This window comes from Canis lupus, unplaced genomic scaffold, assembly GCF_011100685.1.
Source record: "Canis lupus familiaris isolate Mischka breed German Shepherd unplaced genomic scaffold, alternate assembly UU_Cfam_GSD_1.0 chrUn_S1748H1944, whole genome shotgun sequence".
Lineage (NCBI taxonomy): Eukaryota > Metazoa > Chordata > Mammalia > Carnivora > Canidae > Canis > Canis lupus.
Window position 1 is genome coordinate 1,668 of NW_023330599.1, and position 72,089 is coordinate 73,756.

Consider the following 72,089-nt stretch of genomic DNA (forward strand, 5'->3'; position numbering starts at 1 on the left):
CCCCAAATATCCAAGACAATAAAAGATCATTCATCCTACCAAGAACCAGAAAGATCACAACTTGAATGAGAAAGGATAATGTAGGAATAATGTTTATACCAAGATGAAATAGATGTTGGAATAATTTGATATGAATTTAAAGCTGCCATCATAAAAATGCTTCAGTGAGCAATTTTCAAGACTTAAAACAAACTAAAAAGCCTCAACAAGTAAATAAAAGATATGAAGAAGAACCAAAAAGAAATTTTGAAACTGAAATTTATGAACCAAAAAAAAAAAAAAAAACCTCACTGGATAGGCCTAACAATATGATGGAGAGGACAGAGGGGAAGAATCCATGACCTTCCATGAAATTACTCAGTATGTAAAGAAGGGAAAATTCATTGCAAAAAAAATGATAGAACCTCAAGATCTGTGAGGCCACAACAAAAATTCCAAAATTCATGTCATCAGAGTAACAGAAAGAGAAGAGGAAGGGAGTCAGACTAAAAATGTATTCTAACAAGATTTGAAATTTTCTCAAACTTGGAAAAAGACATAAATCTAAGATTCAAGAAGCTGAGGAAACCCTAAACAAACAAACAAAGTTATCCATGCCAAGACACACACACAAAAATCAAACTCGACAAACTAAAGACAAGGAAAATTCTTAACAGCCATGAGACATAAACAATATTTTGCTTTTAAGAGGAAAACAATTAAAATAATAACAGATAATCATGGAAGCCAGAAGAAACATTTTTTAAACACTGGAAGTAAAGAATTGTCGGCCTGGGATACTATATCCAGTGAAAATATTCCTTCAGAAATGAAGGGGAGGTCAAGAAATTCTCAGATGAGGGAAAATGAAGAGAAGCTGTCATCAACAAACTTAACCTAAAAGAGTAAGTTCTTAAACAGAAAGACTATGATAAAAGAAGAAACTTGCAACAGCAAAAAAAGAAAAACAATGGAAAAGAATAAAAGTGTAGGTAAATACAAAAGACATTCATTCTGCTTTTGAGTTTTTTAAATGAAGTTTGATGTTTGAAGCAAAACATAATGCTGTCTTATACAGTTAGCAATGAATATGGAGGAAATAAAGACAATTACAAATGAGAGAGGTAAAGGGACTTAAAAGAAGATAGTTTCTTTTTTTTTTTTTTGGTTACTAAAATTGTATTTATTTTTTCAGTCCCATCAGTGTAATAGTATTATAGCTTTTGCAAGAAGTTTATGTTGAACAGAGAAATGACATAAATTCTCACATAGTATATTTGTAAAGAAAGACTATGCTGACAGTTTTTTTGTGTGACATATCAGGGAGTTGCAAGGGATTAAGTCATACACAATTATTGTTTGAAGGCGACATGGTTTCTGTACTTTGCTCAAACTGGTATAATGTCAAATAGTAGATATAATTGATTACATAGGTATATATGGTACAATACTCATAGTAACCACAAACATGCAAAATCTTTACAAAGAGGTACATTCAAAACACTATGGATAAATCAAAATAGAATTCTAAAAATGTTCAAGTAATCTGCAGAAACCACAGGAAAAAGAAAACAAAAATGAAAACTAGGAGGAACACAAAATAAAAGTAAAGTGGCAAGCGTAAGCTCTAACGTATCAATAATTAAATGGATATTATCTAAACACATCAGTAGATACATCAATTGAGTTACACAAATTTATTTTTAAAATGACTCAACTATCTGCTGTTTACAAGAAACTCACTTCAAATATAACAATATATGTAGCATGAAAGTAATAGGGGGAGATGGGTGCTGGGTGGCTCAGTCGGTTAAGCATCTGCCTTCAGCTCAGGTCATGCTCACAGGGTCCTGGATGGAGCCCCACATTGGCTCCCTGCTCAGCTGGGAGTCTGCTTCTCCCTCTGCCCCTCCCCCCGCTTGTACTCTCTCACTCACTTTCTCTGTCTAAAATAAATAAATAAATCTTTAAAAAATTATATTAAAAAATAAAATAATAGGAAAGAAAGATATAACATGCAAACAATGGTTAAAAGAAAAGCAGGAGTGGCTATAAAATGTATCCAATTAAGTAGACTTCAGAAAAGGAAAATCATGAAGGACAGAGAGGGACATTACATGATGATAAAATGATCAATCAAGAAGATATAGCAATATTAAATGCATATACAGAGCTTCAAATACAAAAACAGAACTAAGAGAAAAATTAGACAAATCCATAATTATAGTTGATACTTCAAAACTTCTCTCTCAACAACTGATAGAAAATCAGCAAGAATATGAAAGAACTTAGCACCAAAACCACATGATTTTTTACACAAGGTAAAAAGAAGAGAAGAAATAATAAATACCAAAGTGAAGTAGAAAAAAACACACAGAGAAAAATCAATGAAACTAAAAGCTAAGTCTCTGAGGAAACAGAAAATCAAGAGACCTCTACCCAGATGAGTCAAGAAAAAATAAAACACCAATGACCAATATTAGAAGTGAGAGAGGTAACAATAGCTACATAGTCTACAGACATTAAAAGATGAATAAAAGAATAACCATAAACAAGTTTACACCAATACATGTGACATAGATGAAATGGACAATTTCCTTTAAAGACAATCTACCAGGGTGCCTGGCTGGCTCAGTCAGTAGAGCACGCAGCTCTTGATCTTGGGGTTGAAAGTCTGGGGATAGAGATTGGGATAGAGATTATTTAAATTAAAAAATAAAATGGCAAAAGGTTATGTATACTTTACATATATATATGTATACATATATAAAGTATATGTATACTTTACTCCAACAGAATCATTTTTAAATAAGTAAAAAAAAATAAAGATTACCATAACTTCCTCAAGAAGAAACAGATAACCAGCCTGGCCCAAACTAGTAAAGACACTGAAATCTGTTGTTTAACAACTTACCTACAAAGGACACTCCAGGCCCAGATGGCTTCACTACCAAACATGTAAGAAAGAAACAATATCAATTCTACACAAACTCTTTCAGAAATTGGAGAGGAAAAAAAAAAACTTCCCAACTCATTTTATAAGGCCAGTATCACTCTGATAACCAAAACCAAAGATATTAAAGGAAAAACTACACATCAAAACCTTATAAATATAGATGTGACACTTAAAATCTTAGCAAGTTAGATCCAATAATATATAAAAATGATACTACATCCTGAACAAATGAGGTTTGTTCCAGAAATGTATGGTTATTTTTTTAAAGCTCATCAATGTAATTTATTACATTAACAAACTAAGAAAGAAAAAAAAAACATGTAATTTTCTTAATAGGTAATCATTTGGTAAAATCCAACATCCATTCCTTTTGTTTTGGTTTTTATTTAAATTTAAATTAGTAAACATACAGTGTATTATTGATTTTGGGGTAGAATTTAGTGATTCATGAGTTGCATATAATACCCAGTGTTCACTACATCAAATGCCCTCCCTTAATGCCCAACATCCCATTCTCCCATCCCCCACACCCACCTCCCCTCCGGTAACCCTCAGTTTGTTCTCTATAGTTGAATCTCTTATGGTTAGTCTCCCTTTCTGTTTTTATCCAATATCTATACCTAATAAAGTTTTCAACAATCTGAAATAAAGGGGAACTTCTTCAATCTTATAAATGTCATATACAGCTAACACATACTTAATAATGAGAAACTGAAAGTTTTTTCCTTTACCACCAGGAGCAAGAGACTACTTCTATATAATTCTGTGCTGGAGGTTCCAGATAATGCATTAAGAAAAGACAAAAAAAGGCACTGAGACTGAAAAGGAAGAGGCAAAATGATCATTATATACAGTCAATATAATCACATACATAGGAAACCCTCTGGGATCTATGAACCAGACACTAAAACTAGTAAATGTTTCAGAATATAAAAATGATATATAAAAATCAAGTGAATTTTTATATAGTAGCAACAGATAATCACAAATTAAATTTTAAAACTACCATTAACATTTTTTTTAAAAAAATAAAATTCAACTTTGAAGTTAGATTCAACTTTGAAGATCTAACTAGCTTTATTAATTGATTCATGAAGCCAGCAGCATCCCATGTAGCTAGCAGACAAATGTTCACTGAGCTAAACAAAAGAAATAATTTTAAAGGCAGAGAGGACCATTTGAAAAAAGGAATTTATTAGCAAGGAATGTATTGTTTAGACAAGGTTGCCCTCTTAAGAGAAGCAGAAGGGTAAATCAGTAAATATCCTAGTATTGGACCAGGAAATTCCAATTGACTTGTTATAAGTTACATTCCTGGGTGGTTGAAATTGCAGGTTATTTAGGTATAAATAATAATAATATAATATAATATATAATAATATAATTCTTGAGTGTTGACTTGGCCTAAGTAATGCCACTTTGGGCCTGTGGTTTTCTTTTTAAACACTCTTAAAATATGAAATATTTATAAGTAGGTTTCACGAGATATATGCAAGACCTGTGCATTGAAAATTACAAAATATTGCTGAGAAACTGAAGGCCTAAATAAATGGCGAGACATACTCTGTCATGGATTGGAAACCTCAGTATTGTTAAGACATTAGCTCTTTCTAAATTGATCTATAGATTCATCATAATCTCAACCATAATTCTTTCAGGCATTTTTAAAAAGATTTTATTTATTATTTATTCATGAGAGACACAGAGAGAGAGGCAGAGACATTGGGAGAGGTAAAAGCAGGCTCCATGCAGAGAGCCTGATGTAGGACTCGATCCCGGGACTCCAGGATCATGCCCTGGGACAAATGCAGGCGTTCAACTGCTGAGCCACCCAGGCATCCCATCTTTCAGGCTTTTATGAAGAAATTGACAAGCTGACCTTAACATTCTAATGGATATGCAAAAGATGTAAAATAGACAAACAAGTTTGAAAAAGAAAACATTGAAGGACATATACTACCTGACTTCCAGACTTATTATAAAGCTACAATAATCCAAAGAGTGTGCTACTGGTATAAAAATAGACAAACAGATCACACCCATACAAACGGACAACTGATTTTAGACAAAGGTATAAAAGTAATTCAATGGAGAAAGGATGGCTTTTTCAACAAATGGTGCTGGAAAAACTAGATATTTATATGCAAAAGAAAAAAAAAGAACTTTGATCCACACCTCATATTATGTACAAAAATTAAATTTAAAGGCCTTAATGTAAAACCTAACATTTGAAAACTTTTAGGAAAAAAACACTGGAGAAAATCTTTCTGATACTGGGTTTGGCAAAGCTTTATGAGATACAACACTATAAAGAAAAAATTAACAAGTTGGACTTCATTAAAATTGAGGACATTTGCTCTTTGGAAGATATACTGATTGGAGAATGAAATGACAAGACACAACCAGAAGATCATATTTACAAGCCATATATCTAATAGATTACGTAAGCCAAAAATATATATAAAAGAGCTCTTACAACTCAGTAAAGAAATCAAACAACCCAATAAAAAAAAAACTGGGTGAAAGATCTAATAGACATATATGATATATAAATGGCAAATAAACATATGAAAAATGCATTCAAGAAATGCAAATTAAAACCCAGTGAGATATTAGTACACACACCTATTAGAATGTCTAAAATTAGAGGACTGACCATACCAGTTATTGACGAATATACAGAAGAACTGGAAGTCTCATACATTGCCAGTGTGTATGTAAAATATTACCACCGCTTTGGAAAGCAGTTTACCCATTGCTTAAAAAGTTAAGCATGCAACCATATGATCTTGCTGTTTATTCCTAGATTTTACCCCAAGAGAAATGAAAGCATATGATCTGTGGAGATATACACCTGGAAAATAAAATGTTAAAAATATGAGACCTTAAATTTTAAAGATATGTACAATGTTTTGAAAATAAAAGAATATTTGCAGGTGGGTGACAGAAAAGAAAATCAGAGGATCAATCTCAGAAGCCCAACACCCAACTAGTACGCTTCAAAGAGAACAGAGAAGAAGGAATGATTAAAGATGTGATACCAAAAAAAGTATTTTTCTAGTTTTGAAGGACATATGTCATCATTAATGAAAAACAAACAAAACCAGCACCAACCATATCATCATTAAAATTACAGAACATCTGGAATAAGAGATCCTAAAGGCTTTGTTAGATGGGAAAAGTCAAAACAGGCCACGTAGGAAAAAAATGCCTCTAAAATTCTAAGTAAAAATTGTTTTTGAACTATCATTATAGAAACAATAACAGAGAGAAAAATAAAGATATTTTCATATGCTAACCCTCAATTTTTTTCCCTGTTATATGCCTCTTTTACTCAGGAAGCTCCACCAAAATGATGGGATATACCAACAAAAGGAAAACTAAATGGAAGGGAACTTCAACATAATAAAGACCATATATGAAAAGCCTACAGCAAATATCACATTCAGTGGTGAAAGCCTGAAAGCTTTCCCCCAATATCAGGAATAAATATGGAGATAGTGTTCACTGCTTCTATTCAGTGCAAAATCCTAAAAGGTCTAGCCATAGTAATTAGACAAGAAAAAGAAATCTAAGCGGCACCCGGGCAGGCTAGGAAGCCTGCCTCTCCCTCTCCCTCTGCCTGCTACTCCCCCTGCTTCTGCTCGCTCGCTCTTTCTCTCTCTCTGTTAAATAAATAAAATCTTAAAAAAAGAAAAGAAAAATTTAAAAACACGCAAATTGAAAAGAAGTAAAACTATTTGCAGATGACATGATCTTTTATGTAGAAAGACCTAAAGATTAAAAAAAAACTGAGTTAATAAATGAATTCAGTAAAGTTGCAGGATGTGATTTTGAATTTCACATTCAAAAGCCAGATCTGATTTCAACACTAAAAAAAAAAAAAACAGTTCCATTTCTCCTCATTAGCAGTGAACAATCAAAAAGGAAATTAAGGAAACAATTCCATTCAATAGCATCCAAAAGAATATAATGCTTAGAAATAAATTTAACCAAGGAGGCAAAAGAAGACACTGAAAACTATAAAACACTGCTGATAAAAAAAGTTAAAGGAAACAAAAACAAATGGAAAGACACCCCATGTTCATGGATTGGAAGAAATAATATTGTTAAGACAACAATGTTACACAAAGCAATCTATAAATTCAATGTAATCCCAATCAAAAGCCTAATGATGTTTTTTTGCAAAAATGGTAAAACCAAACCTAAAAGTCAAGGGAACCTAAATAGCTAAAGCAGTCTTTAAAAAACAAGAACAAAGTTTGAGGAGTCATACTTCTCAATTTCAAAACTAACACAAAGATAGAGTAATCAAAATAGTATGGGACTTGTATAAGGGCAGACAAAAAATAATAGAATAAAGAGTCCAAAAATAAACCTCTACATCTATGGCAAATTGATTTTCAACAAGGATACCAAGAACTTTCAATGGGGAAAGAACAATCTCTTCAACAAATGGTGCCCGGAAAACCGGATATCCACATGCAAAAAGAATTAAATTGCACATTACTTTACTTACACCCTATACAAAACTTAACTCAAAATGAATCAAAGACTTACAGAGATAACACCATGACATTATTAGATGAAAACAGGGCAAATCTTCATTACCTTGGCTTTGGCAATGGTTTCTTATGATACCAAAAATATAGGCAAGAAAAAATGTATTTGTTGGACTTTATCAAAATTAAAAATGTTTGTGCATTAAAGAACACTATCAAGATGAGTGAAGACAACACACAGAATGGGAGAAAATATCTGCAAATATTCTATCTGATAAGGGATTAATAGTCACAATATATAAAGAATTCCTACAACTCAACAACAAAAGACTACCCATTTTTTAATGGGAAAAGGACTTGAATAGACATTTCTTAAAATAAATATACAAATTCCCAATAATATGGAAATATGCTAAACATTACTATTAGGGAAATGGAAATCCAAACTATAATGGAATACCATACTTCATACTTACTAGGATATCTATAATAAAAAAACACACAATCACACACAGAAAATAACAAGTATTGGTGGTAATGTGGAGAAGCTGGAATCCTTCTACAGGAGCATAAAATGGTTCAATCTAGGTACAGTTTGGTACTTCCTCTAAAAGTTAAATACAGAATTAGCATATGACACAGAAATTCCACTCCTAGGTAACCTCCAAAATTAAAACAGGGACTCAGTTACTTGTAAGCCAATATTTATAGCATTTTTCACAATAATCAAAAAGTGGAAACAACCCAAGTGTCCAACAATAGATTTACTGATAAACAAAATGTGGTTATATACACGAATGGAATATTATTCAGCCACAAAAAGGAATGAAGTTCCGACACATGCTACAACATGGATGGACCTTGAACATATTATGCTAAATGTAATAAGCCAAGCACCAAAGTACAAATTTACGATTCCACTTCTCTGAAATACCTAGGAAAGGCAAATTTATATTTGATTAGAAATCGAGAAACCAAAAAGTAGATTAGAGGTTCCTAGGAGCTGGGGAAGTAGGCATGAGGAGGTTACTGCTTAATGGGAACAGTTTTAGTTTGAGATGATGAAAAAGATTTGGAAATGGACAGTAGTAATGGCTGCACATAATTAATGCCACTCAGTGATACACTCGAAGTAGTTAAAATGACAAATTTTATGTTTTGTACAGGTATTTTATAACAACAACAAAGGAAAACTAGAGTCCAGGAAATAGGTGATCAAACACCAGGGGAAAAAAACTCACAGGATGATGACAGAGAGACGTTTCAGGACAAGAGCAGCAGCAGAATAGTAAGAAAATAGAGTGCTCTGGAAGTGGCAGTGTCAGAAGGAAAATAACAGATCTGATAAACTGTCTGATGTAGGATTTGTGGAATTGACATCATCTTGAGAATCAGCCTGGGGCTTAAGTGTATCACTTTAGTATTTCTTGCATATTGCTTCTTACCCACATCAGCTTCAATCAAGATTTAATAACTGTATTAACTGATTCCTTTGTCCACCTCAAAAACTATTTCAAAAACCATGCAAGACACAGAGGAAGTACAGTTCTTATGCATATGCAGTTGACACACTTACTGAGACAATCCAACTAGTTAGTAATCATGGGATGCCCAGAAAAGATAAAAATAATCAAAACATCTAGGCTTCATTAACAGGGATGACTGCTTTGTTCTTAGCATTATAAATTCAAAAGGAAAGATGAAAAGTGCTTTTTTAGAAAGCAATCTGACATATTTTACACCTATTACCTAAAGAGGTTCAGAAACTTCCTTGAAGTACTCCACTTATAATATTTCTTACGTAATATATTGTGAAAAACTCTCTAAAAATTATAAACAGGGTCCAAAAATAGAATTATTCTCAACAGAAGGTAACATGTCAAGTAACACTATGCTATGATATTTCAAGATTCTGTAAACTTACCTGTTTAGACATATTTTCTGAAAATTTTGCCGATTTTTCTTTTAAAAATGTGACAAGGTCTTTATACATTTCACTTTTTCTCTCATAATTAATTTCCCCCTCATCTTCTGTTTTGCCCTTTGGAAGAAAAAGTTTGGTGCAATTATTAATGTAGTAGCATTTGAACCTGATCAATACATCACAACCCAAGGCCACATATTGTTTTCTTCTCTCGAGGATCCATGTGGCAGTTTTTATACATCAAAAATATGGGCAGAATTCTTCCTTCTTAAAGTTATCCATTTGTCCGTCCATCCACTCATCCACCCATCCATCATCCATACATTATGCTTTTACTGAGTACCTCCTATATGCATGTAGGGCATTTTGCTAGTTAGCAAAGAATGGAGAGCTTCCTTCCCTCTGCACTCCTCTAATGCAAAAAAACAAAACACACACAAAAAAAAAACATTATGACTTCAAGAGAATCTGATGAAGTCATAAAAGGTCCCAAGATTAGAATGCCACCATAGAAAAGCTTGTTTCCATTTGTCACACTCTGTTCTTGTTCTGTGTGTAAAGAGGTTGCTATGGGATTATTTTCTAGAGTTACAACCTCCATGTAAGCACCTGACACTCCAACCTTTTTCTCCATACCTCTTTCTTTTTGTCTCTTTCCTTTCCTCACCTATCCTAATAGAAAAGATTTGGCTCTGCCTTAACCAAATGTATATATAAAAACCCATAGTGTGCTTTTTATATATACGTAACCACACACATACACAAAACATCATATACACCCATATAACTCAGGCGTGCCATGCATTTTGTCGTAATTATTGAATCATGTTCCTTATCTTTCATTCTTGAAATTGAGAGGAACACTTAGATATTTCCATATCAAATAAAGGTATATGTAGATTAGTAGCTCTTGATAGGAACAAAGTGTCCTTGCCCCACTCTAGAAGGTCAAAGTCTCTTATTTTCTGATTGGAAATTTCACTTTCTTAGAGTATCAAAACAAACCAAAGGCTAAATCATATTTAGCTCATCTCCCCCCTCTGTGCAGATATAATCTGAGAAGATCATGCTGAGAAGAAATGCACCATAAGGCAAGTCAGATGAGATGCTTGCTGGTCATCAAGAAAGTGGCACTCACATTTTGAAGCCAATCCAAACCAAGAGGTAGCAATTCTCCCAACAGTCCCCTGTGATGAGGAATCCCCACTAAGGATTTAGGTTCTCCCTGCAGATATTGCCTGTGAGGCCCCACATTACATTGAAGACACCAAGGGCAGGGTTGCCAAGGGGAAAGCTGACCACCTAGTAAGTTCAGTGAACAGGTATGAGACAAAAAATAAAATGTGTTCATGTGGAAGATTCAGAAGGCCACCACCCTGCTTAGTGCTCAGGGGTGGGAATCTGGAATGCTGTGTTTCTCCCTAGTCAGCTTCAGTTAGCAGCAAGTAAAAGGAAGACTGTAAAGCTGGAGGAGGGAGAAAGGGACTGCTCCCAGCTCCTCGTCCCCTGTCCCCAGCAGTGAACCCTGGCAGTGGCAGCTGCTTCCAGTAGCAACAGTTGGTTCCAGTTCCCAGGGGTTTTTCCCTATGTTCCCAGAACCTGGCTCATTACAACTCCTTAGAATCCCATTACAAACCAACCAGGTCTCCCTCTTCCAAGGTCTGGGTCTCAGCTCTGCTGGTTCTGCAAAGATCCTCTCCTCTGAGCTCCTGAGGTACCAGCTCCTGGGCATTGTACTCCTCTGACATCTGGGTGCCAGTTTCATGAGACCCCCTGTGCTCCAGCATAGCCTGGAAGCGACCATTCCTCAGAGATATGGATCCCAGCTCTGTGGGAGTCCCCCCTCTGAACTCCCAAGGGACCATAACCAATGTAAGCAGGGTCCCCTCCTCAGAGGTCTAAGTCCCAGCTCTGCAAGGACATCTTCTGAGACCCTAAGGAACCAGCACAGCCTGGTGGTGCTCCCTCCCCAGACACATGGGTCCCAGCTTCTTGGGGGTGCTTCCTCCAAGCTCCCACATTTTAATTCCTTCCCTTTGTCCTCTCAACACTTAGGGCAAAAGCTATAGTTACTGCTTCTGTGTTACCTCAGCCACCTCTTATTTGCCCAAATACTTGTATAATTAATTAATTAATTAATTAATTAATTAATCAATCAGTGAACTGATCGTTACAGAGGTTTTCATTTTATAAAGTGGCGTGGGTTCCTTTGACGGTCATTTCTTAGAAGACTGATTTAATGACCTGCAATGGGGAACACCGAGGCTCATTCTGAAATGGTTTTGGATTTGCTCAGCAAACACATAGCAAAGGGATCTGCTTCAACCCAACAGAACAGAATCGCATTTTCTGTGGCCATCAGCATTCAGTCCTGGAGACATGCCTGCATTTACAGAGATGGAGCCAAGCACCAAAGACAACATGGTTCTTAAAAAATTACTTACGCCATTTAAAAATACTCCTTCTGTACTACAAGTAACACACAGAGTTTCAACATCATGGGGTTTTACCAGCACGTAACAAATTTCCCCATGAATTTGTCTCCAAGGTGGGGCTCGACATCCATTTGAAAATTCATAATCTGAAACCAATTATCGATCAATTAAAAGGAGCTCTGAAAAATAAAATATGTTATCTTTAAAAAGAAATAAATATGATTACAGTTTTTTTCAAATACTCAATCCTAATGTAGCTATTGAAGCATTTGGAAATAATAATTATTTTACATAACAAAGCAAATCTGAGAATAATAGAAACCTGAAGTATAGTCAATAGATTCCAAGACAGTTTGTTCTCCTTTTCCTGAGAAATGTTTCAGCAGTTCTATATGGTTCTTAACAGTTGTTGGGTTTAAACAGATTTGTCTGAAATGAATGATAAGAAATGCATTTTAACACTCTAAAAGAGAATCTCCAGAAAACAGATGAAAATATACCATTTTAGCAAGGGGGGGGGGGGCTGGTGGGAGGAGGAATATCACTTTTTATAATTAAAATTGTAGTCAAATTATACAACAACAAAAATGTTGCAGTTAGTTTTAGCTGTGTTATAGCCTTACAACACTGTCAAGACATCAAGAAACCAGTGATTCATATTTAATGCAACATTAAATAAACTCGTTTAAAAATTCATTTCATTTCTTAGTGGTAATAGCATAATACTAGAAAAAAAACTACAAAAATGAACAAGTTTTAAACCTTACAAAGTCTACATGATATTTGCATTACTATTTAACCATCTATTTAATTGTCTGAGGAGAGTGAAAATAAGGCCACTTCATGTCCTCAGAATCAGGTGAAACCCCATAGAAAGCTCTAGCAAAGCTAACAGTAAATCTTTACATTTTAGAATTAGAAATATCCATGCAATACCCTAAAATCTACTGTTAAATCAATAACAACTCCTATAATTTGTGTATGTTTAAAAAAATTCTGAAAGCATTTTTTGTAACTAACTTTTAGAGGTTTCTTTTTTCTAAAAAGACTCACAATGAAATACGTTTTAGAGAATGATTCAGTAGGTACAGATCCAGTTGCTTAAGCAGCATGCCAACCTTCATCTTTATCTCACTCTCAGGATCTTCATCTTTGGTAATTTTATCAAGAATATTTACTGTGGATGTGTCTTCTTTCACCGTGTTATAATCCAAACCCAGGATTTTTGTTACAGGATCTCTGTTAGCTGATCAAACAAGTAAATAAATAAAAATGATTCTCTTGTCTTCTGTTGTAAGAAAAATAATGACTAACAAGTCCTCTGAAGCCCACCCAAATGTGCTTCCTTCATTAAGCTTTCTCTCATGGACCCAATTTGAATTAATCTCAACTTCTCAGATTCTACTGCATTTAGGAACTTTCTTGTACTCCTTGAGATTCTCTACCTTGTACTGCAGTATCATCTATCTATATCATATCTCTAATAAAACAAAGAACAAGACATTCTTTTTTTTTCTTTTTTTTTAATTGACTGTAGGGCATTGTCCAGCATGGTCATTCAATTAGTGTATCCAGAATTGATTTGAAGATAGAGAAATACTGGTCTCCTTAGAAGAATCATCACTAGAACTGTGTGTGTGTACGTGTGTGTGTGTGTATGTAACCACTGAGGCTTAGTGTTCACAAATGCTTTCTTTCCAAAACAGCATGGTTTTCTCAGTCTAAAGATCTACCACCAGTCTTTTCCACCTGTTCAAAGTGCTTATATTTTCTTTCTTTTTTTTTAATTTTTTTTTATTTATTCATGATAGGCACGCAGTGAAAGAGAGAGAGAGAGAGAGAGAGAGGCAGAGGGAGAAGCAGGCTCCATGCACTGGGAGCCCGATGTGGGATTCGATCCCGGGTCTCCAGGATCGCGCCCTGGGCCAAAGGCAGGCGCCAAACCGCTGCGCCGCCCAGGGATCCCTCAAAATGCTTATATTTTCTTTTTTTTTTTTTTAAGAAATATTCTTTTTTTTAATATTTATTTATTTATTTATTTATTTATTTATTTATTTATTTATTTATGAATGATAGACACACAGTGAGAGAGAGAGAGGCAGAGACATAGGCAGAGGGAGAAGCAGGCTCCACGCACCGGGAGCCCGACGTGGGATTCGATCCCGGGTCTCCAGGATCGCGCCCTGGGCCAAAGGCAGGCGCTAAACCGTTGCGCCACCCAGGGATCCCAATGCTTATATTTTCAATGCCTTTTTATGTTCAAGTTGGAAAAACAAATCTGGCCAGTACTCACACACATACCAAAGTTACAGTGAAAAACTCCAATACTAATTCATGATCAAGGCTGACATAGGTGTGAAAGTAGACTCTAGAGATGGTTAAAACAGAATTTGGTGAAAGCCAAAGAACCATGTAGTTGCAAGTGAGGAAGAAGAGGGCAAAGCCATATTTGGAAAGGAGGAATTTAAATAAGATGAAATATATATGTATTTGAACAAGGAGGCCCATGGGACTAGTTCAGAAAGCTCCACCTGATTGAAATGAGAGAAGCACAGTGATGGCATTAACTCTGCAGTGGGAGATGGACTCTGGCACCAGGAAATAGCAGAAAAGGCTTAGGGCTTCTTAGAAAAAAACACACAAGGGGAGGGGCAGGGAAAAGAGATCTAGGAATCATCTACTTTTTGAGCATCTCAATCATCCTTACAGCAGTCATCTCATTAAGACTCATGGAAAAAGGTATTATATGAATTCTGGGGAAAGACACAAACCTGCCCCCCAAATTGCCCTGCACCATGGAATCTGGACCCAAAACTAAGAGTTGTACCTAGAGCTCTTACAGAAAGGACAAAATGCAGCAAAGGATACACATTTAGCCAAACTAGATATATAGCAGCCAGTCTATGTATTAAGTTCATGCACTAAGTTGAAATTAATGCTATTACCAACCTCCTTGAATTCAACTTTACTCTTAAGATTTCATTCCTCCTCAGCAGGGTAGCTATGAGGTATAGATAGATAGATAGCCTAATAATGAAGAGTAGGCAAGAGATAAGAAAAGGCTGCTGTCCTAAGGTTCACATCTTTTTTTAAAAAAATATTTTATTTATTTACTCATTCATTAGAGTCATAGGGAGAGAGGCAGAGACACAGGCAGAGGCAGAGGGAGAAGGAGGCTGCAGGCAAGGAGCCCGATGTGGGACTCTGATCCCGGGTCTCCAAGATCACACCCTGGGCTGAAGGCAGACGCTTAACCGCTGAGACACCCAGACATCTCATAAGATTTACATCCTAAAGAATATTTTTTTTAAAGGTTCATCTTCCCACGTCATAGCAGTAGACACAGCAAAGAATGATTAGAGGCAAGACCAGGCACCTCATGCTTGAGTCCTTCTAGTCACATGATTCCAAACAGGCAAAACATGTATATGACACCATTATGTACTGTTAGGTATTTCTACTCATAAGAAAAATTCAGAAAACAATTGCTCCAGGCAATTGGTCACATTCTTTTACGCATGTTAGATGCTTAGACAATAATGAAAATCTACATCCTTAATGAAGAGGAAAACGTTTCCCATTGAGTGAATGTAACTACCTCCACAAAGCTATGCAACCTACAAAGGAACATTACTGAGACCAATGGAAAGTGAGATTACTCTGGGCTATCTTTGCTGCATACATTTTAGAGGAAACCGAGCATCATCCGTCACAGCAGGCCTGAGGGTAGAGGGTGGAGTTTGGTGCAGGCCCCACTAATCTGTCTTCTCTCCTGTGTAGACCTTAGAGGATACAGGCCTCTGGTCTTTCCAGAAGTGAGGAAGCCTCTCTTTAAACCACATGCTAAAATTAGAAATCTAGAAGCTTGCTAGTGGTAAAGTATTAGGCCTTTCAGTTTAAAGTAGAAACTTGATATGAGCATGACATTCAGCCAAGAAAAATGAATGACATTTTTACAAAGTCGAACATAGGACTTTTTGCCTTTTAGGTCACGGAACTTTTTTCAAGAGACTGCAACTCCCCCTCCCCCATGATTATGTTTCTAAAAGTTCAAGTCATAGACTGGAGCATAAATATCACCTTTGATACAAGCCTGTGCTTCCTTCAGCTTTCTGTCTTTGGCAATAAGCAGCAAACGTGACAGCTGCCCCAAGCTCCTGATCTTAATGTGTGGCACAGAGAGAAAGAGCAAAGGCTGCCCATCTTTATCAACTTCTTCTGACTTGACTGTTGTTTCACTAGGAAATAAAAATAAATAAATAAATAAATAAAATCTTAAGGTTACCTGGATGCTAGTGAAGTTAAACATAAGACATTTTGACAAATCATCCCTCTGGCTCATTATAAAACACAAAATATAAGTACTTCTTGTTAAAAGCTCATGTCTTTTCCTCATTTGTCCACACTCAGATCCCTAAGTTCCCAGGCTTATTAGCAACCATAGTTAGCAACATGATATACCCAGGAAGAACATTTTAAGCCATGTCTTGAATACTTACATGAACTCAATCACAGTTTTTGGTTTTGTTTTTCTAACAATGTGTTGGACAACTTTAAAAAAATCACTGGTTCTACAGGACCATTCATGTTTTGGGGATTTCTAAAGTTATTTTATTTATAAAGTTTACACCACAGTAATTAGTGGTTAGAAATCTTCTTGGCTACTCTGTGTTTATGAACAAAAAGCTATAAAAAAGAGAAAGAGAGAGAGACAAACTAGGTTCCCTCTGTGGATTGTTTTCCCACTCCAAACCCTCTAATTTGGTTTACTTTAGGATAATAAGCAGTTTTTCTAAATGGACTTTTCCTGATCAGAAATTTCTGGGTCTCCTAGATTTGTCTTTCTGCCCATTTTAATTATTTTTTTAGGTCAGCATTTAAGAAATATTAAGATGTTTTTACGGCAGTGATATTTCTATAGATTTCTACCACGTACAACATTAACTAAGCTACCTAGGTTTTTATTAGATATGGATATCCCTGGAAAAATGCTCTCCTCTTAAGACCTGATCTAACATATTTTAAATTGTAAGGCAGATAAACAGATGTGGTGTATTGCCAGTTCATCAGAAAAAGTAAACCTGACAGACTCAGACTCAGATGTACTACCAGCACGATTTCACTAGAAAAGGAAGAAGATAGAGATCATGGAGGCAGACTAGTGGCTTGCCACGGATGTCCACATCCTAACACCCGAGGCCCACAAATGCCTTATCTTACATGGCAAGAGAGACCATGCAGATGGATTAAGTTAAGGATCTTGAGATGGGAAGACTATTCTGAAATGTGCAGGAGGGTCAAGTCAGAAAAGCCAACGTGACATGGAAACAGGGTTCAGAGTAACACAGAGCCAGAAGCTATGGAATGTAGGTGGCCTCCAGAAGCTGGAGAAGACAAGAATGGATCTTCCTTCAGCCCCCAGAAGGAACACAGCCCTGCCAACGCCTTGATTTTAACCCTACACACTTATTTTAGTCTTTTCACCTCCAGAACCCTAAGAAATTAAATCTGCATTATTTTAAGTCACTAAGTATGTGAAAATTTGTTACAGCAGCAATAGGAGGCTAACACAGGGACTTTTACAGGCTTTCCCACTGTTCTTCCAGCAGTAACTTTCATAGTAACTCACATAGGAAGTAACTTACATAGTAATTGTACACAGAAGGTACTCAATAAATAGAAGAGGAATAAATGAATAGAAGATTTCTAGGCTGACCAGTGATGTGTGTTGTATACAAAATGTGTGTTTTCTCTAAAATAAAGCTTTTGGAATAATGTCTTCAGGTTTGAGATTTCTTAAAGGTCTGTGCCGGGTTGGTCACATGTGCTAAGTGGATGATGACAAGACTAAGTTATAAGCTGACTGAATGCCAACAATATCAAGCCACTGAACTTGAGAAGGTGAAACTCCTGGTAAGATATGGGAGAAGTCAAGGGCACAGGACACATATTTCATTGCTCCCACCAGTTGAAGCCTGTAACTCAGCAAAGCAGTAGGAACTAAATGCCAGCTCCAGGGAGGATGTGGAAGAGCAGGTTTGTTTCGGGGTTTGCAGTTTCTAATACTGGAAGAAAGAGATTTTGGAAAGAAAAAATACTATGCCCATCTTGTGAGGTCAAGATAAATGTGCTGCAAATGAAATCCACTGACCTGATCAAAAGACTTTCAAACTGTAATTGTGGAGGGCAGCTGAAAATACTATAGCTTTATGCTATAAGGTGAGAGAGCAGAAAAATGTCACATTTATTTCATCCCCAGTGTCTAGTTTAGTGTCCAGAACATAGTAATTACTCAATAAATGAGCCTAAAAAATAACAAGAGATATAAAGCTACAGTTGCAAAACTAGTTAGTAATTCTCAGGAACAAAAAACAAAGAGCTCAAGTAACAAACGTTATGGCCATCGATTTTAATAGCATAACTTGGACATTTCACCAAAATATGGGGCACCCATGTGGCTCTGTTGGTTAAGTGTCTGACTCTTGGTTTCTGATCAGGTCGTGATCTCAGGGTCATGAGATCAAGCCCTGGTTGAGCTCCACAGTCAGTGAGGCGTCTGCTTGTCCCTCTCCCTTTGTTCCACCCCCCCATCTGCTTGCTCTCGCTCTCTCTCTCTCTCTCAAATAAATAAAATCTTTTAGAAAAGAAGTTTTACCAAAACATAATAATTATCATCTCATAAAACAATACAATTTTAAGATCAGAGATCATGTAACTGATCCTTCATGACATTGATAAGAGAACTAAAACAAGAAGGTAAAAGGATCAAACAATGCCCATTACCAAGGAGTATTGGGAAGTCAACAATAAAAAAGATGCCTGTAGAGATTTACAAAAGAAAAAAGAAAACTAGGAATCAGAAAGGTATGAATTGTGAGGGCGGTGGGCAGGACAGGGGGAAGAGGGTCACTGCTCGGGGCTCAACTCCTCATCTACACAGCACTCCTACCAGGAGAGAATTTTGTCCCAACTCAGACATATCATTGAGACAGCAGAGAGACATTAGAAGCTAAAATATCACAGTATTAAAGCTGACATGAGTCAAAATCGTAATTTTACCAAAAAAGAAAAGAACTGATAATAACATTGTCACTAAGTGATTCTGAACACTTATCCAGTCTTTATATTTCCTGAGCTACATTCTAATGAGTCAAAGCAACTGAGCTCTGTATACCACCACCATATGGTGTTAATCATTGAAGGGTGTCATTTGTCCTTAGCTTACAGTGGACTTGGGTTTCATTCTGGAGTGTTTTAGAAAGATTAGTTATCTCATTCTGTCTGATAAGAACAAAAGCAATTGAAAATGGTAATACAAGGAGACCTATGATTTCCATTAGAATGAAAGTGGAGTTATTTTCCCCAAAACAATGAACACGGAAAGACGATGACCAGTGTTATTATAGAATGAAGGGTTGTACATTGGAAATGATTCTAAAAGAAAAGAGTAAGTCATCTAACATGTGGACAGTGCCATGCCTATCTACTCAACAATGATCTGCACAAAAGAAGATGGGTGACGACATGTAAAACCTTTTTTCAGTGCATGATGAGCAGATCAGTTTCAATGTCAGATGTCTGTTAGCCTAATTCAGAAGAAGGCTGATCAATTTTTTAAGGACTGCCGCAAAGAGTACATTTGGAGATGTGCAACATCAAATGAGAAATGAGGCCTCAAGTGCGAATATAAAAGAGATCAACAAAAGAGGGTAGCTTACTTACTTCAACAGACTTTCCATGTAAATAAAACTGACTTGTTTTGGAACAAAAGGCTGAGAGAACATATAGTCCCAAGAGGAAGAAGAAATATCCTAAAACATCCAATAATATTGTGGTTTGGTAGAAATGCATCCAGAGGCTCCAAACTCAAAGCCTTTATGATGACTTAGGTATCCATATTTATGTGGACTTACAGAGCTGAATCCTATCTGAAAGGACAGCAGTTGACCCTCCACCCTTTAAATAAATGAATAAAAGGTGTCCTAAGGGCCAGCAGCCTAAGCAAGAACAGTGCATGTGTACAAAAGGGCAAAGAATGAGGTAGCCGGGACTCTTTTAATGGTATGTTCTTCCAGCCATTGAGGGCATCTCTGGTCTATATCACTTTTGTTATGTTGGTGGACACAGCATACCAAGTGGCTATGGGTTGCTGACAGTTCTTTGGTTTGGGGGGGTGGGGGTAGAGCAAGGGGAGTGGTCAAGACTTGGATGTGTAAACATTTAGAATTTTCCATAACTACCAAAATCTCAGCTGTATCCTTTGCCTTCTTCAGGACTATCAGTACCCACCTGGTTTTCATCCAGCCACAATGGCATGGTTTCCTTCAACTACAACAAATGCTACTTTCAGACCCTCTTTTCCCTTCCGACATCAAAGATATCACCAATAAAAGTCAGAAATAAGAATAATGGATAGAAAAACTGGCCCAAGGAAAAGGTGTCCAGTAAATTTGACAGAAGGAAGACAATCAAGAGGTAGTTGGTTCAAAACATATATGTGCCAAAATGTTGAGACTTCCTGCTTAAGAGGGACCTCTATGCATAAAGACTGTATGAAAAAAAAAAAAAGACTGTATACAGAGGTATAAGAATGGAAATAGAGCAAAAAGCAATTGGATAAGGATAAAGAAAGAGAAACAGTGATATGATTGAGGTATGTGTAACAGCCCACCTAAGTAGGTTGCAGATGTGGTCATGTTTGTCCTTGGAACACAAAATAAATAGAGGTAAGATACAATGAGGCTCTTGATACTCTTATGACATCTGCTTTAAATCCATCTCTGTACTAAGTAGTTCATATGTTTTTGAACTATATGGTTTTGCAGATGAGTTCATCTTTCAAAGGTTAGAAAAAACAACATGTGACACTACACTGAACTTAAGTGGGAGCAATGAATAATGACAAGCACTTTGGGAGGAAGTGACCATAGGCAGAGTTAGAAATAAAATACAATTTTAGAAAAAGGCTTCAGGAAATTCAGAGAGAAGGTAGAGCATGACAACAGAACCAAACACTCCTGAAATACAGTTCAAAAAAGGTTTTTCAGTACTAAAAATGAAATTCAGAGTTTATTCTCACAAATAATCCCAAAGGGAAAAAGTGGAAAAGGCATCTATAAGAAGATTTGACTGATTAGTGACCTGTCTTTGATAATGTCACACTTTAAAAGTTCATATGCAAAATTAAGGAGGAACACGGTGGCAGAAAAGAGGATCCCGATGCCTGAAAGTGGAAAATAAACTGAAGCTGACCAAAACAACAAAAAAGATTTACATATGCAAATGTCAATTACTCCTATATAATTATGATTACATTTATATAAATACATATATATTTTTTATCTAAGCTCTCTAGAGCTAAGTTGACAGCTCCCTGTTTGAGGTAGAGGTAGGTTTTTCTTAAATCTCAGATTTGGAAGGTTCTCATTTCAGGACAATGCTAATTGCTAATTAGCCTCTCCCATATATTGAGGGAAATTTACCACTCCCCAGGAATTAATAGATTTTAATACCAGAAGGGATTTTGCCTATAGCAGAGGTCACAAAACCAATGCCTACTGACACCTGTAGGGTTGTATAGATGAGTGGAAAGCCCAAACATAAAGCAACAACAATTGTTGGAGTGTGGTGAACTCAAGAATGCATCCCCTATCAAAAGAAATTCAAATCAAAATTTAAAAATTAGGAGTGCCAGGGCACCTGGGTGGCTCAGTGGTTGAGCATCTGCCTTCAGCTCAGGTCATGATCCCAGGGTCCTGGGATTGAGTCTCACAACAGGCTCTCTGTAGGGAGCCTGCTTCTCCCTCTGCCTGTATCTCTGCCTCTCTCTCTGTGTCTCTCATGAATAAATAAAATCTAGATAGATAGATAGAAAGAAAGAAAGAAAGAAAGAAAGAAAGAAAGAAAGAAAGAAAGAAAGAAAGAAAGAAATAATTAGGGGCGCCTGGGTGGCTCAGTCGGTTAAGGGTCTGCCTTTGGCTCAAGTCATGATCTCAGGGTCCTGGGATAGAGCTCAGTGTCTGGCTGGCTCCCTACCCAGCCAGGAGTCTGCTTCTCCCTCTGCCCCTGCCCCTGCTCATCTTCTCTCTCTCTCTCTCTCATAAATACATACATACATACATACATACATACATAATTTTGTTGTGCTAAACAGAATGTTCCCAGATTTCAGCAGAGTGCCTCCTGATTGCAATTCCTGGGTCAGAATATTTCTGAGATTCACAGATGTTAAATTACTTGCCCAAAACCTACAACTCATTTATCAAAATATGTACAATAAAGACATTAAACTCTAGAAGCTCTTTACCAGCTTACCTGACAATATATCCTGATTCAAATGCTGAGGGGTCCAAGTTTGTTTTCCATTCAAGTGGTTCTACAAAAACATATTTTGCTTCTTGAGGATGTTTGTAGATAAAACTCTCCACAAACATCGCAATTTCTTTCAATATCACTTCATTCAGTGGAGTAATTTCCAGGGTTCTGGTCCCATATCCAGCAGCAGTCCACTGTGCAGACCTTGTCAGAGCCACCCCCATGCTCAGTCAATGCTCAGATCTGAGCTCACCACACACCCTGCATCAGAGTGGAAAGAGTTAGAAACACAGGATGGCAATCACCTTTTTCCTGGAACCGTTCTCACTTTCAAGCCTTTAAGCCATCCAACACATATTCTGCTTCTTAATCTTAGTGGTCAATTTTTTTTAATCATCAAATTGCTCCTTAATGCAACAGAAATATTCATTTTTACTGGGCTAGCTCTAAGTAAAACTGACAGGCACTTGGATTTTCTAGTATCTATTTGCCCTAAGCAAATAACTTTCTCATTTCCCTGGGCCCCAGAAAGAAAAGCTCAAATAACTGGGCAGAAAACAGAAACAGAAAACTCCCAACAGTGGAAGGAAGAGCTGGGGGAAGATGGCATCAAGGCCTTTGGTCCAACAGGTTTGCTGGAGCCAAAGGCTCTTCTGGGCTGGGCAGTGCATAATTTAGAACCATGCTGTCAAACTGAACTCTGTTATTCTGACTTTCTTTAAAAAGAGAACATTATCTGCAACATTGAGTAAAAGCCGAGTTAGCAAGCAAGTTCTCACTGTGAACATTTAAGGCTTTTTTTTCCCTGATAGTCTATATTTGTTTGATTTTTCACTAATAGGATCATGAAAGGCTTCCTTCCAGAATATTAGAATGGTGATAAAGTTAAATATAGAATAGAATTAGCTTTCCCCCATTATTACTAAAGCTCCGAAGTACCAGGACCCTTCGGAAATGACTTGGGGATTTTGGGTTTTGTACTGCACTAAATCTAGTAACAGGATATCTAGATCAGTGGCTCTCAATGAGGCAATACTCATAACTCAGAAGTATTATTAAGGATATTTCATTATCAAAATGATAGGAAGGGGACATCATTGGGATTTAGTAATGAGGACCAAGAATGTCAGACATCAGGGCACCCGGGTGGCTCAGTGGTTGAGTCTGCCTTTGGCTCAGGGTGTGATCCTGGGGTCCCAGGAGCGGGTCCTGGGATTGAGTCCCGCATCAGGCTCCCCACAGGGAGCCTGCTTCTTTCTCTGCCTATGTCTCTGCCTCTCTCTGTCTCTCATAAATAAATAAATAAACTCTTAAAAAATAATGTCTGATGTCCTGCAATGTGCACAACAGTCCCCAGACAGAATTATACTACACTCTTTAGGCATCTGGTGGGCGAAAAACTTCAGATAAGTAATACCTGCGCGAAGAATCTAACTCCACTTTACAATCACAAAGTAATTTTTCCACAGTTTTGACATACACTGAATTTTCCAGGATTGCAACTATCATGTAAGTCGAAGGAAGGTTGTATATATTCTGTCTTATATGGAAGTCTACCAAGAGCTCAGTATTTTGGAAAATCACACCATTGATGGCCATGCTGGTCACACAATTTAAGTTTCAATGATGTGTTTACATCAGCCTGCATTTGGAGCTACTGCATTCACAGTATATAATTCTATGTAAGGCTGGAGCACCTGACTACTTCACTACATATTCTAGTGTAGTGGTACCTGAGCATTTACATACTATTACTGTATTGCAATTATTTACCTTTTAATTTTCCTTTATTTTACAGTTAGAGGACATCATTGGGATTTAGTGATGAGGACCAAGAATGTCAGACATCAGGGCACCTGGGTAGCTCAGTGGTTGAGTGTCTGCCTTTGGGCTCAGGGTATGATCCTGGGGTCCCAGGAAGTAGCCAATATCATTTTGATAATGAAGTATGGTTAATAATACTTCTGAGTTATGAGTACTGCCTCACTGAGAGCCACTGATCTAGATATCCTATCTACATTTAAAGATATCCTATCCTACATTTAAACTATGCACACATGTAGAATTACTACCTAGAATTTTGATTTTGGAGTAGCAAAGAAGGCATTACAAAATATTTGTTATAAAAAATGATAGTTCTCAGGGCTAAGAATGGCTGATATATGTGTACATAAATAGGTATATATATTTTTATATCTGTGTATATACTTATATATACAAATACATACAATTATAAAATATATATAATTAGGGTACAGATTTTTTTGTGTGCATTTATTTTAGTATTCTAGTAGTTTGTTTCTATTGCTTGATTCCAAACATGTAAGCCTGTACTGATGCTTACATCAGTAACACTGTTGAGTTTGCCAGTATTAAGAGAGTAAGTGCAAGCTAAGAATAAGTGCAAACAGCTTTATCACATATAGAAAGTCTTATGTGCACAATTTATTTTTAATCTTAAGCATACCACTTGTTTCAGTGGTCTTATAAAACTACAACATGTGTATCATTTCCTTCTTATACTTTTTAAAAGGAAAATGTGGACATACATAGATTATATAAGACTGTAGCAGCAGTCAACACCCCATACAGCAACTTCCTGAAAGACACTTTAAAAAGAGCTAAGAAATGCAAAAAGGTCTTCATCATGATAAATGTCTATACAAAAATAACACGTTTGTATCTCTTCAAATTGTTTTTCTAAATCTGGAAAGGCAGGAGCTGCAACAATGAACAGGCTTGATTTGAGGTCTAAGAAAATTTCAGGAGGGTCTGGGACAACCCAGAAGGCAAAAAATATTATTAGGGGGGAAAAGTGGATCAAAATCTTGAACAAGATAGGTAGAAAAAGCCTTTAAAAATGAGAGTGAGAGCAGAGAGAGAAAGAAAGAGGGACAGCCTGGGTGGCTCAGCTGTTGAGCGTCTGCCTTTGGCTCAGGGCATGATCCTGGGTCTGGAATCGAATCCTGCATCCAGCTCCCTGTGAGGAGCCTGCCTCTCTCTGTGTCTCTCATGAATAACATCTTTTTTTAAAAAAAAGAGAGACAGACGGACAGAGAAAGAGAAAGAAGTACTTTGTAGGCGTAAGTGAATAAATTACAAAAAGAAAACAGTGTAATCTAAAGCTTTTCATGTTAAGTCTAGGACATTTCTAATAGCCTCATTTAGCAGGAGAACCGTATTTATTCCACTAGTCCCAGGGGTGTTAAAAAAAAAAAAAAAGGTCTGTGTAACTCAGGTAAAAATACAAAACTAAATTTTTTTTTTTTTAATCAAAACAGGCTGTTCCCCAGTTTCTACCCACTGCCAATCCAGGAGTCCTTTTGGCCTAAGAACCACAGTTACAACGAATACACATGAATATGTAGTAAGTATCTTTGAATTAAGGTGCGACTGTTAAAAAGTTTAATGATTAAATGGAGAAAAGTTTCTGTGCACGTGTTCTCATAAATGGAAAATCATTTATATTCATTTTGTCTATTATTCTACTCATTTTCTGTCCGAATCAAATCACTGTAACACAGCTTGTTTTTCTTTTTTAAGGATTAGCTGCAAGCTTCCCGTAGCATTAAAAAAAATGAAACCCGTCCGTGAATAATTTCTGTAACGCTCGAGCAGAAACAGAGCTAAGGGAAGGTGAGCATCCACGCTGAGATCTAGAAATGTGGCTGGTAACACAGATTGGGAGTCGGCGCATACACGTGCCATTCTGGGAATGATGAAGCTACAGAAAAATCAGAATTTCAGAACTGGCATGTGCAGGGCCCTGAATCCACGTACACTTAAAGCCTGCGTGAAAACACCGAGCAGACGGCGACAGGCGTTAGTTAGAGCCGGAGCTCAGTCTGTAGGGGTGAGGGGGCAGGGGGCGCCGGCAGGAAGGCGCAGGGAGGAGGACGGTAGGTGGAAGGAGGGCGAGCTGCAGGGGCGGAGGGTAGGAGGACGGGGAGGCGCCGGGAGTCGCCTGAGCCGCGGAGAGGGGCTCGGCTCGGGAGCCGAGGAGCAGGAGGCGCCCGGGCAGGGGGTCTGCGGGGAGGGGAGGGGAGGGAGAGGGCCGGGACAGGGCGGGCCGCGGCCCGAGGAGACGAGGGGAGCGGGCGAGAGAGGCCCCCATTGCTCGAACCCCGCCGCGTTAGGCTGCAAGGACCCCTGCGCGGGGCGGGCGGGAGCGGCGGGGCCCGGCGCGGAGAGGCGGCGGCGAGTCCCCGGCGGCCGCCCTGCGCCCAACGGCCGCACTCACCTGCAGCGCCCCGCTCCGCGTCCGCACTGCGCCCAGCGCCCCGCGCCCCGCGCCGCCAGTTGCTAGGGCGCGCGGTAAACACTCAACGCCCCGCCGCGCGGAGTGTCGCCGCCCCGCGGAGGGGAGGCCCGAGCCCGCCCCCGCCCCCGCCCCCACCCGCCCCCCCCCCCCCGCCCCCGCCCCCCCCCCCCCGTCTCTTAAGAATCAATAAACAAAAACTTAAAAAAAAAATAACACACTAAAAGAGATCATTGTCTTTTCAAATGCCCTAATCTCAAAAGATCAAAAGGCCCAAAGGGAAACAGTTAAAGATGGTTCCATCAAACGAGCAAAATAAAGCACCACAACCAACCCTTAAGAAATGAAGATCTATGAATTACCTGAGAAGTAATTTAAAATAATAATTCTAAAGATGCTCTACTAAAGATGCTAAAAGACAACACAAAAGATACCTAAATGAAATCAGGGAAATAATGCATGAACAAAATAAGAATATTGACACAAAAACACTTTTTAAAAAAGGTAAACTTTGTAGCTGAAGAATACAATGATTAAACTGAAAAATGCACTAAACAGATTCAACTTCAGATTTGATCAAGCAAAAAAAAAAAAAAAAAAAGATTTGATCAAGCAGAAGAAAGAATCAGCAAACTAGAAAACATCATGTGAAATTACTGAGTCACAGGAATGGAAAAAAAAAAAGGAATGATGGAAAGTAAAGACAGTCTATGGGCTATACAGGACACTACAAAAAGTCTATCTATGCATTATGGGAGACCCAGGAGAAGTAGGAAAGAGATAGACAGCCTATTTAAAGAAATAGTGGCTGAAATTTTTCCAAATTTGAGGCAAAAAAATGGATATATAAATTCAAGAAGCTGAATGAACTCCAATTAGGGTAAATGCAAAGAGACCAACACTGAAACACATTATAATGAAACTGAAAAGCTGTGCTCACTTCAGCACCACATATAGTAAACTGAAAAGTTACAGGAAAAAAGCAATCTTGAATGTAGCATGAGAAAATGGACTCCTCATGTAAATGAGAACCTCTGTTGATTCAAAGCCAATGTCTCTGCAGATATTTTGCAGGTCAGAGGGCAGCAGTATGGTATATTCAATATGCTGAAAGAAAAGAACTACCAAGAATACTGTATCTATAAAGTCATCCTTTAAAGATGAAGACAGGGATCCCTGGGTGGCGCAGCGGTTTGGCGCCTGCCTTTGGCCCAGGGCGCGATCCTGGAGACGCGGGATCGAATCCCACATCGGGTTCCCGGTGCATGGAGCCTGCTTCTCCCTCGGCCTATGTCTCTGCCTCTCTCTCTCTCTCTCTCTCTCTCTCTCTGTGACTATCATAAATAAAAAAAAAATTAAAATAAAATAAAAAAAAAACAGGCAAAACTATAAAAAAAAATAAAAAATAAAAAAATAAAGATGAAGACATTAAGACTTTCCCAGCCAGATAAAAGCTGATGGAGTCAATCACCACTGGACATGCCACACAAAAAATACTAAAGGATTGCCCTTGGAGATGAAACAAAGGACCCTAGACAACACAAAACCATAGAAAATATAAAGCTCTCCAGTAAACGTAAATACTTAGGCCAAAAACAGAACCCTAACGTTGGTGCATAAATCATTTTTCATTCTTTTATAGGATTTAAAAGGAAAAAGCATTAAAGTATAAATCTATGTTAACAGACACACAATATGAAAAGGCACAATTTGTGACATCACTAACAAAGCAGGGAAGGTGGAGGGACAGAGACATAAAGGAGTAGAGTTTTTGTATGCAACTAAAGCCATCAGGTTAAAATAAACTTAAATCATGAAGATATTTTATGTAATACCCAGAGAAACCACACACACAAAAAAAAAACTGTAGAAAACACACAAAAGGTAATTAAAAGGGCATGTGTCCAAAAAAAAAACTCACTAAAACACAAAGAAAAGGCAGTAGTAAAAGAAAAGAGGGACAAAAAACTTACAAGACATACAGAAAACAATTAAGAAAATGGGAATAAAATACCATCCTTATCAGTAATTACTTTTTCTTAAAGATTTTATTTATTTATTCAGGAGAGACACAGAGAGGCAGAGACATAGGCAGAGGGAGAAGCAGACTCCTCGCAGGAAGCCTAATGTGGGACTCGATCCCAGAACTCCAGGATCATGCCCTGAGCCAAAGGCAGATGCTCAACCGCTGAGCCACCCAGGTGTCGCTATCAGTAATTACTTTAAATGTAAATGGATTAAACTCCCTAATCAAAAGACAGAGTGGCTGAATGGATTTAAAAAAACAAGTCTCATTCATTTGGGGAATATAAAAAATAGTGAAAGGGAATAAAGGGGAAAGGAGAGAAAATGAGTGGGAAATATCAGTGAGGGTACAGGACATGGGAGACACCTAACTCTGGGAAACGAACAAGGGGTGGTAGAAAGGCAGGTTGGGCGGGAGGGTGGGATTACTGGGTGACAGGCACTAAGGGGGGCACTTGATGGCATGAGCACTGGGTGTTATGCCATATATATATATATATATATATATATATGCAAATCAAACTCCAATAAAAAAAATACAAAAAAAAAAGACCAACCACATGCTGTCTACTAGATACAAACTTTAGATCTAATGATACACATAAGCTGAAAATGAAAAGATGGAAAAAAGATATCCCATGAAAATGTTAACCAAAAGAGAGCAGGGTGGCCATACTAATAGACAAAAGAGATGAAGTCAAAAACTAACAAAACACAAAATAGGACATTATATAATGATAAAAGGGTCAATTCACCAAGAAGCTTTGACAATTATAAATATGTAAACACCTGACATCAGAACTCCTAAATTTTTGAAGCAAACACTGGCATCAACACAGTAAGAGAAGACTTCAATGTCATTCATTCAAAAGAAAGAACCACCAAACAAAAATCAATGAGATAACAGAGGACTTGAACAATACTGTAGACTAAATGCACCAAACAATCATACATGGAGGACTCTATGCAACAACAAGAAAATGCACATTTTTCTCAAGCACACACAGAACATTTTCCAGGACAGACCACATGTTAGACCACAAAACAAGTCTTAACAAATTTTAGAAGTCTGAACTCACACCAAGTATCTTTTCTCACCTCAATGGAATGAAACCAGAAATGAAAAACAGAAGGAAAAATAAAAATCCACAAATATGTGGAAATTAAGCAACACAGATTTAAACAACCAGTGAGCCAAAGAATAAATCACAAGGGAAATTAGAAAATATCTTCAGGCAAATAAAAATGAAAACACAATGTATCAAATCTTATATAACGAAAGCAGTGCTAAGAGTGAGGTTTATAGCTATAAACACTTACATTTAAAAAAAAGAGAGAGAGAGAGAAATCTAAAATCAGTAACCCAACTTTATAACTCAAGGAACTACAAAAAGAACAATGTTAGCAAAGAAAGGAAATTATTAGAGCAAAGATATAACAGAAAAAATTAATGAAACAAAAGTTGTTTTCAAAAGATCAACAAAATTAATAAACCCTTAGCTAGGCTAAGAATAAAAGATGACTCAAATAACTAAAATCAGAAATGAAAAAGGAGACATAACAACTGATGTCACAGAAATTAAAAGGACCATAATAGACTCTTAACAACCATACACCAATAAGTTTGATAACGTAGAATGGATAAATCCCTAGAAATAAACAACCTACAAAGTCAATGGCTTAAATTTAAAATCTGAACAGACCAATATCCAATAAGGATATGAAACAGTAATCAAAAACCTCCAGCATATTAAAGCCCAGGGCCACATGACTTCATGAGAGCATTCTACTAACCATGTAGAGAATTAACACCAAAACTCATCAAATTCTTCCCCAAATTTGAAGAGCAAGGAATACTTCCAAGCTCATTCTGAGGCCAACATTCCTCTGATAGCAAAGCAAAACAAGATACTACAAGAAAACTATAGACCAATATGCCTGAAGAACAGTAATTTTAAAATCCTTTTAAAATACTAGCAAACTGAGTTGAATGGCACATTTAAAGGATTACACACCATTACCAAGTTGAATTTATCCTACGGATGTAAGGATGGTTCATCATACAAAATGTGATATATCATGTTATCTGAATGAAGAACAAAACCACATGATCATCTCAATCCATTTGACTAATTAAATACCTTTCACAATTAAAGCAATAAACTAGCAATAGAAGGAAACTATCTCAATATATAAAGGCCATATATAAAAAGTTCACAGCTAACATCATACTCCATGCTAAAAGACTGAAAGCTTTTCCTCGAAGATGAACAAAGTATTGATGTTCATTCACCCTCACTACCGCTATTCAAGAGAGCACTAGAAGTAAAAATTTCTTTGCAATTTGGCAAGAAATAAATTAGGAAAGAAGAAGTTATCTCTGCTCACAGGTGACACTACATGATCTTATATGCACAAAGCCCAAAAGATTACACATACACACACACACCCAAATTATTAGACTACTAAACAAATTCAGCAAACTTGCAGGATACAAAATCACCACAAAATAAAATAACTGAGTTTTCAAACACAAACCACAAACAAAAGGACAATAAGAAAACAATCGCATTGACAAAAGTGTCAAAAAGAATAAGAGACTTAAGAATAAACTCAACTAACAAAGTAAAAGACCCATAGAGTGAAAAACTGCAAAACACTGCTGAAAAAAATTAAAGATGCAAATAAAATTGTTAAAATGTCCATTGCACCCAAAGCAATCAACAGATTCATTATAACTCTTATCAAAAATCCTATTTTTGGCAGAAACAGAAAAACTGCCCTAAAATGGGATCTCAAGAAACTCTGAAAACCCAAAACAATATTGAAAAAGAAGAAAAAAGTTTGAGACTTCACAGTTCCTGATATCAAATCATATTATGAAGCTTCAGTAATCAAAACACAGATAGACTGGCATAAAGACAGACATACAGACCAACGAAACAGAATAGAGAACCCAGGAAAAATACTCTCTGGCATATAATCTCAAAAACACTCTCAGGGGGATCCCTGGGTGGCGCAGTGGTTTGGTGCCTGCCTTTGGCCCAGGGTGCGATCCTGGAGACCCGGGATCGAATCCCACGTCGGGCTCCCGGTGCATGGAGCCTGCTTCTCCCTCTGCCTGTGTCTCTGCTTCTCTCTCTCTCTCTCTCTCTCTCTGTGTGACTATCATAAAAAAATAAAAATAAAAATAAAAAAACACTCTCAGGATGAATGATCTTCAACCAAGGTGCCAGAACTACTCAATAGGGAAAGGACAATCACTTCAACAAGTGGTGTTGGCAAAACTGAATATTCACATGCAAAAGAGTTATGTTGGATCCTTACCATATACTGTATACAAAAATTAACATGAAATAAGACCTGTAAAACTCTTAACAAGAAAACAGGTTTCCCTGCTCACATGTAAGCTTCAAGACATTGAATTTGGGAATGATTTCTTGGATATGAAACCAAAAGCAGAGGCAACAAATAAAAATAAATAGGACTACATAAAATCTTTGAAAACTTCTGGGAAACAAAGTAAGCAATCAACAGAGTGAAAAGATAACCTACAGAATGGAAGAAAATATTTGCATATCATATATCTGATAAGGGGTTAATATCCAGAATATGTAAAGAGCTCCTACAACTCAACAAAAATACATGAGCAAAGAACTTGAACAGACATTTCTCCAATGAGCACATGAAAAGACGTTCAATATCATTAATCATTAAAGAAAGTACAAATAAAATTACAAAGAGGTATCACCTTATAGCCACTATCTAAAAACAAAACAAAACACAAAAAATAACAACTGCTGGCAATAATGTAAAGAAACTGGAACTTTGTGCCCTGTTGGTGAGAATCTACAGTGGTCCAGCCACTATGGAAAACAGTATGAGGGGGGAGGAGCAAGATGGCGGAAGAGCAGGGTCTCCAAATCACCTGTCTCCACCAAAATACCTAGAAAACCTTCAAATTATCCTGAAAATCTATGAATTCGGCCTGAGATTTAAAGAGAGACCAGCTGGAAGGCTACAGTGAGAAGAGTTCGCGCTTCTATCAAGGTAGGAAGACGGGGAAAAAGAAATAAAGAAACAAAGGCCTCCAAGGGGGAGGGGCCCAGGAGGAGCCGGGCTGAGGCCGGGGCGAGTGTCCCCAGGACAGGAGAGCCCCGTCCCGGAGGAGCAGGAGCTGCACCGACCTTCCCGGGCGGAAAGGGGCTCCCGGGGAGTTGGAGCAGGACCCAGGAGGGCGGGGATGCCCTCGGGCTCCCGGGGACACTAACAGAGCAATTGCGTGCCCAGGAGAGTGCGCCGAGCTCCCTAAGGGCTGCAGCGCGCACGGCGGGACCCGGAGCAGCTCGGAGGGGCTCGGGCGGCGGCTCCGCGGAGGGGGATGCACGGCCCCGGGAGCAGCTCGGCCGGGCTCGGGCAGAGGAAGAGGCTCCGTGCAGAGGGGGCTGCGCGGTTCCAGGAGCAGCTCGGAGGGGCTCGGGCGGCAGCTCCGCAGAGGGGGCTGCGCGACCCGGGAGCGCGAATCCACCAGCGCAGGCTCCGGAGCACAGGGCGCCGGGACACAGCCCAGGATCCCGCCTCCCCCGGGACAGGCAGAGGCCGGGAGGGCCCAGGACAGCGAGGACGCTCCTGCCCCAGCTGAGCACATCAGCGGCCCCGCCCCGGAGCCTCCAGGCCCTGCAGACGGAGAGCTCCGGAGTTCCTGCGGGGGCTGAATCCAGGTTTCCAGAGCTGCCCGCCACTGGGGCTGTTCCTCCTGCGGCCTCACGGGGTAAACAACCCCCACTGAGCCCTGCACCGGGCAGGGGCACAGCAGCTCCCCCAACTGCTAACACCTGAAAATCAGCACAACAGGCCCCTCCCCCAGAACACCAGCTAGACGGACAACTTCCAGGAGAAGCCAAGGGACTTAAAGAACACAGAATCAGAAGATACTCCCCGGTGGTTCTTTTTTTGTTTGTTTTTGTTTTTGTTTTTGTTTTGTTTTGCTTTTTTATTTGTTTCCTTCCCCCACCCCCTTTTTTCTCCTTTCTTTTTCTTTCTCTTTTTCTTTTTTTTTTTTTTTTTTTCGTTTTTTTTTTCTTTTTCTTACAGAGTTTCAGTTTTGCCATATTAAAAAAAAGTTCTGGAGATCTGTTACACAACAATATGAATATACTTAATACTACTGAACTGAATGCTTAACAGTGGCCACTATGGTAAATTCTATGTTACACACTTTACAATTAAAAACATGAGTGTGACACTTAAAGACAGACTAAGGAAGAAATGAAATTACTACAAATTAAACAGTAGCCAGGGGCAGCCCGGGTGGCTCAGCAGTTTAGCGCCGTCTTCAGCCCAGGTTGTGATCCTGGGGACAAGGGATCGAGTCCCATATTGGGCTCCCTGCATGGAGCCTGCTTCTCCCTCTGCCTGTGTCTCTGTCTCTCTGTGTCTCTCTCATGAATGAATAAATAAAATATTTTTAAAAAATTAACAGTAGCCAGGATAGTGGCCCAATAATCCCAAGATTATTATAAGAGATAGGAAAGCTTATTTCTATCAACAAGCAAACTGATTTAAGCAACATTTGCAAATACAAGCCAGCCTGCATTGTAGAGCACGCGTGGCAGTCTTGGAACTCAAGACTGAAACATAAATCACCGTTGTAATTAGGGGCGCCTGGGTGGCTCAGCTGGTGCAGTGTCTGCCTTCTGCTCAGGTCACGATTTCAGGGTCCAGAGATGGAGCCCCAGTGCGGGCTCCCTGCTCAGCGAGGACCCTGCTTCTCCCTCTGCCCCTTACTCAGCTCATGCTCATGTGCACACGTTTGCTCCCTTCTCTCTCTCTCCCTCTCTCTCTCCCTCTCTCTCCCTCTCTCTCTCTCTCTCAAATAAATAAAATCTGTAAGAAAAAATTATTGGTGTAGTTAAATGCACACTTTTCTGGGAAGAGGTACTAACACCAGGGGATTAGACTATAAATTAGGGGTACAGTAAATGGTTTTAACCATCACTATCAATTATAACTGACAACCCAACTGCTACACCAAAGTAGATAATGTAGTAAATTTCATGACACTCATTTACTTTGGAAAATTTTCGAACTGTGGTTAAACAGTGGTGCAACCCCACAATATTTCTGTGCCTTCTCCTCTTCCAGGCACCTGGGAAGAGCACGGCACTTCCCCACCTCCTTGAAGTAAGTTTGGGTCTTATGACTTGCCCTGACCCATAAAAAGAAAGCATCAGGTTTGTCCCTCCCGGGAAGACGCGTTTAAGAGAATCTTACATCTCTTTCCCAAGCTGTCCAATGTTCAAGGGAATGGCACCTCCACCAGCACAATCCTGACAGAGAGGACATGGAGCTGAGCACCCCACCAGTGTGCAATGGACAGAGAGCATGAGCCAGAAATGAACATTTATTCTTGGAATTGTTTGCTGCCAAAGCACAACCTAACCCATCCTGACATACCAGCCATTTGCAAAAATCAATGGTATACTTTGTAAATAATAGGAATCATTTAGTCTAAGTATTTATATTACTATTTACTAGGTACTAATTAATATTGTGTGGTTCAACCCAGTAGTGCCTAAAAATAGAGTCCACTAAAAACATCTGCAATGAATCTGGGTATTTATAAACATGATTTCATGTGTTTATTCACTTGACAACACAGAAATCTGCAAATCGTCTAGTTTTGTCAGTTTCTCAGGCCCTAATACATGGCTATAAAAAATACAAGCTTTCTAAAAATCAGTTCTTGTTTGTTAAATATTATTTATAATATCAAAGTTAATTGTTATTTTCTAACTAGAGACAGCACTAAAGAGGTAAACTAAATGTCACACACAGTGATTGTTAATGCATATTTATATACATGTTTTTTTAAAGCTATCACACATAGTGATGAAAGAAAACATGCAATTCAAAAGCACTGGCCATGGATAATATAAACAACTTTCTACTAAGTTAGGTTTTCATCCATGGTGGTCTGTCTTTACACGCTTAAAGGAAATTCTCACTTTCTGGCATATGAGGGGATGTTCATAACATACTCATCAACGACAATGGTTTCCAAAGGTGAAAATAAAAGGGAGTAAGTCCCTTAAAGAACCTATTCTTATACAGAAAATAGTGAATACTGTATTAACTAAAAGGGAATCTGTTCTCAGACTTGGAGTCTATTATAACCCAAGGGTACCTTTAACAGTATTTCATTGCCATATATCTTTTAAAGCTAGCTTCTCCAACTATGTCAATACTTCAACGTCATTAATATTAGTTCCTGGAATCTACTGACCACACTTTGTCAATCTGTAATTTGCATATCACCACTCTGAAATGGATTATTTTCATTTCCAGAGTGAAACAAATGAATGGAAAGGGGAAAAAGTTACCATTTCCAAAGTTTCCTGTGAAGATGGAACAAAAATTAAGTTGCCAAGACAAGTACCATGCCAGTCATTGTTCAAAACCATGGGAAACGTTTACATAAGAGTGTTTCGCAGAATTCTGCAAAGGCTCTGAGTGGATTCACAGACACGCTGTCATATACTCACACACTCTGGAAAGATACAACGTGATAGAGAGAAAACTTACTTTATGGTTAATTTAGGTGAAGAAATTTTAGGATTAGAAGAATGTGACTGAGAATGAAACTAGACCACTCTCTTGCACCATACACAAAGATAAACTCAAAATGGATGAAAGATCTAAATGTGAGACAAGATTCCATCAAAATCTTAGAGAAGAACACAGGCAACACTCTTTTTGAACTTGGCCACGTAACTTCTTGCAAGATACATCCACGAAGGCAAGAGAAACAAAAGCAAAAATGAACTATTGGGACTTCATCTAGATAAGAAGCTTTTGCACAGCAAAGGATACAGTCGACAAAACTAAAAGACAACCTACAGAATGGGAGAAGATATTTGCAAATGACATATCAGATAAAGGGCTAGTTTCCAAGATCTATAAAGAACTTATTAAACCCAACATCAAAGAAACAAACAATCCAATCATGAAATGGGCAAAAGACATGAACAGAAATTTTACAGAGGAAGACCTAGACATGGCCAACATGCACATGAGAAAATGCTCTGCATCACTTGCCATCAGGGAAATACGAATCAAAACCACAATGAGATACCACCTGACACCAGTGAGAATGGGGAACATTAACAAGACAGGAAACAACAAATGTTGGAGAGGATGTGGAGAAAGGGGAACCCTCTTACACTGTTGGTGGGAATGTGAACTGGTGCAGCCACTCTGGAAAACTGTGTGGAGGTTCCTCAAAGAGTTAAAAATAGACCTGCCCTACGACCCAGCAATTGCACTGCTGGGGATTTACCCCAAAGATACAGATGCAATGAAACGCCGGACACCTGCACCCCGATGTTTCTAGCAGCAATGTCCACAATAGCCAAACTGTGGAAGGAGCCTCGGTGTCCATTGACAGATGAATGGATAAAGAAGATGTGGTTTATGTATACAATGGAATATTACTCAGCCATTAGAAATGACCAATACCCACCATTTGCTTCGATGTGGATGGAACTGGAGGGTATTATGCTGAGTGAAATAAGTCAATTGGAGAAGGACAAACATTATATGGTCTCATTCATTTGGGGAATATAAAAAATAGTGAAAGGGAATAAAGGGGAAAGGAGAAAAAAATGAGTGGGAAATATCAGAAAGGGAGACAGACCATGAGAGACTCCTAACTCTGGGAAACAAACTAGGGGTGGTGGAAGGGGAGGTGGGGGGGGGGACTGGGTGATGGGCACTGAGGGGGGCACTTGATGGGATGAGCACTGGGTGTTATTCTATATGTTGGCAAATTGAACACCAATAAAAAATAAATTTATTAAAAAAAAAGAATGTGACTGAAAAGTCTGAAACACAAAAACAAACAAAAAACCGCCAAGGTGTGCAGGGACAGAAAAAAGGAGATACCATATGGAAGCCAGGAAAAAAAAAAAAAAAAAAGGAAGCCAAGAGTCAGTCACTCCCTATTCACACATTCTTGGGAGAAGACAGGCCCACACACAAGAAAGGACAAAGACACACTCTGTGCACATGGATGCCACTCAAAATTAGAGAAAATTAGAAAAATTAGAGGCATGCTCACACAGGCCTTTCCCCAAATGGCATCTTAGTGGGGTCCCCTGGTCTCCCTTCCTAAAATCTCCACACAGCCCCTCAGCCACTTGAGGTTTCTTGGTGCTTATCACAACCTGTGATGGATACATCATTTGTCTTGTCTATGGTTCAGTCTTTCCTAGTCAAATACCAGCCACAAGGGGGCAAAGACATTTATCTATGTCACTCACTGCTGAATTCCAACTGTCTTAGCACAGGGCTTGCCACAGTAGGTGGCTCCGTAAATATTCGCTGAATGAAGAATGAATGTGTGAACACTGGAATCTCTACCAATTTTAGCTATAATAATATCGCAGCATTGCTTATCACCATTGCGTTTGGAAAATTTCTACTATACAACTAATTATCTCAAGTCATATATTCAATTAACTAAGATAGGTAAAGGACTTCAAATTAGTTCATAAAAGCCTAGTCATTGAATATAGCAATACAGAGGTGTCTGGGTGACTGACTTGATTAAGCATCCAACTCTTGATCTTGGCTCAGGTCATGGTCTTTGGGTCATGAGATTGAGCCCCATGTTGGGCTCTGGACTCAGTGTGGAATCTGCTTGAGATTCTCTCTCCTCCTTCTACCCCTCTCCTCTCTCTCTCTCTCTCTAACAAATGTTGGGAAAATAAAGAAAATACTAATATAAACATAGAGGTTCCTATCTTCTGAATATTTAGGATCTAATTCCCAAACAATCCAAGGTTATAGGAATATAGACATTATGATATTCACCAATAAACTGACAATGTTCATACCAGCCCTCATTTAAACATTTCTTCCCACCTAATACATGCCCTCTATGCTGTCATTGGTTTTTACCTTGGATTCCATTAACATGACTGCAAAAATACAGGACTTCACAGGGCTGATGAAAATGATGACGAAGTGATGCTGGTGGTAAACAAGCCTCTGAAAGAGGTCTGCTAGTCAGCAACTGAGAAAAATGTAACATATCTGACAAAACTCCCCACTTTGAAAGGGAACAATCTGAATACCGAACTTTAAAAATGAACAAAAACCAAATACTACTGGAGAAACTAAAGTCTTCAAATATTTTTGTTAAACTGCCCTTTTAACTGGAAAAGTCAAAGTGCTATTATAAAATGTTGGCAGCAATATTATGCCAACAAAGGAAAATTCAGCAGGATACAATGCATCCATGCTAAGAATTAGCAGTTACAACTGTAACCTACAATATTCTTAATTACATTTCAAATGTGGTCACATTTTATATTTCCTGTTCCTACATAAAGTTCTGTTCACTTCCCCCACCATTTTCTTGCTCTTTTCGTACCTGTTTAATGCAGATTAATTGTAACTGGCCTTTTCCTACTATGTATTATTACTAGATAAATGGACCACAGAATAACAACATCAACAGAGAAAGCTAACAGGGTTCCGACCTTCACTGAGAGTGAATCTAGCTATGCCAGAAGTGGAACTGAAAATGCATTTATTTCACAAAAACAACCAAAAAAAAATAATAAGCCACCCAAACAGTGTCAGAATACAAAGTACAATAATAAGAATTAGGTTTTCTTTATCCTGAGAGCTAATTTCCCCCACCTCCAGGGCTTTGTCATTTAAGAAATTCTGTTATACAGTGTCATGAAGCCACCAAATTTCTCCAATAATTTTTAAATTAAGGACATCGACCTTTTGCCAATAAACTGTTTCCAGAGAAAGCACAAACTAACGCTTTCTAGGATAAAAACTGATAGCCACTAAAAATAGAGATGAAAACAAAATAGACTATACAGGACAACTGGATTCCTACATGCACAAGAATGTAGATTCTTAGATCCCTATCTCACACCATACACAAAAAATTAGCTCAAATTTTAAATCAAGGGGTAAATCCTCATAACCTTGGGTTTGCAAAGAGATTCTTAGATATGCTACCAAGAGCATAAGCAGCACAAGATAAAATGGACACTGATCTTTATAGAAATTAGAACTTTTGTACAAAGGATACTATCAGACAAGTGAAATGATAGCCTACACAAGGGGAAAAAATATTTGCAAGGCGAAAATATGATAAGGGTTTAATATCTAAAATATATAAAAAATGCCAAACTCAACAACAAAAAGGCAATCAGATCGCCAAAGACTACCCGAAAACATGCTCAACATCATTAGTCATTAGGGAAATGCAAATCAAAACCACAATGAACTACCACTTCATGCCCACGAGAATGGCTATAATCAAAAATTACTCAGTGTAACAGGTAGTGATGAGGATATGGAGAAATTGGAACCCTCATATAATGCTGGTAGGAATGTAAAATGGTGCAGACTCCACGGAAAACACTTTGATGGTTCCTTCTCACAAGCCTAAACAGAATTACTATATAAGCAGGCATTTCAGCTGCTAAGTGTCTACCCAAAAGAACCGCAATCGGGACTCAAAACAGATAGTTGTACAGCAATGTCCATTGCAGCACCATTCACAATAGCCAAAAGGTGGACACATGCAAGTGTCCATCAACAGACAAATGGACAAACAACATGCAGTGTATACACATAGTGCAATGTTATTCAACCATGAAAGAGAAGGAGATTCTGATACATGCTACAACATGGACAAACCTTGAAAGCATTGCATGGAGTGGTATAGTTACAAAAGGGCAAGTACTGTATAGTTCCACTTATGTGAACTATGTAAAACAGTTAAAATATAGAGACAAAGCGTAGAATGGTGGTTGCCGGGAGCTGGGGGTGGGCAACAAGGGAAGGTAGCGCTTAACAGCCACAGAGTTTCTGTGTAGAGTGATGAGAAGGTTTTGGAAATAGAGAGTGGTGACGTTTGCACGACATTCTGAATATACCTAATGCCATTACATTGTACGTTAACATGGTAAAAATGGCAAACTTTATACATGTATCTTACCTTAAAGAAAAACTGAAAAATAAAAGCCAACTACATGTACATTATGAAACATTGTACTCCTTACAGCTAAAAGAGAAATCACACCACTGCCATTAAGATTATACAATGAGTCTCAAAATGAAAGACAAAAACTACATAATGAATGAAAATTATTGGCAGAATTCCTGTACGAGAGGACTGTTGCACATACAAAGTTCTGTACAATGCCATGAGACACAACATATTCAGCAACTTGTTTACATGGCATTTCTGTAAAGACTAAGATAATAATCACAATAAGATGATATATTAAACCTTTTTAAATGAAGTTTATTTTTATCTATTTTTAATTCTTTTTCCCTTATTTTTTGTATATTTGTTATTGGGGTTCGATTGGCCAACATATACTACAACACCCGATGCTCATCCCGTCAAGTGCCCCCCTCAGTGCCAGTCACCCTGTCACCCCAACCCCGGCCGACCTCCCCTTCCACCACCCCTTGTTCGTTTCCCAGAGTTAGGTGTCTCTTATGTGCTGTCACCCTCACTGATATTTCCCACTCATTTTCTTTCCTGTCCCCTTGAATCCCTTTCACTAGTTTTTATATTCCCCGAATGAATGAGACCATATGATGTTTGTCCCTCTCCGACTGACTTACTTCACTCAGAATAATATATTAAATCTAACAGACGACAGGGTAACAAATAGAGAATTTGCTTCTGTATCTCCCTCTAGATCTGGTCTAGTCTGATTCACCTGCTTCTTTTGTGTATAAATTTCTGTCACCAATTAACAGTATTTATTGAATACATACAGTACAGTACAGTCACTGCAGGAAAGTCTACTGCTATTACCCACTGTAATAAATAAAGCCATTCATTTGAAAAACTCAACAAAAGGAGAAATGACGGTTGGGCTTTTTGTAATAGCAAGAGCACGCAATGTAGCAGAGTCACTTGGCTAACATGTAGTAAGTATGCTAGCAGATATTTACACCTTACAAGAAAACTATTAATAGAACAGAAGTGAAAGCCCACCTCTAAGAGCTACTGTGAGAAATGCCACTAAGTGATTTTCCTGTTTAAAAATGAAAAATCCAGGGCAGCCCGGGTGGCTCTGCAGTTTAGCGCCAGCTTTAGGTCCAGGGCCTGATCCTGGGGACCGGGGATCGAGTCCGACATCTGGCTCCCTGCTTGGAGTCTGCTTCACCCTCTGCCTGTGTCTCTGCCTCTCTCTCGCTCTGTGTGTCTCTCATGAATAAATAAAATCTTAAAAATTAAATAAAAATTAAATAAAAATGAAAACCCATTATTACATGAAGACGACTTTTTGCTTCATTCATAAATACTTGAGGAGCAGTAACAAGGACAAGAACAAGTGTCCTGGTTTAATTTAAGAATGAAGCTCTATGTACTGATCTCCCCCCAACAAAAGTTGTATCCAAATGCCAAATCACACGCTGCTTTCTGTTCACACAGAACAGCTTGCGGTCAGCCACATACCTAATGAGCTTGATTTGCTATGGAAGAGAACTGTAAAAATAAAAACATGATCCATTCAAAACTCCAGAGTATACCTCATTTTGGAAGCCATTTGAAGAAAAAAGAGCAAGTTGAAGATGCTGATTTTCCATGATGAAATACACTCAATATCAAAAGGGAAAAATAATTCATGTTTTAAATGAAATATGAAAACAAAACATTTGTAGGACATTGGCAAGGCCAATAAAGTCCATTCTAGTTACTTCAAAGGGCTTCTGCAAGTGGCAATATTGCAGTGATATAGTCAAAACCTTTCTTCTTTCGAATCTACTGCTTTAAGAATGGAACTTCATGCTTTTGATGTTGGAAATAAAGGTTAACCAGGTTTCTTAAGATGAGCCTATGGTATAAACAATTTGAATGTTGGCCAAACATTTTTTTTCTTTTTTTTTAATAAATTTATTTTTTATTGGTGCTCAATTTGCCACCATACAGAATAACACTCAGTGCTCATCCCATCAAGTAAGTGCCCCCCTCAGTGCCCGCCACCCAGTTACCCCCACCTGCCACCCACCTCCCCTTCAACTACCCCTAGTTCATTTCCCAGAGTTAGGAGTCTCTCATGGTCTGTCTCCCTTTCTGATATTTCCCACTCATTTTTTCTTTCCCCTTTAATCCCTTTCATTATTTTTTATATTCCCCAAATGAATGAGACCATAAAATGTTTGTCCTTCTCCGATGGACTTATTTCACGCAGCATAATACCCTCCAGGTCCATCCACGTCGAAACAAATGATGGGTATTGGTCATTTCTAATGGCTGAGTAATATTCCATTGTATACATAAACCACATCTTCTTTACCCATTCATCTTTCGATGGACATCGAGGCTCCTTCCACAGTTTAGCTATTGTGGACACCGCTGCTAGAAACATCGAGGTGCAAGTGTCCTGGCGTTTCATTGCATTTGTATCTTTGGGATAAATCCCTAGCAGTGCAATTGCTGGGTCCTAGGGCAGGTCTATTTTTAACTCTTTGAGGAACCTCCACACAGTTTTCCAGGGTGGCTGCACCATTGCACATTCCTACCAACAGTGCAAGAGGGTTCCCTTTCCTCCGCATCCTCTCCAACATTTGTGGTTTCCTGCCTTGTTAATCTTCCCCATTCTCACTGGTATGAGGTGGTATCTCATTGTGGTTTTGATTTGTATTTCTCTGATGGCCAGTGATGCGGAGCATTTTCTCATGTGCTTCTTGGCCATGTCTGTGTCTTCCTCTGTGAGATTTCCGTTCATGTCTTTTGCCCGTATCTTGATTGGATTGTTTGTTTCTTTGCTGTTGAGTTTAAGAAGTTCTTTACAGATCTTGGATACTAGGCCTTTAACTGAGATGTCATTTGCCAATATCTTCTCCCATTCTGTAGTTGTCTTTTAGTTTTGTTGACTGTATCTTTTGCTGTGCAAAAGCTTCTTACCTTGATGAAGTCCCCATAGTTCATTTTTGCTTTTGTTTCTCTTGCCTTCATGGATGTATCTTGCAAGAAGTTACTGTGGCCAAGTTCGAAATGGGAGTTGCCTATGTTTTCCTCTAGGATTTTGATGGATTCTTGTCTCACATTTAGATCTTTCATCATTTTATCTTTGTATATGGTGCAAGAGAGTGGTCTAGTTTCATTCTTCTGCATGTGGATGTCCAATTTTCCAGCACCATTTACTGAAGAGACTGTCTTTTTTCCAGTGGATAGTCTTTCCTCCTTTGTCAAATATTAGTTGACCATAAAGTTGAGGGTCCACTTCTGGATTCTCATTTCTGTTCCATTGATCTATGTGTCTGTTTTTGTGCCAGTACCACACTGTCTTGATGACCACGGCTTTGTAGTACAACCTGAAATCTGGCATTGTGATGCCCATGGCTATGGTTTTCTTTTTTAAGATTCCCCTGGCTATTCGGGGTTTTTTCAGATTCCACACAAATCTTATAATAATTTGTTCCAACTCTCTGAAGAAGTCCATGGCATTTTGATAGGGATTGTATTAAACGTGTAAATTGGGATCCCTGGGTGGCGCAGCGGTTTAGCACCTGCCTTTGGCCCAGGGCGTGATCCTGGAGACCCGGGATCGGGCTCCCGGTGCATGGAGCCTGCTTCTCCCTCTGCCTGTGTCTTTGCCTCTCTCTCTCTCTCTGTGACTATCATAAGTAAATAAAAATTAAAAAATAAATAAAAATAAACGTGTAAATTGCCTTGGGTGATCACTGACATTTTCACAATATTAATTCTTCCAATCCTTGAGCATGGAGTATTTTTCCATCACTTTGTGTCTTCCTCACTTTCTTTCAGAAGTGTTCTGTAGTTTTTAGGGTATACATCCTTTACCTATTTGGTTAGGTTTATTCCTAGGCATCTTATGCTTTTGGGTGCAATTGTAAAAGGGATTGACTCCGTAATTTCTCTTTCTTCAGTCTCATTGTTAGTGTACAGAAATGCCACTGAATTCTGGGCATTGATTTTGTATCCTGCCACACTTGGGCCGAACATTTTTAAAAGAAGTAAACAGAACTTATTTAAAAGAAAAAAAGTTATGTATGTATTGAAGTCTTTAAAAGAGCCAGAGGAAAAAAACATGCTTTGAAAGATTACTTCAAATCAGAGATCCTGACAGCTGACCTCTAACTAGAAATTTCAGGAATAATCATTTCATCATCTTTCACTATACTGAAATATAAATAGATATATGATAGATAGATAGATAGATAGATAGATAGATAGATAGATAGATACACAGATAGATAACAAGAGCCTACCTAGCATTCTTTGCTTACTAAAAATGCCATTCAAGAAGACGCAGGTGGCCTGGGTCGAGGTCCTGGGATCAAGTCCCTTGTTGGGCTCCCTGCTTGGAGCCTGCTTCTCCCTCTGCCTGTGTGTCTGCCTCTCTCACGACTAAATAAATAAAATCTAAAAAAAAAAAAAAAAAGAACACAGGCAAACAGGGAGATCATTCAAGATAGTCACATAAAAACTTCTGAAATCCTTTCCCTCAACAGACACAATATATCTACAGCTACATATAAAACAATTATCTCTGAGCAGGACAGCTACTCCACAACGAAGAATTAAACAGACAGGGAGGAGAGACAGATGTAGTTGTATTTTTGCCGAAAACCTCACCTCCCCCCATGCAACGACCTATGGAGGAGGGGTTGCACAAATACAGAACCCCTCCCTGAGGGAGGGAATCTGTACTACACATCAGGCACCATGACCCATGGGAGATGCACCAGACAGACAGCCCCCAAAGCACCTGGCTTTGGAAACCAGTGGAGCTTCCGTCCAGGAGACTCCTAGGGCTGTACTGAGTGCAGGCTCTGCTTTTACAGGGCTCACAATCAGACTCATTTGCCTCAGGACCCAGTACAAAAGCACCAGTTTGAAAGGAGCCTAGACCAGATGTGAAGGGGTTCCATTTGCTAATCTTAAAGCATCTACCAGAAGGGCAAAAGCCCACTCAGATTCCCTCCAAAGACAAAAGATACCGGAGGGTGCCATATTTACGCTTTCTCTACCTTGCTACTGCCAATGCTGGCAGGAGCTATTTTTGCATTCCCATAACCTTCTAGTACCTCCTTCCCCCTCCATACTGCTGCCACGGCCCTGCCAGAAGCAGGAGGCCAGTGCCCTGACCTCTAGTTACACTCCCACTGCCAGAGGCCTCCAAGCCAGCAGGTACATGCAACCCACACAGGGGATGCCTACTGAATATGAGACTCTGGGGCCAGGGTGGATTGTGTTTGTGAGCCCCACAGGTCTAGAATAATTGGGGAAACAGTATGAGAGACAACCAAACACTGAAGCAAGGCTACTATAAACAAAAATGTTCACCCACACACAGCCACACCTTCAGGACTAGAAGAGATAGCTGTTTCACCTAACACAAAGACATACATACATACAAAGTCAGGCAACATGAGGAAACAGATAAACATGTTCCCAATGAAAGACCAGGATTAAACCCCAGAAAAACTCAACAAAGTGGGTATAGACCAAATGTACCTCAAAATGTAAGGCCACGTATGACCAGTGCACAGCTAGCATCATGCTCAACAGGGAAAAGCTTCCTGCTTAACATCAGGTAACAAGGCGAGGATGCTAACACAGTATTGGAAGTCTTGGCCACAGCAGCTAGGAAGGAAAAAGAAAGAAATTGGAACCAAATTGTAAAGGAAGAAGTAAAACCATCACTATTTGTAGATGATACAATTTTATACACAGAAAACCCTAACGAACTCTGTGGAAAAAAAAGACTGTTAGAACATTAGTTCTAACCTTATTTCTAAATAAATTCAGTAAAGTTGCAGGTACAAAACTGATATACACAATTCTGTCACACTTGTGTACACCAACAACAAACTATCAGGAAGAGAGACTAAGAAAACAAATCCCATTTAAAATTGCATGAAAAAATACCCAAGAATAAATTTAACCAAGGAGGTGAATGATCTATACTCTGAAAACCTATAGGACACTGAGGAGAGACAATGACACTAATAAGTGGAAAGATATTCCATGCTCATGAAGAATATTGCAAAAATGTCCATACTGACCAGAGCAATCTACAGAGTCAAGGCAATCTCTATTGAAATTCTAGTGGCATTTTTCACAGAAATACAACAATCGTAAGATTTGTATAGAACCACAAAAGATCCCAAGCAGCCAAAGCAAATCTTGAGAAAGGACAAGTCTGAGACATTACACTCCTTGAATTCAAGCTGTAGTATCTAACAACTAAAGTAATCAAAATGTATGGTATTGGCATAAAAACACACACACAGATTCGTGGGACAGAAAAGAGAGCCCCGAAATAAACCCAGGCATATAAGGCCAATTACTTTACAAGAAAAGAGGCAAGAATATACAATGGAGAAAGACAATCTCTTCAATAAATGGTGCTGGGAAACCTAGACACCTACATATAAAAGACTGAAACTGGGCCATCATCTCACACCATACAAAGAAATTAACTCAAAATGGATTAAAGACTGGAATGAAAATCCTGAAATCATTAAACTCCTAGAAGAAAACATGGGTCGTAAGCTCTCTGACATCACTCTTGGAGATTTTTTTTTTCCTTTTTGGATCTTATGATTCCAAAGGCAGTGGCATCAAAAAACAAACAAAAATAAATTAATGAGATAACATAAAACTAAAAAGCTTCTGCACAAGCAAAGGAAATCATCAACAACAAAAAAGGCAATCTACCGAATAGAAGGAAGAAGAACTGCCAATTCTATCCAATAAGGGGTTAACAGCCAAAATATATACAGAAATTCATATAGCTCAATATCAACAAGAAACAAACAATTCAATATTAAAAATGGACAGAGGATCTGAATAGACGTTTTCCCAAAGACGACATACAGATCACCAACAGGCACACGGGAAGATGCTCAACATCACAAATCATCAGAGTAATGCAAATCAAAATCACAGTGAGATATCGCTTCACACCTCTGAGAAAGGCCAATATCAGAAAGACAAGAAAAAATAAGTACTGATGAGGCTGTGGGCAAAGGGGGACCCTAGTGCACCGTTGGTGAGGTTGTAAATTGGTGCGGCCACCACAGAAAATAATCTGGAGAACAGTCAAAAACTTAAAAATACAACTCCCACATGATCCTGCAATTCCACTTTTGGGTATTTATCTGAAGATTCAAAAGGATACATGTACCTCTATGTTCACTGCAGCATTATTTACAATAGCCAAGATATGGAAATAACCAAAGTGTCCTTCCTTTGAGGGATGAATGGGAAAAGATTTACACACACACACACACACACACACACGAATACTATTCAGCAAAAAAAAAAAAAAAAAAAGGAATACTATTCAGACATAAAATAAATTAGCCATTTGCAACTGGCATGAATCTGAAGGGTATTATGCTAAGTGAAAAAAGTCAGACAGAGAAAGACAGATATGGTATGATTTAACTTATACCTGAAACTAAACAACAAATAAAGTCAGAAATACAGAGAATACATGGGTGGTTGCCAAAAGGGAAGGGGGTGAGGCTGTGTGGGTAAAAACGGATAAAGGGGATCAAGAGTCCCATCATCCTCTTACAAAATGAATTACGCACAGCATGGTGACTATAGTCAATAATAACATATTGCAAATTTGAAAGTTGTTTTCAGAAAATACGTCTGAAAAGTTCTTAGCACAAGAAAACAAATGGCGTGACTGTGCATGCAGAGAGATGTTAACTAGACTTACTATGGTGTTCATTGTGCGAGATATACAAATGCCAAATTTTATGTTGCACGCCTGAAACTAGTGTGTCATATATCGATTATAATTTAATAAAACGAAAAAAAAAATGGAAGGAAATAAAAACATGTACTGATTCACTGAAAGACATAGTTTGATAGCCACAAACCCTCAATACAGGAGATTCTAGAGCTTTTTACATTAAACAGGTGAAAAATCAGCCTGGATGACAAGGCTGAGCTGTAAGATTGGGACTAGAACAAACAAAATGGTGGTTATACTAAATGAATAATGACGTTGATGTAAAGCAAAATAAGGATGTCTACAAGGTTGTGAGGGGTTTTTGTTTTTTCTGTTTGTTTTCTAGAGAGAATTAAAATACAGGACACAATAGCACTGAAGTTGGCAGGAAAGTATATGGGGCAAAAGTGCGCTAAGATTTCTGGATCTTTTCCAGATGAAAATAGACAGATTAAGATAGGATTTTATAATAAAGGATTCATGTCATAATTTCTAAGGTAGCCACTCAAATAACAGAAAGAGAATGTTTTAACTTCTCAACTGTATGCAGGGAAAACCCTAACCAATCCAAAAGAAACAAAGAAAAATCAGGACAAGAAAACACAAAATACGTCAGATTTTAAATATTAAAGATCATACGTCATAATGAACTGTAGTGAAGATATTCTAGCTGAAAGTAAAGACTTCTGACTTGTTACCTCAGAAAGCTCCAACTGTAATTCACAAAAGCTGTAATAAAGCAGGAATATGGAAGAGTTGACAATAAAAGGATAGGAAAAGATATCCTGCAAATGGCAACAAAAACATATCTACTTTAAAATAAACTCTATTAAAAAGTATAAAGTGTAGTAATTCACCAGCAAAATAACAAATTTATATTTAATAACAAATTTAAATATATACAACAAAAAATGAACAGAGGGAGCCTGGGTGGCTCAGCCGGTTAAGCACCTGCCTTCAACTCCCGACAAGATTCCAGGGTCCTGGAATCAAGGCCCACATCAGGGTCCTTGCTCCAGGGGGGAGCCTGCTTCTCCCTCTCTCTCTCTCTCTGCCTGTCACTCCTCCTGCTTCTTCAGTGTCCGATAAATGAATTAAATTAAAAAAAAAAAACACAAAAAAAAACTGAACAGAACTGCAAGAAGAAAACCATGGTCATAATGGGAAACTTTTTTACCATACTTCTCTTGGTAACAGAGAATAAACGAACAAAAATCAGTGAAAACACAGAATATTTGAATAGGTTTACAAACTTGATCTACAGACACATACAGAAAACTATACTTAATGACTGCAGAATATACCTTCTTTTTAGACACAGACAGGATACATTACAGATATTGAATATGTAGCTGGCCGTAAAGTGTAAACACATTTCAAAGGACTGAAATAATGCAAATTAGGTTTTCTGACCTCAAAGCAATTAAGGTAGAAATCAGGAACAAGATAGATTAAAAAAATCCTTATTTGTAAATTCAAGAAAAGTCTAAGTAAGCAACTACAAAATGATTCTAAGTTAAGAAAACCAGTACCTTGGGAGAAATGGCCTTAAATGCTAACGTTAGGAAAAGAAGAAGGTTGAAAATTTATGAACAAACGTTCATAACAAGAAAAAGAATTTTTTTAAAAAAGTCAATGAAATAAAAACTAATATACAATGAGGAAAATTAATAAGGCCAAAGGTTTATATCTAAAAAGACTAATGCCAAAACTCTGGCAATATTGAGGAAAGAGAAGAAAGGGCAATAAGTACCAATATCAGGACCAAGAAGAAAAACAATTAGCATAGAAACTGCACATGTGAAATATTATAAGCAACCTTTTCAGAAATTTGACAATGTAGTTGAAATGGACCAAATCTTAGAAAAATATGAATCATTAAAACTAATCAAGAAGAAATAGAAAGCCTAAACGTTCTTGTCATCTTTAAAATAGTTACCAATATCCTTATCAAAAAGAAAACATCCAGGCCCAAGGAACCCAACAAGTCAGTTCTGCTAAAGGACAAACGAACTTCAGTCTTTCATAAACTTACCCACAGAAGAGTAGAGACTTCCACCTCACAACATAAGGCTACCCAGGATATTGTGAAGATCTGATGAGAGAGATAAGAAAGCAAAATTATGGGCTGAAGTCTCATAAAAGGAGACATTAAAGTTCTAAATAAACTAGGAGTCAACTAACTCCAGCAGATTATATGTAAAGGAGAACAAATCATGAACAAATTAGGTTATCTCAAATAATAGTCCAATGATAGCCAGTTGAACAGTCAAAAATCAGTAAAAAAAAAAAAATGTCAAAAACCAATGAACTTTCCTATGTTGAGACTGACAGGAAACAAATCATATGATCATTACAATAAATAAATAAAAAGCACTTGACAAAGTCCAATGGCTAGTCATTTAAAAAGTCATTTTACACAGAATAAACGGAAACTTCTTAAATTGAGTAAACGGCAAATATGAAAAAAATAATCTAGAGCAAATATGACAAAGAAGAAATGTTGAGAGAATTTCTTTTGAGATCCAGATTCACACATAATAAACAAAAATCTAGAGTAGCGAAATCAAAGTGAAAATGAAAAAGGGAATAGCTTTTTGGTCACACATTAAGGAAATGTTTCATGAATACAATTCAGAAATCACTAACCTAAAGGAAAATGGTGCTCGACGAGTAACTTCTGCATAGAGAATAGGGGAGGACAGAACAAAGCATGAGATGACAAAATATTTTTCCATATGTTTTCCCACCAAGAGAATCTGACATCAGCATGGTTTTACCTTTACCGGTGAATGCAGGCTTTTCTCACCAAACATATCCCAGAGGAAGGTCAGGTCTTCCTGGCTGTCCACACGTGGCCCCAGCCGGCCTGCACAACAGCCGACAGCTCATACAGACCTAGAAAGTGAAAATAAAACACAAAGCGTAACCATAGAGTGATCTCATTAATTTCACTTAAGGTGTGTGTGAAGGATGGCTGGAACATGTCGTTTTTACTGGATCAGTAATCTGGGCCATCAAGCAGAATGCTTCTCCGCGGAAGCCAAGGAACCTTTTTGATTTTTAAAGCCCAAATATGTAGCCTCAACAGGCTAGCCTAACCTTTCCTTTGTCAACATTCTCCAGGCATCCAAGTGGACACAACCCGAGGCAGAAAACGTGTACAAGCTATCAGAGGAAGAAGAAAACTAAATCGTCACTACATTTGCCTCAGTGTTAGCCAAAGATCAAAAGGAGTCATGAATAGGAAAAACTCCTTAGAAGAGCAGAAAATTGATAGAGTGGCCCATTAAAAAGGTTTTGTGGTTTCCAAAGAGTTCCTAATGATATATAGCTTCAAAACCATCTGCGTTATCTACATCCAAATTCAAGTTCCAAAAAGCTAAGGCCTATTAAGCCATACGTGGTGTTGCTTTCTTGCAGCTGCTCATTTTTCAAAAAGCAACAACCACAAGCTACACAGAACTGAGTTTACCTTTAACTCCAATCTGGGTGTATGCCGTACCCTCTGAAAGAGTTAAGGAAAAGGATGCAGTTTCCTCGGGGCCCTCCTCACTAGAAGCTTCCTGGGGCTAGACAGTAGCACCCTGTTCCACCAGTAGCCTGTTGCAGAAACCCTCCCACCTCCTTTGGGGCCCATCAGACTCCTGTCCAAGAACTGTTACGACAGTGCCTGCCCGGGGCCTCTTCAGGGAGGTGACCTAGAAGAAGTCAGTATCAACTCTCAGCACACGTTTCACTTTCCAGTGGGATTATACGAGGTAAAAAGGAGAAACTTCCTTTTATTTCTGTCTGCTGTCTACAAGAGCACCGAAACCTCCTGGGATCTACAACACAGGAGCGTGCTGTTATTCCTGCTCTGAAGTGCTGCTGTTCATCACAGGGACAGCTTTATAAGATATGTAACTAGCAAAGAATTATAAATTATGGCCTGCTGATTAGTCTATCTATTATCTTCCTAAAGTATTATCATATTCTGATAATCAGTGATCATTCACCAAATGTATTCGCTTTGCCTTGGAAAGCTGGATCTGTAACATGAGACGTTAAACTCAAACATTCCTGGGACTGCATGTGGCCAAAAAGATCTATTCTACTTTAGGGGGAAGAAAATGTCTCCCTATTACATTCTTAAGTATTCTTGATGATTTACACTTATTCCCTTAAAAACCTGGCATCATGCCTAAGCTAGCTCTTATTGATGATTTCATAAAACTATTTGTAAGGTGTCCCAACATAATTCGATGTATAATAATGCAGGTCTCACTTTACACGTACACAGATACACACAACTTTAAAAACATGACAATTGCCAAGATCAGCGATTAAGGTCAGAGGTTCAAATTGAAAATTAGGTAAAAAGGAGGTAGAATTTCGCTATTTTATTATTGATTTAGGAGCAACAAAAGGAATTCCTTGTTCCTTGGAAATATGGTTAGTTTAATTAATAATACTAGTTCAACTATAACATAATTTATGAGGTATAGTTCTGGGGGGGGGGGGCGATAACTGAGGTAATGTATTAGAACAGCCCCGGCATATGGTAAATAGTCTATTTCATATGTAACTTAGTGAGCTTCAGCTATTGTTGTTATTCCTGTTATTCATCAGGACTATTATTTTTTTTAGGATTAATTTATTTTACAGAGAGGCAGGGGACAGGGGCAGAGGGAGACAGAATCTTAAGCAGACTCCACGCTCAGCATGGAGCTTGACACGAAGCTCCAAATCATGACCCTGATCATGGCTGGAGCTGAGACCAAGAGTCAGACACTCAACCCACTGCACCATCCAGGAGTGTCCATCGCTACTGCTATTGAAAAATCAAAACTCTGAGTCAAACAGACCTAGATTCAAACCAGGTCTATACTTCATTTACCCCCCATAACTTACCTCAGCCTTCTTTCCATCATATGTTCAAAAGAAACGGAATCTACACCTATAGTAAACTGGACAGGAAAAAATATACATACGTATGCAGATACACAAGTGTGTGCATATAACACAGGTAAAATCTGAAAAAGCCTAAGGGACTGCATCAGTGACGATGTACCCACGTGGTTACCATAACTATGCGAGATGTCACCACTGGAGGAAGCAGGGTCAAGGGTACACGGGATCTGTATTATGTCTTCCAACACATGAATCCACAGTTATCTCAAAGTACAGTTAAAGCAAGAGGAGAAGTGGTGGTTAACATTGTTATAAGAATGCAAGGGAACAAGGCACGTAGTCCTGTGGTTGGCACAAAAGAGGCATTTGATGAATTTATAAAAGATTTTATTTATTCATGAGACGGACAGAGAGAGAGAGAGAGAGAGAGGCAGAGACATAGGCAGAAAGAGAAGCAGGCTCCATGCAGGCAGCCCAAAGTGGGACTCGATCCCGGGACTCCAGGATCACACCCTGGGCTGAAGGCTGACGCTTCAGCACTGAGCCACCCAGGCGTCCCTGATAAAAACATTTTAAAAATTGGGCAGCCCGGGTGGCTCAGCAGTTTAGCACTGCCTTTGGGCCAGGGCTTGATGGACTCTCTGCATGGAGCCTGCTTCTCCCTCTGCCTGTGTCTCTAACTCTCTCTCTCTGTCTCTGTGTGGCTCTCTTAGGAATGAATAAAATCTTAAAAAAAAAGAGTTTTAAAAAATAATAATGTGATTTCTTAAGACTTCCTCAAGTGGCAACTGCCCCTTACTAGAATTCTGTCTATACCTTTACTCCACTTCAAAAAGTTTGGTTCTCGAATGAACCACCAAGAGGAGCAGAGGAATAAGCGTCCGCATAAAACACATAAAGTGAAAGATCCCTATAATTTCTAAGCTGTGGATGAAACCTGAAAGGCGTCTGGGGGAGTAACCAAATAGCAAATCACTTTGAGATTGATGACATATGCCTTATTATCTAAGTTAAAATAGGAAACACAGGGACATCTGGGTGATTAAGAAGCTGAGCGTCTAACTTTGGCTCAGGGCGTGATTCTGGCCCAGGATCCAGCCCCACATTGGGCTTCCTATGTGGAGCCTGCTTCTCCCTCTGCCTGGGTCTCTGCCTCTCTCTGTCTCTCTCACAAATCAATAAGTAAAACCTTTTACAAATAAAATAGAAAACACATCTAAAAAATCAACTTCTGAAGATAATCGATTTCTTTTTAATTATACGGCCCCGATATTTAAACTATGGCTTTTCAAAACCATCAACAAGGAAAAAATTTTAAAAAGCAACAGATAAGTACTAGGAGATCATGAAAACCAGCCCATCGCAGTCTGCGCCGCACCCACGCCCCGGCAGCGCGTGGTCCGGGAGGCCCCGCCAGCGAGACAGCCAGCCCGGGCGAGGGAGGAGGGCGCCGCGTGCAGCCCGCGACCGTGGCCCCTGCTGCTCGGGGTCCCTGCCCGCTCCCCGCCCGCGGCCCCGGCGGCTCGCACCTTCCTCAGCGCCAACATCCTCGAGCACGCTGAGTTCAGCAGGCGAAGGGCGACATGCTTTGTGGCCCGTCCGTCCATCCGCACGGCCAGCCGACAATCCGCGGGGCCGCCGCCGCCGCCGCCACGCGTCCCACCGCGCTCCAGCCCCGCACACGCTCGGAGACCCCCGCCAGCGCCTGCGCACTCCTCGACCCGGAGGCCCCGCACGCTGGGGGCCGGCCTGAGTGCGGAGGCACCTGGGGAGGGGCCACACCCGCACCGGGGAGCCCAGGCAGCACCGCGCCCTGCCGTCCAGGGGTCCCTCCACCCCACCGCTCCCCCGCCGCCGCCGCCGCCGCCACGCGCCCCACCGCGCTCCAGCCCGGCACACGCTCGGAGCCCGCCGCCGGCGCCTGCGCACTGGGCGCCCAGGAGGCCTGGCGCGCTGGGGGCCGGCCGGCGCGCGGAGGCACCTGGGGAAGGGCCAGGCAAGCGCGGGGAGCCCAGGCAGCGCCGAGCATGGCGTCCGGGGATCCTTCCGCCCCACAGCTCCCCCGCCCCTGCCGGCGCGCAGGCCCCGCCCCGGATGCCACCTGTGGCGCGGGTCCCCTGGCGCTGGAGGCGGCGGTAGCCTGCAGCAAGTGCAGCTCGCCCGCAGCCCCACGGTCCCAGCGCGCCTGCGCGGCCGGTGCCAGGGCGACACGAAGGTAGCGCGCGTCCCCCCAGGGGCGGTGCCCCGCATCCGGAGGACAGACCCGGCACTTGCTGCCTCGGGCGACGTGGACGGAGGCTCTCGAGCTGTCCAGGGACCGTCTGTCCGCCGCTCGCGCTGCCCTAAACACGAGCCGCTTCCGCCTGGGCCCCGGGGCCCTCGCGGCTGCCCCGCGGGAGCCGGACGCCGCCCCCTCCTCAGGCCCCGCAGCTCCTCCAGCCCGCCCGTCTGCCCGGCACAGTCCGCGCCGCACCCACGCCCCGGGAGTGCAGGGTCCGGGAAGCACCGCCGGCGAGGCACCAGGCCGCCGCGCGCAGCCCACGACCGGTCACCCCTGCAGCTCGGGGTCCCTGCCCGCGCCCCGCCCGCGGCCCGTACCTTCCTCAGCGCAGACATCCTCGGGCGCTCGGAGTTCAGCAGGCGCAGGGCGACAGGGCACACGGCCCGTCCATCCGCAGGGCTGGCCGTCAGTCCGGGGGACCGCGCTCGAGCGCAGTGCACGCTGGGAGCCCCCCGCCGGCGCCTGCGCACTACTCGACCGTGAGGCCCCGCACGCTGGGGGCCGGCCTGAGTGCGGAGGCACCTGGGGAGGGGCCACACCCGCACCGGGAGCCCAGGCAGCACCGCGCCCTGTCGTCCGGGGGTCCTTCCGCCCCACCGCTCCCCCGCCCCTGCCGGCGCGCAGGCCCCGCCCCGGATGCCACCTGTGGCGCGGGTCCCCCGGCGCTCAAGGCGGCGGTAGCCTGCAGCAAGTGCAGCTCGCCCGCAGCCCCACGGTCCCAGCGCGCCTGCGCGGCCGGTGCCAGGGCGACACGAAGGTAGCGCGCGTCCCCCCAGGGGCGGTGCCCCGCATCCGGAGGACAGACCCGGCACTTGCTGCCTCGTGCGACGTGGACGGAGGCTCTCGAGCTGTCCAGGGACCGTCTGTCCGCCGCTCGCGCTGCCCTAAACACGAGCCGCTTCCGCCTGGGCCCCTGGGCCCTCGCTGCTGCCGCGCGGGAGCCGGACGCCGCCCCCTCCTCAGGCACCGCAGCTCCTGCAACCCGCCCGTCTGCCCGGCACAGCCCGCGCGGCACCCACGCCGCGGGAGTGCAGGGTCCGGGAAGCACCGCCGGCGAGGCACCCAGGCGCCGCGAGGGACGAGGCCGCCGCGCAGCCCGCGACCGGTCGCCCCGGCAGCTCGGCCCCCGCGGCTCGCACCTTCCTCAGCGCTGACATCCTCGGGCGCTCGCGGTTCAGCAGGCGCAGGGCGACATGCTTTGTGGCCCGTCTGTCCGCAGGGTCGGCTGGCCGTCAGTCCGGGGGACCGCGCTCGAGCCCAGTGCACGCTGGGAGCCCCTCGCTGGCGCCTGCGCACTGGGGCCTCACGGGGGTAAACAACCCCCACTGAGCCCTGCACCAGGCAGGGGGTTGAGCAGCTCCCCCAAGTGCTAACAACTGAAAATCAGCACAATAGACCCTCCCCCAGAAGACCAGCGAGAAGGACAGGGGAAAAACAAGTTATTGACCAAGCAGCACTGGAAAGTTCCAGGGTAAGACAAGCGACTTGCAGGATACAGAATCAGACGATACTCCCCCTTGTTTTGTTGTTGTTGTTGTTGTTATTTTTTATTTCTGTTTGCTTCCCCCACCCCTTTTTTCCTTTCTTTTTTTCTTTTTCTTCTCTTTTTCTTCCTTTTTTCTTTCTTCTTTTTTCTTTTCTTTCCGTCTTTCTCTCCTCTCTTTTTCTCCTTTTCCCAATACAACATGTTTTTGGGCACTCTGCACTGAGCAAAATGACTAGAAGGAAAACCTCACCTCAAAAGAAAGAATCAGAAACATCCTCTCTCCCATAGAGTTACAAAATCTGGATTACAATTCAATGTCAGAAAGCCAATTCAGAAGCATTATTATAAAGCTACTGGTAGCTCTAGAAAAAAGCAAAAAGGACTCAAGAGACTTCATGACTGCAGAATTTAGAGCTAATCAGGCAGAAATTAAAAATCAATTGAATGAGACACAATCCAAACTAGAAGTTCTAATGATGAGGGTTAACAAGGTAGAAGAACGAGTGAGTGACATAGAAGACAAGTTGATGGCAAAGAGGGAAACTGAGGAAAAAAGAGACAAACAAGTAAAGGACCATGAGGATAGATTAAGGGAAATAAATGACAGCCTGAGGAAGAAAAACCTACGTTTCGTTGGGGTTCCAGAGGGCGCCAAATGTGACAGAGGCCCAGAATATGTATTTGAACAAATCATATCTGAAAACTTTGCTAATCTGGGAAGGGAAACAGGCATTCATATCCAGGAAAAAGAGAGATTCCACCCCCTGAAATGAATAAAAACTGTTCAACACCTCGACATTTAATGGTGAAGCTTGCAAATTCCAAAGATAAAGAGAAGATCCTTAAAGCAGCAAGAGACAAGAAATCCCTGACTTTTATGGGGAGGAGTATTAGAGTAACTGCAGACCTCTCCACAGAGACCTGGCAAGCCAGAAAGGGCTGGCAGGATATAGTCAGGGTCCTAAATGAGAAACACATGCAACCGAGAATACTTTATCCAGCAAGGATCTCAATCAGAATGGAAGGAGAAAGAAAGAGCTTACAAGACAGGCAGGAACTGAAAGAATATGTGACCTCCAAACCAGCTCTGCAAGAAATTTTAAGGGGGACTCTCAAAATTCCCCTTTAAGAAGAAGTCCACTGGAACAATCCACAAAACAGGGACTGAATAAGTATCATGATGACACTAAACTCATATCTTTCAATAGTAACTCTGAACGTGAACGGGCTTAATGACCCCATCAAAAGGCGCAGGGTTTCAGACTGGATAAAAAAGCAGGACCCGTCTATTTGCTGTCTACAAGAGACTCATTTTAGACAGAAGGACACCTACAGCCTGAAAATAAAAGGTTGGAGAACCATTTACATTCGAATGGTCCTCAAAAGAAAGCAGGGGTAGCCATCCTTATATCCGATAAACTAAAACGTACCCCGAAGACCGCAGTGAGAGATGAAGAGGGACACTATATCATAATTAAAGGATCTATCCAACAAGAGGACTTAACAATCCTCAATATATATGCCGCGAATGTGGAGGCTGCCAAATATATCAATCAATTAATAACCAAAGTGAAGACGTACTTAGATAATAATACACTTATACTTTGTGACTTCAATCTAGCGCTTTCTACACTTGATAGTTTCCTAAACACAACATCTCCAAAGAAACGAGAGCTTTAAATGATACACTGGACCAGATGGATTTCACAGATATCTACAGAACTTTACATCCAAACTCAACTGAAAATACATTCTTCTCAAGTACACATGGAACTTTCTCCAGAATAGACCACATACTGGGTCACAAATTGGATCTGAGCCGATACCCAAAGATTGGGATCGTCCCCTGCATATTCTCAGACCATGATGCCTTGAAATTAGAACTAAATCACAACAAGAAGTTTGGAAAGACTTCAAACACGTGGAGGTTAAGGACCATCCTGCTAAAAGATGAAAGGGTCAACCAGGAAATTAAGGAGAAATTAAAAAGATTCATGGAAACTAATGAGAATGAATATACTACCATTTAAAACCTTTGGGATACACCAAAAGCAGTCCTGAGGGGGAAATACATCACAATACTAGCAGCCATCCAAAAGCTGGAAAGAACTCAAATACAAAAGCTAACCTTACACCTAAAGGACCTAGAGAAAAAAAAAAAAAAAAACAGCAAATAGATCCTACACCCAGCAGAAGAGAGTTAATAAAGATTCGAGCAGAACTCAACGAAATCGAGACCAGAAGAACTGTGGAACAGATCAAACAAAACCAGGAGTTGGTTCTTTGAAAGAATTAATAACATAGATAAACCATTATTCACCCTTTAAAAAGAAAAGAGAGAAGACTCAAATTAATGAAATCATGAATGAGAAAGGAGAGATCACTACCAACACCAAGGAAATACAAAAGATTTTAAAAACATATTATGAACAGCTATATGCCAATAAATCAGGCAATCTAGAAGAAATGGACATATTTCTGGAAAGCCACAAACTACCAAAACTGGAACAGGAAGAAATAGAAAACATGAACCGGCCAATAATCAGGGAGGAAATTGAACCAGTCATCAAAACCCAAGACACAAAAGTCCAGGGCCAGATGGCTTCCCAGGGGAATTCTAACAAACGTTTAAAGAAGAAACCATGTCTATTCTACTAAAGCTGATTGGAAAGATAGAAAGAGATGGAGTACATCCAAATTCGTTCTATGAGGCCAGCATCACCTTAATTTCAAAAGCAGACAAAGACCCCACCAAAAAGGAGAATTACAGACCAATATCCCTGATGAACATGGATGCAAAAATTCTCAACAAGATACTAGCCAATAGGATCCAGCAGTACCTTAAGAAAATTATTCACCATGACCAAGTAGGATTTATTCCCGGGACACAAGGCTAGTACAACACTCATAAAACAATCAATGTGATTTATCATATCAGCAAGAGAAAAGCCAAGAACCGTATGATCCTCTCATTAGATGCAGTGAAAGCATTTTACAAAACACAGCGGCCATTCCTGATCAAAACACTTCAGAGTGTTGTGAGAGAGGGAACATTCCTCAACATCTACGAAAAGCACACAGCAAATATAATTCTCAATGGGGAATCACTGGGAGCCTTTCCCCTAAGATCAGGACCAAGACAGGATGACCACGCTCACCACTGCTATTCAAGATAGTACTGGAAGTCCTAGCCTCAGCAATCAGACAACAAAAAGATATTAAAGGCATTCAGATTGGCAAAGAAGAAGTCAAACACTCCCTCTTCACCGATGACATGATACTCTACATAGAAACCCCAAAAGCCTCCACCCCAAGATTGCTAGAACTCATACAGCAATTTGGCAGCGTGGCAGGATACAAAATCAATTCCCAGAAGTCAGTGACGTTTCTATACACTAACAATGAGACTGAAGAAAGGGAAATTAAGGAGTCCATCCCATTTACAATTGCAACCAAAAGCATAAGATACCTAGGAATAAACCTCACCAAAGAGGTAAAGGATCTACACCTAACAACACCCTAAAAACTATAGAACACTTCTGAAAGAAATTGAGGAAGACACAAAGAGATGGAAAAATATTCCATGCTCATGGATTGGCAGAATTAATATTGTGAAAATGTCAATGTTACCTAGGGCAATTTACACGTTTAATGCAATCCCTATCAAAATACCATGGACTTTCTTCAGAGAGTTAGAGTAAATTATTTTACAATTTGTGTGGAATCAGAAAAGACCCCGAAAAGCCAGGGGAATTTTAAAAAAGAAAACCATATCTGGGGGCATCACAATGCCAGATTTCAGGTTGTACTACAAAGCTGTGGTCATCAAGACAGTGTGGTATTGGCACAAAAACAGACACATAGATCAGGGGAACAGAATAGAGAACCCAGAAGTGGACACTCAACTTTATGGTCAACTATCGTTCGACAAAGGAGGAAAGACTATCCACTGGAAGAAAGACAGTCTCTTCAATAAATGGTGCTGGGAAAATTGGACATCCATATGCAGTAGAATGAAACTAGACCACTCTCTTTCACCATACACAAAGATAAACCCAAATGGTTGAAAGATCTAAATGTGAGACAAGATTCCATCAAAATCCTAGAGGAGAACACAGGCAACACCCGTTTTGAACTTGGCCACAGTAACATCTTGCAAGATACATCCACAAAGGCAAAAGAAACAAAAGCAAAAAATGAACTATTGGGATTTCATCAAGATAAGAAGCTTTTGCACAGCAAAGGATACAGTAAAAAAAACTAAAAGACAACCTACAGAATGGGAGAAGATATTTGCAAATGACGTATCAGATGAAGGACTAATTTCCAAGATCTATAAAGAACTTATTAAACTCAACACCAAAGAAACAAACAATCCAATCATGAAATGGGCAAAAAACATGAAGAGAAATCTCACAGAGGAAGACATAGACATGGCTAACACGCACATGAGAAAATGCTGTGCATCACTTGCCATCAGGGAAATACAAATCAAAACCACAATGAGATACCACCTCACACCAGTGACGATGGGGAAAATTAACAAGACAGGAAACCACAAATGATGGAGAGGATGTAGAGAAAAGGGAACCCTCTTGCACTGTTGGTGGGAATGTGAAATGGTGCAGCCACTCTGGAAAACTGTGTGGAGGTTCCTCAAAGAGTTAAAAATAGACCTGCCCTACGACCCAGCAATTGCACTGCTGGGGATTTACCCCAAGGGTACAGATGCAATGAAAGGCCGGGACACCTGCACCCCGATGTTTCTAGCAGCAATGTCCACAATAGCCTAACTGTGGAAGGAGCCTCGGTGTCCATTGAAAGATGAATGGATAAAGAAGATGTGGTCTATGTATACAATGGAATATTACTCAGCCATTAGAAATGACAAATACCCACCGTTTGCTTCAACGTGGATGGAACTGGAGGGTATTATGCTGAGTGAAATAAGTCAATCGGAGAAGGACAAACATTATATGGTCTCATTCATTTGGGGAATATAAATAATACTGAAAGTGAATAGAAGGGAAAGGAGAAGAAATGGGTAGGAAATATCAGAAAGGGAGGCAGAACATGAAGACTCCTAACTCTGGGAAATGAACTAGGGGTGGTGGAAGGGGAGGATGGCGGGGGGGTGGGGGTGAATGGGTGACGGGCACTGAGGGGGGCACTTGACGGGATGAGCACTGGGTTTTATTCTGTATGTTGGCAAATTGAACACCAATAAAAAATAAATTTATTATTTAAAAAAAGAAAAAAAATAAAAAAATAAAAAAAGGAAAAAAAAGAAAAAAGATCATAGAAAAAGTAAATGAACTAGAGACTTAAAAAAAAAAAAACCACCAAAACAAAACAACAAGAACAACAACAAAAAAAAAGTAGAAACAAGCAAACAAACAAAATCGATATGCACAATAGACAAGATCAATAAAACCAAGACCTGGTTCTTTGAAAGGATAAACAAAGCCTATAAACTAGCCATAATCCTCAAAAAGAAAGAGGGCACAAATACAACCAGAAATGTAGAGGAAGGGCAGGCCAAGCGGCTCAGTGGTTTTCCACCTGCCTTTGGCTCAGGGCATGATCCTAGAGACCCAGGATCGAGTCCCACATCGGGCTCCCTGCGTGGAGCCTGCTTCACCCTCTGCTTGTGTCTCTCATGAATAAATAAATAAAATCTTGGGATCCCTGGGTGGCGCAGCGGTTTGGCGCCTGCCTTTGGCCCGGGGCGCGATCCTGGAGACCCGGGATCGAATCCCACGTCAGGCTCCTGGTGCATGGAGCCTGCTTCTCCATCTGCCTGTGTCTCTGCCTCTCTCTCTCTCTCTCTCTCTCTCTCTCTCTGTGACTATCATAAATTAAAAAAAAAGATTGAAGAAAATAAAAAAGAAATGTAGAGGATGTTACACGTGACACCACAAAATACAAAAACACTATAAGAGATGGCCAGAAACAATTATACATAACCATACTGGAAGACCTAGAAAAAAAAGGATAAATTCCTAAAAATGCACAATCTTCCAACACTGAATCATGAAGATACAGAAGACCTTAGTAGGTCAATTATAGGGATGCCTGGGTGGCTCAGTCAATTAAACATCTGCCTTCAGCTCAGGTCAGGATTCCAGGGTACTGGGTATGAAACCAATATCCAGCTCCCTCCTCAGCAGGGAGCCTGCTTTTTCTCTCCCTCTTTCTCCCTCTGTTTGTGTGGTCTCTCTCTCTCTCTCTCTCTCTCTCTCTCTCTCTCAAATAAATAAAATCTTCAAAATTATTTGTTTTAAATAAGATCTTAGTGGTCAATGATGAATAATGAAAATGAATTAGGAATAAAAACTCCCCAAAACAAGGACTGGACAGCTTCACTGATGGTTATACCAAATAGTTAAAGCCCTATAACTCTCAAATTATTCCTCTCCCCCTAAAAAGAACTGAAGAGAAAGGAAGGCTTCCAAATTCATTTTAAGTGGCTAGCACTGCCCTGATATCAAATCCAAAGACATCACACAAAAAGAAAATCACATGCCAGAGTCTCTGATGAACACAGATATGAAAACCCTCAACAAAATATTAGCAAACCTAATTCAACACACGTTAAAAGGAGAATGCATTATAATCAAATGGGATTTATTTCAGGGATGGAAGAATGGTTCGACACTCACAAATCAACATGATGTACCCACATCAACAAAATGAAGAATAAACATCATATGATTTTTCTCAACAGGTGTAGAAAAAGCATATCATAAAATTCAACTTCCATTTATGATAAAAAAAAGTCTCAACAAAGTGTGTATAAAAGAAATATATCTCAACGTAATAAAGGCCATATATGTCAAACCCACAGTTAACATTATACTCAGTGGTGAAAACTGAAGGTTTTCCTCAAAGATCAGAAACAAGACAAGGATGCCCAACCTTGTCACTTTCATTCAATATGGTATTAAAAGTCCTAGCCATAGCAATTAGATAATTAAAAAACGCAGAAAAATTGAAAATGAAGAAGTAAAACTGTCGTTATTTGCAGATGGCATTACACTATATATAGAAAGCCCTAAGGACTCCAAAAAATTATTAGAGCTAATAAGTGAATTTCATAAAGTTATAGGATACAAAATTAGCATACGGAGAAATTCATTGTGTTTCTTCCCTACACTAGTAACTATGAGAAAAAGAAATTAATGATGCAATCTCATTTACAACTGCATCAAAATAAAAAAAAAGCTTAGGGATAAATTTAATCAAGGAGGTGAAAAACTTGTATCCTTAAAACTATAAAATACTGAAAAAAGAAACTGAGGACAACACAAATAAATGGAAAGATATACTGTGCTATGGATTGGAAGGATTGGAAGAATTAATATTGTTACAATGTCTATGCTACTCAAAGGAATCTACAGATTCAATACAATTCCCATCAATATACTGGTGACACTCTGCACATAACTAGAACAAAGAATCCTTAAAATTTGTATGAAACCATGAAAGACTCAAAATAGCCAAAATAATCTTGACACAGAACAAAGCTGGAGGCATAATGGTCCCTAATTTCAAACTATAGTAATCAAAACAGTATGGTACTGACACAAAAACCCTTAGGTCAATGAAATAGAGACCCTGGAAATAAATCCACATATTTATGGTCAATTAATCTATGACAAAGGAGGCAAGAACACACAATGGAGAAGACATTCTCTTCAGGAAATAATTTTGGGAAAATTGGACAGCCACATGTAGAAGAATGAAATTTAACCACTATCTTACTACCATATACAAAAAATAAATTCAAAATGGACTAAAGACCTGAATGTAGGACCTGAAACCATAAAACTCCTAGAAGAAAATGCAGGCGATAAACTTTTGACATTCATCTTAGCAACATTTTTTTGGACCAGCCTCCTCAGGGAAGGAGAACGAAGGTTAACACAAACAAATGAAATTACATCAAAGTAAAAATCTTTTGCACAGTGAAGGAAACCATCAACAAAACAAAAAGGCAACCTACCAAATGGGGGGAGATATTTGCACATCATATATTCAATAAGGAGTTAGCATCCAAAATACAGAAAGAATTTATACAACTGAATATTTAAAAAGCAATCTGATTTAAAAACGAGTAGAGAACTTCAATAGACATCTTCCCAAAGAAGACAAACATAGCTAACAGGCATATGGAAAGGTGCTCAACGTCACTCAACATCAGGGAAAAATGCAAATCACTCCAGCCAGATTAACTTTCAAAAATACAAAAACAGCAAGTGTTGGAGTCTGTGAAGAAAAGGGAATTCCAACGCACTGTTGGGAGGAATGTATATTGGTGGCAGCCACTATGGAAAACATTTTAGAGGTTCTTCAAAAAATTAAATTTAGAATTATCATATGATCCAGCAATTTCACTTATTTATCCAAAGAAAATGAACACACCAATTTGAAGAAATATATGCACCCTAGGTTTACTGCAACATTATTACAACAGCCAAGATGTGGAAGCAGCCTAATGGTCCAGTGATAGATGAATGAAGAAAGAAGATGTGGTAGGTATATCCAACAGAATATTACTCAACCACAAAAATGAATGACATCTTTCCATTGCAACAACATGATGGACTTAGATCAGTGCTATTACACTAAGTGAAATATGTCAGACAGAAGAAGAGAAAAACTTTATGATTTCTCTTATATGTGAACTCTAAAAACACAACACAAACAAGCAGACTCATAGGTTACAAGAAACAACTATAGGCTACCAGAGGGGTACGAGTTGATGGGGGAAACAGGTAAATGTGGTGAAGTGGATTAAATGCCACAAACTTCCAGTTATAAAAGAAATAAGTCATGGGGGTGTAATGTACTACATAGGAATATAGTCAATAGTATTGTATTAACTTCACATAGTGGGAGATGACAAGCAGATTTATCATGGGGAATCATTTTGTAACATGTAAAAATATCAAATCACTATGATATATACCTTAATATTATCTTGTATATCATTTATACTTCAGTAAAAATTAAAAACATGGATAAAATAGAGTATTCCCCCAAAAAAGGACCAAAGGTAAAGATAACACATCAGAAACAACTGACAACTATAAAATAAATGTAAGCAATATTGTGTTGAATAACAGTTACTTTGCAGTATCAGATATAAACTGAAGAGTTAAATTAATGCTTACTTTATTACTTTCCTTAATATTATATCTTAGTTACTGATAATTGGTAAATTCAAGGTCTTTTGATTGCATCTTATGCTTCCTATGTTTCTGTTTTCTCATTTGAAATACCCTCTCTTCTTTGCTCTATTTATCCAAATCCTTAACTCTCAAAATCCAGTTCAATTTTTTCTTATTTCCTCCCAACACTCTCAGTACATAAACATGTGATAGCTTTTGAATTCCTAGATAATTTTTGAATTCCTAGAATATTAAATGCTTTTTGTAGGTAACTGGCATGTAATTATGCACTGCTTTGTCCTTTCACTCATGCAATTAAAGTAACTACTATATGCTAGGCACTCTGCTACAGCTAGAAATAGGACAGTAAACAAGGCAGATGCAGTCTCTGCTCATCATTAAAGCTTCCTAGTCATTGGAAAACAGAGCTTTATACACAGAGTCATCCAGCAGGGTAGTAGGACCATGAAAAAAGCCCCAGGGGTATGGGATACAAAGCCACTCAGGGAGGGTGCAGGCTTGGAAAGGTTCCATTCCAAGAATACAGTACAGGAAGTCATAAGTCACTTCTCAGAAAGAGGATAATTTCAGAAAGAGGACAATTAAATACTGAAGAACACCCAAGGACTAATGGGAGAGCATTGGCCGCTTCTGGTAGAAAGACTGACTGGCATACAGCTGCCTTTTGCAAACAGTTAATTCCACTTCAAACTCACAAGCTTCATGTCAGCTAGGAGTATATTTAGTAGAAGCTCAGCAAAGATTTGTTGAGTGCATGAATTAGAAGTAAGGCCTGGACAGAGTAGGGACTGAGACAGAACTCAGTATTTGCAAAGGAAAGTTGTAGTCCAATAAAGAAATGGTTAGTTAGCAATAGACTGTATAAATTAGTGCACAGTATACCCTAAAGTGCCCAGATTTTTTTTTTAATTTATGTGTCACATAATGCTATCCACAGAAGCGGAATCCCAGCAGAACTCGCCGAGGGCCTTTGTTGAAACAACTCACACATTAATGGAAAATATTCCTGGCCTCTTTAGAAGATGTAAAGAGATGAACTCATCTGGAAAATGTGAATTTGGGCCTAAATATTTCTTCATTGTTAAAGAATAGGTTTTAAACATTTGTTTTAGCTGAAATTCACCAAGAGTACAAATAGGAGCATGTGATATATTCATCTCTTATAGAGCAAAGATTGCTAACTGTGATCTATAATTAGTAAACACAGATCGCCAATCTTGTAGCAGCCTCTGAGTCAGAGATGTGATTTCGGTTAGAATAATCAACCCACAGATAAGCAATTCCAACTTATATTGATAGAAGCCTATGTTACAGGCTGCATAGAAATTAACAGAGGCAGGCATTAAAAATTAACTGATGAGGGATCCCTGGGTGGCGCAGCGGTTTTAGCGCCTGCCTTTGGCCAGGGCGCGATCTGGAGACCCGGGATCGAATCCCACATCGGGCTCCCGGTGCATGGAGCCTGCTTCTCCCTCTGCCTGTGTCTCTGCCTCTCTCTCTCTCTCACTTAATTTTTATTTAAATAAATAAAAATTAAAAAAAAAATAACTGATGAGAACCTGTGAATTCCAAAGATTTACCACCATGTGCTGAGGACTATTGTGATTTTTCAGGCAATGTCCTTTTTTAAAAAAAAAGAAAAAAGAAAGAAAGAAAGAAAGAAGAAAGAAAGAATGTAGTGAGAGAACAAAGGACTGTTTTCCCATGAGAAATTTGTTTGAAACAGTTAAAAAGCGAACATTAGCAGGAAACAAACAAGTGAAATTAACTGGCACATGGGATTCCTACAGGAGGCAACTCTGTACACAATTGCAACCTATGACTTTTCTGTAAACAAATGAACAGTAAACCTGTGAAGCAACTAGCTAATGACATCTTAAACTAGGTAAATTCCAACAGTTTCTCTTCTCTGCCTTCTCCCCTATTTTATAGTACTAGCTACTTCTGACTTTTGAAAAAAACAACTCATAATCTGGGTGAAAAACCTCAATATATTAATCCCCCAGCAGCAAGCCCGTAAATGGCTGCTTGTACCTGGCTGTGAACCTGATACCTAGCCTGCTGAACCAGTTCTTTGCTGTGGTGTCACCTACGTCTATGTACAATTCACCTGTTCTGAACTTGGTTCAGATAGAATGCTATCTTCAGTGTCTTTGTGCTTCAGTTACTGGAAACTGAAGACACACTGATTTTTCTTAACAAATAAATGTAAATGCTGAACACAATGAAAACTTTTCAAGGCTTCTTATATATGAGGTACTGGTTTTCAAGAGAGTGTAACATGGATGAGGGAAATACATCTTTATTTTTGGTAACCTCAACTAAAATTTGGTGTTTTCTTTAATCATGAATGCAAGCAATACATCATGGTAATAGTAGTACCTGTGACTCTCTCACCAATGATAAAAAAAAGCTTTAATATCACTTTGTAGAACTGAAAATATCTCAAGAATGTCACTTATGCTTATCAGTCATTTGTGTTTATTCCATTCTCCTTCAGACCTTGTCACTTAATATACATTTACTAATTTACTAATTTACTAAGTCAAAATTTGGGATTTAAAAATATTTTAATAATTGGTATTGTTTCCTCTGTAATTCTAGTATTTTGTTTCATATATTTAAAGCAGTATTATTGGGGGTGAATGGGTGACGGGCACTGAGGGGGGCACTTGACGGGATGAGCACTGGGTGTTATTCTGTATGTTGGCAAATTGAACACCAATAAAAAATAAATTTATTATTAAAAAAATAAAACAGTATTATTAAGAAGTTCATCAGACTGCCAAAGAGATTTGTGACACACAGAGATACATAACACACATGATTAAGAACCACTGGTTGCTGTGAGCCTGGGTGGCTCAGTTGGTTAAGTGTCCAACTCTTGGTTTCTGCTCAGGTCATGATCTCAGGGTCTTGGGATCAAGCCCTACATGTGACTCTATGCTCGGCATGGAGACTCCTGAAGATCCTCTCCCTCTCCCCGTCCCCCCACATGTGTGCACTCTGTCTCTAAAAATAAAAATAAAAAATCTTTTTTAAAAAGAGAACTGGTGACTGTGAAGAATTCTGCTTTTAATTTACAATGTCTCTATCTTCAGAGGGAAAAATTGTTATTGACCAAGTTTAAAAAGCCAAGAGAGAGGAAGACCCTGAACAAAAAAATATAATTAAGAGATTTTATCTAGCTAGCTTTGCTCTTACAAAAATCAAATTACATGGTTTCTAATTCATTCTTTCCTCACTAACTTTAAAATGCTATTAATATGATTTTGAAATTTTTGAATTATGGTAGATGTGAGGCAGAATGGTTTAGATAAACATAATTACTGTTACCAGCTGTTGACAAGCTAAGTTAGAAAACAAACGAAACTATAATAATTGCTTAACACAAAGTAATCACTTCCCCTTTCTAACATATGTGGATCAGAGCCCCTAGAAAGCACTGATCATCACTAATATTACTGTTTCCTGGATACGAGAACCTTTTTAAGTTCTAATAGCAGAAGTTGAATGCAATGGTTTAGAGGATGGATTTTGGAGTTAGAATTGGTTTTTAATGCTGATTATACTATTACAATTTATATAACCTGGGTCTGAATTCTGTGGCCTGAAAAATTAGGATAAAATATCGATATCTTGTAAATTTATTCTGAAGATTAAGAGACTTAACAAGTGCAAAAGAATTAGCACATCATATGGGAAAAAAGGAACCAGTTTGTAACTGGAAATCGATCACAAGAGTAGCAACAGTTGTGGGACAAGAAATGAAAGGAAAATAGCAAAAATGGTATGAAAGTTATATTCTTTAGAATTGGCCATATCATTCTGTTAAAAGAGAAACTAAATCAATTAAAATTAAATTCAATTAAAATTGTTAGCATCTTAACAGAAATTCTCTCTTCATGACACAAGGGACTCCAGAGGCACCAGCTTCTCAGAAGCCATAGTGGGTAGCATTCAAGACATCTGAAAGAGGTAAATCATGGCGGGGGCGGGGGGTAGAAAGAACTTCAGAAAAATCTCAGTCAAAACTATGCCTTGAACAAATATTGCCACACTCCCCAAGATGATAAAAAGGAACATTGATTTTATATAAATCAGGGCACTGTGAGCCTGTGACAACTAATTTAATAAAACACAAGTTGCTACTTGTGTGCTATAGCTTAAAATGCCAAAATCAAACTGTTTTCTCTCTCAATCTGGTCCAGGTCAATATATATAGCCAAAATTATGTAAATTGAATTGCTAACATGCTAAAGCAATTCTGGAAAAGCAAGTGAAGTTCTGGCACTAAAGATTTAGTTTAATCAATTTACAATCTAAAATCTACAAGACAGTCTTTGAAAAAAAATCGACTTTCTATATCCTGATTCTATGTATCTTCTCTATCCATGTTTTCTATATTCCTTTCTCTGAAATAATGAATAAAATGCCAAGATGACTAAAATAGTATCAGACGTTTGGTAGTCTGGACAGATCAAAATACGCCTAAATCCGAAAATGTTTCTGACACACTCCAATAGTTAGACACCTGTAGTGTTAGCATTAGTTGTAAATCTTCTCAGAGTAGGACTGTGGTGAGCATATGTGTCAGGGATGGCATAGTCGTGAGTTAGGAAGGATGGAGAATGTTTGCTTTGTCGATTAACCCTTACACAAAACTGAGGCTCACTGTTCACTAGCTTCCGGGTAAAAGCAGACCCAGAACAACCAGTCTTCTAAGTAGGCAAAGGGATCTGGCCTTTCGTTTGTTGATTTGACATTTTTCAGAGCCTATTGAACAAAATCTGTATTTCCATACTTCATATGATCTTCAGATAGAATTTCCAGATAGATAAATATCAGAGCTCTAAATTAGAAGTCAGAAAAAACTGGACTCATATTCTTGTTCTTAAAACACCATGTGAGCCGGGGCAAGAAATATAACCTCATAATCTTAGCCCCTTTATCTCTCAATGAATAGTTTAAACAAATTACAGGTGACCCCATCTGCTCTAAAATTCTCTGAACCACTAAGCAAGATAAAACAATGAACTAATTTAGCAATGGTCTTTCAGCATAACTAGGTTGCTATAATCAGGAGGACGCTCCTAAAATACATTATTTTTCTCCACTTCTGGCTTGAATATATTATTTTTTTCTATCATAACAGTGTAACAGCCCTGAATGCCTTCAGTCAAAATTCCCTACAGCACACAGTCATCTTGATTAAAATCTCAACAGTTTATTACAGATGGAGTAGTTCCAAAACATAATACTCTTCAGGTAGCAGGTGTTCCTGCATTTATTCAAATGGCTGGCTGAAAAGATGCAAAAGTCTTTTGTTTCCTGATGAGGTTAAACAGACTTTTACCTATGAAAACAAACTGTCAAACACAGGTACATTTAAAAACTCCTCTCAAATTATTTTTTGAGCATTAAAATCTACATATAACTCATCCATAATTAACCCGATCAGAAAACAAGTAGCCAGAAAAACAGGTAAAATTAAATATATTTGTAAAAACAAGTTGACTTTTATGTAACACGGCTTTGTTCTACCTCTGAGCACTTGGTTCATTTTTTGTTTTAAATCTTAGATGATCTGAAAAGCAATACATTTACACTTCACAAGAAATTTAATGCTGGATGTAAATGAGTAAAAGGTAAGTAAATATAAGTAAAAGGAGACATGTTATCAAGAATGAGTAAAATTTTTTGAAAAAAGAATTACTAAATCAGAAAAAGACCTGGCAATGTAATTTAAATTATCAACATCTGATTTTCCTCTATAGAAAGACAGAAACAAAACCGATTGTGTAACATTCTAAGCTTAATTTTTAATCACCTGAGTTAAAGTCCTAGCTCATCCACTTACTTACAACCTTTGACTTAATATTTAGTCCCTCTGAGTTTTCATTGACTCATCATAAATGAAGACATAACCAGTTACCATCGATTAAATCCTACTCGCAATGTGGTTTGGTCCAAGAAATGAGTGACAGATCTATCCTCCTATATGGTAAATTGTCCAATGTTATTTAAAAAATTAGTTATGTTTTAAAAAGTTATTTCTCTTGAA

The 72,089-nt window shown here is 39.3% G+C and overlaps 1 protein-coding gene and 1 long non-coding RNA gene across 7 annotated transcripts; one reads left to right on the forward strand and one right to left on the reverse strand.

The window, feature by feature from the left end:
* Window positions 1-9,316: 9,316 nt before the first annotated feature.
* On the reverse strand, window positions 9,317-51,008 carry LOC119868790 (armadillo repeat-containing protein 4-like). Of its 5 annotated transcripts, XM_038589197.1 has the most exons (9): window positions 50,952-50,992; window positions 50,821-50,851; window positions 50,207-50,266; window positions 22,111-22,371; window positions 15,877-16,034; window positions 12,850-13,042; window positions 12,119-12,225; window positions 11,806-11,942; window positions 9,317-9,478 (listed from the first exon to the last, which is right to left on the reverse strand). In XM_038589197.1, the coding sequence occupies exons 4-9, from the start codon at window positions 22,332-22,334 to the stop codon at window positions 9,332-9,334; spliced, it is 966 nt and encodes a 321-aa protein (XP_038445125.1). In that variant the 5' UTR covers window positions 22,335-22,371; window positions 50,207-50,266; window positions 50,821-50,851; window positions 50,952-50,992; the 3' UTR covers window positions 9,317-9,331. The 5 variants fall into 5 exon arrangements, with proteins under 5 accessions (XP_038445125.1, XP_038445126.1, XP_038445127.1 ...); XM_038589198.1 differs by lacking the exon at window positions 50,821-50,851 and having other exon boundaries at window positions 50,952-51,008; XM_038589199.1 differs by lacking the exons at window positions 50,207-50,266; window positions 50,821-50,851; window positions 50,952-50,992 and adding an exon at window positions 45,936-46,005.
* On the forward strand, window positions 9,872-11,974 carry LOC119878581. Of its 2 annotated transcripts, none has more exons than XR_005387018.1 (3): window positions 9,872-9,962; window positions 10,410-11,075; window positions 11,658-11,974. It is a non-coding gene; the product is annotated as an uncharacterized LOC119878581 (long non-coding RNA). The 2 variants fall into 2 exon arrangements; XR_005387017.1 differs by having other exon boundaries at window positions 10,410-10,525; window positions 11,557-11,974.
* Window positions 51,009-72,089: the final 21,081 nt, after the last annotated feature.

Excerpts from the sequence above, each read along its gene's own strand:
- LOC119868790 (XM_038589198.1), bottom strand. The coding sequence starts at position 22,334 with ATGGGGGTGGCTCTGACAAGGTCTGCACAGTGGACTGCTGCTGGATAT. Across the intron at positions 12,226-12,849 it reads TCTCTAAAACGTATTTCATT|ACAAATCTGTTTAAACCCAA; the intron begins GTGAGTCTTTTT and ends CATTCATTTCAG. Across the intron at positions 9,479-11,805 it reads AAGGAGTATTTTTAAATGGC|GGCAAAACAGAAGATGAGGG; the intron begins GTAAGTAATTTT and ends TTTCTTCCAAAG.